This window comes from Triturus cristatus, chromosome 7, assembly GCF_964204655.1.
Source record: "Triturus cristatus chromosome 7, aTriCri1.1, whole genome shotgun sequence".
Classification (NCBI taxonomy): Eukaryota; Metazoa; Chordata; class Amphibia; order Caudata; family Salamandridae; genus Triturus; species Triturus cristatus.
Genome location: NC_140590.1, coordinates 1673118875 through 1673190963, shown reverse-complemented (window position 1 = coordinate 1673190963; position 72089 = coordinate 1673118875).

Sequence of the window (72089 nt, the reverse complement as noted above, 5' to 3'; positions counted from 1 at the left end):
ACACCCCAGTCCTGGACCCATAGAAGTGGGTCCATGGTGCTCTGCCAACCTCTGGGGACCAAGCAGAACAGGTGCATTTCCTCTGCTGCACGGTGAACACAGAGCAGAACCTACACATCACCGCTGCTGCATGGATCGGACAGATTACAAAGACTCACAGTGCCTTTGCAGCTGTAGCTTTGGAACCGATGTATCGCCCCGACTGCACGACATATCCTCGACGATGGAATTCACATTACAAGTAGGCCTGGGCTAAATTTCCGTTCCGCTCGCGGAAATTGCGATAATTTGACATTTTCGCGTTCCGCGGAGAGCGCGAAAATGTCAAAATTTCCGCATTCCGCAGCTTAACGATAATTTGTTTCTTGCTCGCGCTGTCAAATAATACATTCTCGCGCGCGCGCGATCGCCTTACCTGAATCCCCGCGTTCGCCGACAAGTTTTCCCGATCCGGTCGCGTTCTCCACGAGATGTTGGATTGTTGGTAGCCATTTGCGCTGTCTCGTGACAGTTCGCGCCCGCAGTAATGTCATTGGTCGCGCGATCACGTCTTTCTTCTCGCGATCATGCACCGTGAGAAGAGTGAAAACAAGATGGCCGCGCCCGCAAGCAACCGCATGGGTAAGTTGGCGAGCCGCAACCACGCAGAAAATACCACGAACGGGTGGAAAAAAACTTCCGCATCTTCGCGATATTTCCAAGTGTTTGCGGATATTTTTAACATTTTCGCGATAATTTGCGAAAGTCACTTTCGCAAATTCCGCCCACCCCTAATTACAAGCCCTCGTCAACAGGATTCTTGATGACCCAATACCTAAATTTCAACCTCGCAGAACCTCAGAACTGATGCATCACCCCGCCTGCATGACACATCCTCGACTTTGTCCCGATATCCACAGTTGGCGCTTTGTGCCTTTTGGCACTATTTTCACTTCTGCATTGTGTAAGAGAAGGTACCACCATATTTTGGCGGCAATTGTTTGTTGAGTTCAGCTCACTCACATTAAGAGAGAGGAGCTTCAAAGTGGGTGAAGCTTTACCTAATGGCAGGGGAGTCCCCATGGGCGTTGGGTTATGCATGGGGCAATAGGTGCAGTGACACTGTGATAGGATAATCAAGTGTGTAGCCATTTCTCTGTTGGGCACGTGGGGGAGAGGTGAGAGGGGAGAGTAAGGAAGAAAGGGTAAGAATAGTTTTGAGCAGTTGTGGGTCAACAGGGCCAGCTCATGCTAGACTGGAGAGTATATATGTTGTTTGAGCGGGGCAGGCATCCGAGGTGAAGTTGGTGTTTTACATTGCCTACTGGTGTGACATTCAGCCATATGGTATTTTCTTTGGCCCCATCCATAGAGGGGCTCAGTTTTCCACCTGATGTTGCCCTACGGCCCAGCCTCCTGGTGCTGGCCTGTTGGTGTTGAAGAGAGTTCTTGTTTCAATTTGAGGAAGAGGGAGATAAAGTCCTTTTAGATTCTTCTGCATGTCTCTTGCTAGGATACCGACTTCTGGGGCTCTGTTGTACTGTCTGCCAATTTGGTCACAGGCACAGCCTCATTTGCTGTGCTCCCTTCAAGGTTGAGTGCTCCTCCTTGTCCTGGGGTAGACCCAGTAAGACCCGGGCATCTGAGAGAGTTCTGATTTCCCTGCCCATTTAAAACATTATCCTGAAAGGATTGCCCCACTGGCATTTGATCTATGTATTGGTGAGAAAATCTGTGGTGGGGCAGGATTTTCTACAATGGCGAAGTGTCAAGGCCGCCAGGTCTTGCAATGGATGGATGGTGTGACCTCAAAAGACTTGATCGGCCTTACCTCTAGCCTTACCTAGTATGTCCTCCGCTTGTTCAAAGTGGTGTACATGCATCAGGAGTTCTGGGTGCCTCTGATCACCTGTAGCAAGTCTTTAGTCAAGGTCAAGATGTTGAAGACTTCTGCACTCACTGGGACACCATGTGTGTTGTTACGTTGTTACGTCTGCTGGACTTTTCGAGATCTTCTTTCTTTATCTGTAGGTTTGCTGTATGTTCTTCTGATGATTGGACTCATTGTCACAGAATTTTCTGATCGTTGGTCTTCACATCAACAGTACATTTTAGGACATCCACTAATTGTCCCATGTCCTTCACTTCTTTCCTCAGCTCTTGGAGACAGGATTTAAAATTAGAGCGTAACAGGCTAATGTCAGATCTGATCTCAAATGGAATCATTCCGTGTAGTCTTGGGTAATCAGAATTATTCCCAGTGGTGTGGTTTGTGGAGGGGCTTCTTCAAGCTTTTGGGGATACTTCTCCCTTGCGGCTCCACATATTGACCAAAACATTTTCTTTGGGTTGCTTTCTTTAGCCCATCCTGCTGTTGGGACATCTCTGGTGCTATGGTTGGAGTAACTGTGTTAGGCCTTTGTAGGTTTAAAAGTTGCACCCCAGAGACTTGTCTCAATGTACCCACCGTAGTGGTATTCCAGTCTGCTCCCTTGAGGTTGTGTCTTGTGTGTTTGGAGGAGAACCCACAAAACAGTTGAGAACTGCACCTTATGAGCTAATAGGATTAGCCCTCCCCTGAGTAGTGGTGCAGAGGTGGAGTTATCATTTGCCTGAGTCCAAGGCTCCTCCAGATATGGTTTTCAGAGGGTGTTTACAACAGGTCCTGACATTGAATTAGTTCCCTGGCCCTTATTGCCCATTGGAAGGTTGTGGGGTGGTGTTTCAGTTCTGCGTGGAGCCCAGTGCATATCTGCCTGTTTGGGTTCCCCCTGGTGTTTGCGGCCTCAGGCGTGGACTTAAGTTGTGTGTGTTGGGGGTTGCCCCCTCTTCCACACTTCAGTTCCATTTCAGGACTCCCACAGCTTGTCCCTCTCCACTGTGCTACAGGTTGTGCTGTTCATGAGTCAGAGGGTAACTTTCAGTCTTGCACCCACCAGGTGAGGAGACCAAAGGCCATAAAAATGTTTTGTTTTCTACCTGGGTTTCTTGTGTTGGGTGAGGATTCTGGGCAGTCACCCTGGCCATGTAATGGAGGCCCGGTGTGGTCAAATTTCCCTGGGTCTGCACCTCCTGCTGGTGGTGGTCAAGGGGAGGCCCTTCGATCAGGCCATATCTGGCATCTCTCCTATTTCTGGCTGGTCCATGCCGAGGCATCCCACTCGGTCCTGATCCCTCTATTAAAGCTGGGGACCCCCTAACATGCTTCCCTTCCGCTTCTCTCTAGGGGCCTCTCCTCAGTGCAGTAGAGTCCCCTGACACCAAGTCACCAGGGAGGGGGTCCAGCAGTCGTGCCATGCCGTCAGCCGTGCACCATGGTCAATCCGGTCCAAGATCTCCTCTGCCAGGTACGAGGAGAGCCACAAAAACCACTTCCTCTAGGCGTGTGGTGCTGACGACAGGCCCAGACGAGCACACGGTCAGTGGCAAGCTTGGTACTCCCTCTCCATCAGTTCTCTGGCCAGAACCAAGCTGGGAAGGGAGCTAAGATGGTGGGCACACCTCTGTGAGGCCAGGTCAAAGTGATTGGTGCAGCTTTGGTCCACTCCCAGGTCATGGGGCCCATGGTGTAGTCGGACAGGTCTGTGGGACGTTGGTGCCGATGAGTGGCTGCAAGTAAGGGTGCTTCTGCAGGGTTTAATGGCCGGGATGGAGTAGAGCTCTAGATTCTGGCATCCAACTCCATGCTCGGCTCGGCCACACACACACTTTTCTCAAGAATTTAACATAGTTCACATTGTTGAAGCGTGTAATGTTATCTAATGCTGATTCTCTAATGCTTCGAGGATTACATACATTGCCATAGCACATGCCTTTCAAATCATATCCATCTTCGATCCAGAATAAGCTATCGAGAAACCATGTACAAACTTAACAACCAATAATGAGCAGGTACTCTGCCAGCTTTAGTAAAAAACACTCTTGCCATACCTAACAACTAAACCTTATCACAAATCACTCCTACCAGTAAGGTAATTCCTAATATATGATAATATATATGTTGGTTTATGTTTATCATTATCATGCTCCTTTGTCACCTCTTCTTCTTTCTTTTGCCTATCTTCTTCCTCCATCCTCTTCCCCTTCCGAGATGGCCCTCATAAGAAAAATACATCTCCATATCATGCTGGGCCTCAATAGATTATAATGTACCTTGGTCAGTCCTTTGTCACAATACCCTCAGAATCAAGCCTTACTAATAATCAGGAGCTCATACAGTCACCCATTCATGTGTAGGAAAAAACCCTCATTGGCACCACATATTACACCAATCTTTAATGTAATGCTTTCCTACAGATCTGATGCCTGGCATCAAAGTCCTATGACTGTACCCCAAGGGCCTCAGTCATCCATTTAAAAAGAGCAAGTGTGAGAGATGATATTTGCAGCAACACCACTATGGATATGCTTATTCCAACCCTCTCTCAAAGCAAGTTGTTCAACTCCCTAGAGTTTACTGGGCTTTCAACAAATTGGCTTAAGTGAACCTGGTTGAAACTAACCTATAGTGGAATTGCAAAGAAGCCAAATGTGACACTAATATATGTTCTTTAATTGTAAAGTAATCACGCTTTAATGGGACATGGTCTCCTTCTATCTTAACAGATCATTAAAACTCACATCGAACTAGACTTCCTAATAGGAGTTCTTGTCCCACTAGTGGCACCTAACCCTCCCAAACACACGACCTTGGATAAAAAAATGATTAGACCTCTTTGAAAATTGTAGTCAAATTAATCTTAGTGGAATGTAAATCGACCTCTCACATCTACATCCACTGCTGGTAGGCATAAATATCTTGCATCCTCAGGACATACAACTTTCACTCCAACCAACCTGACACCCTCAGTAAATCTCTGTATCTGGCTCTCCTTAGATAGATTTTAAAGAACACAAACTTACAAACTACTCCCTGTAGTCATGCGGATCGCCAACCGGCTGCATTAATCAAACTCCACAGGACCCCACACACTGTCATCACCACCCCTCTTACCACATCTCTATTTCTTTCTAGCTACAAATTTCAGAGGAACTATGACATGTCCTAATAATTTGCTAAGTGATACTGTGGTATATGAAGTAGTCCAGAATCTCCACACAATCCCTCTTAACCAGTTTATGTTTGCATTATGTATCTTCACTTACCTTAAGTTTGGATGTCAGCAATATGCGTACTCATGCTACATGCCCTGTTTACCCATTCAGCCAGATGTGTCTATTGTACACCAAGGTGGCATATATTTACTCTAACTTAGAAATTATTGCATTACAAAGTAGTGCCTGAGTAACATATATTTCTATGAATTTAACAGATAAACAATTAGCTCTGGAGGTACAATTTATGTTAGTGTGGTAAAAATAACATATGGAAAAAAGATTTTAAATTCAAGAATAGGAATGATGGCCTAACAGCACAAAATATTCCTGAATGATTTGACCAAGTGATCACTTATAAACAAAGCTTACAGCTAGCTTTTTTTGTTTTTGACAGCAAAATGTGGCTGTTTTCTTTCTGTGTTGAGGATATTGAGCAGCAAGAAATAGTTTGACCACCTACTTCGATAATCGGATGGACTGGATTTTAAAACAGGCAATGTTTTCTCCTTTTATGACTGCAAGTAAATACTACCTGGTGGTAATTACTAATTACTGTTGAGGTATTGGTTTGTGTTGTTTTACTTTGTATATATAACATCCATCCAAACACTGAGGGCCTGATTACAACTTTGGAGGTCCTCCTGCGCCTGTCACACCAGCGTCCCGCGGAAGGACATCCAAAGCAATACTCACACCTCCTGCAGGATTGCAATTGTAATCTGTGGTGGGTGGGCGGTGCTGCAGTGGTGTCACGGCAGTGTCTGTCTAAAGTTTTCAGTTTAAGCACCTTTATTAACCCCTTCGGTGCTCATGACGGAATGGTTCCGTCATGACCCACGGTTGAGCTGTGCTCATGACGGAACCATTCCGTCATGACCACACCCGCGCAAGATTCCGTCAGCACAGCGGCGGAATCTGCGCAGCATCGAAGGGGTTAAAGTCGCCAATGATACATATACATTCACTGAAAAAAACAAAGGTTAAAGTAACATTATAGTTAGGTATGAAGAAAAGTTTTGTTTTTTTTAAACGTAGAACTTTACCGAGAACTCCAAAGGTAAAAGTAACATTATAGTTAGTGAATATGTCAGTAACAAGAATAACGTTTTGAATGAAAAAAACACAGACATTTTACCAGTTATGGTTAGCAGAGCTAACTATAACCTGCTCTCCTGTCATGCACTGCTTATGACCTCACATAATACATCACTCAAGTCATAACATATTCTATGACATCATTTATGACAGCACAGATGACATCTCAAATGACATCATTGATGACATCACTGATGACATCTTCCAAAGAGTATGTTAATTTTATGGTTTACATGGTGGCGGGTTGCTACCATATTACTTTTCTACCAAATTTTGTATCCTGCTAACTGGTATAAGTGTTCACAAAACACATGTGCTCCTAATGCACCATAAGTGTGTAGAGGTATTGAACACGTTATAAATCTTTGTATTGAAGAGTAACTCTATGTGCAGGTGACAGATGAAAACTTGTGTTCATTATTTTGCACACACGTTCTTTGGTACCTCAGAAAACGTTTCAAACAGGGCAAAGATTCTATGTACTACACACTAAGGGGGTGATGAGGATGGTGGGCAGACTTTAGTCCGCCCGCCATCCTTGAGGTGCTGGGAATCGCACCGTTAATTAGGATGCGACCGCCACCCTGGCGGTTGCATTCAGCATTGTTGACATTGCGGCGGGTGCTGTAAGCCGCACCCGCCGCAATGCCAAAGTTCCATTTTGTGCATTCCCATGCACAACGTGGCAGGCACCGCGTGGTGTCTGCCACCTTGTGAATGGGAATGCCAAGTGCACACCCAGCCTCCCACCCCCCCCCCCCCCCCCGGGGGCCTGCAACGGGCCCCCATTGCAATTCCCTGCCAGCCTTTTCATGGCAGCGAAGCCGCCATGGAAAGGCCTTTGAGACTGAGCATCCTAATATGGATGGCGGTGCCCATATTGAGGCCCAAGTCCGCCAGGCCAACAATCGGAACGATTGGCGACCGGCGGAAAAGCGGCAGACGCACTTTGCGTCTGCCGCGATAACCCCCGCCATTATAATATGGCAGGGGGTAAATCAGGTTGGGATGGCGATCCGCCCTCCATCCTAATGACCCTCTAAGTTCTGTAAATAGCCTTGAGTTATTAGATAGAATAATTTTAGCATGACAGTTTCTACTTAACATTGAAGACTGTGTGCACCAGGTACTAATTTATGTACATGTGCTTGTTTTGCTTCAGAAGATGGGATAACTGTAAAGCCTTCACCACAGTATGAAGGCTGCGGGTAGTATGACCTTTAGCACCTTCAGTCCTTGGTTATTTTAAGTGATATGTCAGTCTTCTGGCAAGTTTTGCACAGAGTACACTGTTCTTAGTAGATACTTTTTAATACTCTGTGGAGTACTTCTAATGAGAGTTTCACTGTCTGCAAACAGTGAGGTACAGAGTAATGTCTCTCTATAGAGTAAGCAGTGTTAGCAGTACCCACTTTTCTACTCATATCCACTTCTTATTTCAGTGTAAGTTCAGGGACTGTCAGGCGTTTGTTTCAGGTAAAAACTGTATATAGCAAGCCATTAGTTGTGTAACTGGGCTTCAGTATCTGGAGGAAATTGGTTTTCCCTGAACAGTTGTTTACAGAATGAACACAGTATGCACAGTAGTTTACCCTTTCATCAGGGGTTCAAGGTCAACACGAACTCGACTATCCACGAAGAGTATGATATAGGGTCAAATGATTTGGGAAAAAGGGAGTGGTGATGGACAGAGTTTCTGAATGATGCAGAATACTCTTACCAAGTCAAGAGATCATGGTTTTAATCCATCACCGTTTTTTAGCTCACTGCACCATCCCAGCTCAGAACCTGGCTACATGCAAATTAGTCTGTACCTGTCCCAGTGCATGATGGGGACAGGGCAAACCAAACTACCAAGCCAATTCTTATACTGGGAAGGAAACAAGCTTCCGGGGACCGGTTTCTGGCATCACAGCCTTCGTCGGCCCGGCTTGCCTGAATCCTGATGGTGCAATGAGCAAGGGACTCACGTCTGAGCATACCCTCCCACACTGAGTGTGGATAAAATCGATTTGGGAAAAAGGGAGTGGTGATGGACAGAGTTTCTGAATGATGCAGAATACTCTTACCAAGTCAAGAGATCATGGTTTTAATCCATCACCGTTTTTTAGCTCACTGCACCATCCCAGCTCAGAACCTGGCTACATGCAAATTAGTCTGTAACTGTCCCAGTGCATGATGGGGACAGGGCAAACCAAACTACCAAGCCAATTCTTATACTGGGAAGGAAACAAGCTTCCGGGGACCGGTTTCTGGCATCACAGCCTTCGTCGGCCCGGCTTGCCTGAATCCTGATGGTGCAATGAGCAAGGGACTCACGTCTGAGCATACCCTCCCACACTGAGTGTGGATAAAATCGATTTGGGAAAAAGGGAGTGGTGATGGACAGAGTTTCTGAATGATGCAGAATACTCTTACCAAGTCAAGAGATCATGGTTTTAATCCATCACCGTTTTTTAGCTCACTGCACCATCCCAGCTCAGAACCTGGCTACATGCAAATTAGTCTGTACCTGTCCCAGTGCATGATGGGGACAGGGCAAACCAAACTACCAAGCCAATTCTTATACTGGGAAGGAAACAAGCTTCCGGGGACCGGTTTCTGGCATCACAGCCTTCGTCGGCCCGGCTTGCCTGAATCCTGATGGTGCAATGAGCAAGGGACTCACGTCTGAGCATACCCTCCCACACTGAGTGTGGATAAAATCGATTTGGGAAAAAGGGAGTGGTGATGGACAGAGTTTCTGAATGATGCAGAATACTCTTACCAAGTCAAGAGATCATGGTTTTAATCCATCACCGTTTTTTAGCTCACTGCACCATCCCAGCTCAGAACCTGGCTACATGCAAATTAGTCTGTACCTGTCCCAGTGCATGATGGGGACAGGGCAAACCAAACTACCAAGCCAATTCTTATACTGGGAAGGAAACAAGCTTCCGGGGACCGGTTTCTGGCATCACAGCCTTCGTCGGCCCGGCTTGCCTGAATCCTGATGGTGCAATGAGCAAGGGACTCACGTCTGAGCATACCCTCCCACACTGAGTGTGGATAAAATCGATTTGGGAAAAAGGGAGTGGTGATGGACAGAGTTTCTGAATGATGCAGAATACTCTTACCAAGTCAAGAGATCATGGTTTTAATCCATCACCGTTTTTTAGCTCACTGCACCATCCCAGCTCAGAACCTGGCTACATGCAAATTAGTCTGTACCACCCCTTTTTTCCCAAATCGATTTTATCCACACTCAGTGTGGGAGGGTATGCTCAGACGTGAGTCCCTTACTCATTGCACCATCAGGATTCAGGCAAGCCGGGCCGACGAAGGCTGTGATGCCAGAAACCGGTCCCCGGAAGCTTGTTTCCTTCCCAGTATAAGAATTGGCTTGGTAGTTTGGTTTGCCCTGTTCCCATCATGCACTGGGACAGGTACAGACTAATTTGCATGTAGCCAGGTTCTGAGCTGGGATGGTGCAGTGAGCTAAAAAACGGTGATGGATTAAAACCATGATCTCTTGACTTGGTAAGAGTATTCTGCATCATTCAGAAACTCTATCCATCACCACCCCTTTTTTCCCAAATCGATTTTATCCACACTCAGTGTGGGAGGGTATGCTCAGACGTGAGTCCCTTGCTCATTGCACCATCAGGATTCAGGCAAGCCGGGCCGACGAAGGCTGTGATGCCAGAAACCGGTCCCCGGAAGCTTGTTTCCTTCCCAGTATAAGAATTGGCTTGGTAGTTTGGTTTGCCCTGTTCCCATCATGCACTGGGACAGGTACAGACTAATTTGCATGTAGCCAGGTTCTGAGCTGGGATGGTGCAGTGAGCTAAAAAACGGTGATGGATTAAAACCATGATCTCTTGACTTGGTAAGAGTATTCTGCATCATTCAGAAACTCTATCCATCACCACCCCTTTTTTCCCAAATCGATTTTATCCACACTCAGTGTGGGAGGGTATGCTCAGACGTGAGTCCCTTGCTCATTGCACCATCAGGATTCAGGCAAGCCGGGCCGACGAAGGCTGTGATGCCAGAAACCGGTCCCCGGAAGCTTGTTTCCTTCCCAGTATAAGAATTGGCTTGGTAGTTTGGTTTGCCCTGTTCCCATCATGCACTGGGACAGGTACTGACTAATTTGCATGTAGCCAGGTTCTGAGCTGGGATGGTGCAGTGAGCTAAAAAACGGTGATGGATTAAAACCATGATCTCTTGACTTGGTAAGAGTATTCTGCATCATTCAGAAACTCTATCCATCACCACCCCTTTTTTCCCAAATCGATTTTATCCACACTCAATGTGGGAGGGTATGCTCAGACGTGAGTCCCTTGCTCATTGCACCATCAGGATTCAGGCAAGCCGGGCCGACGAAGGCTGTGATGCCAGAAACCGGTCCCCGGAAGCTTGTTTCCTTCCCAGTATAAGAATTGGCTTGGTAGTTTGGTTTGCCCTGTTCCCATCATGCACTGGGACAGGTACAGACTAATTTGCATGTAGCCAGGTTCTGAGCTGGGATGGTGCAGTGAGCTAAAAAACGGTGATGGATTAAAACCATGATCTCTTGACTTGGTAAGAGTATTCTGCATCATTCAGAAACTCTATCCATCACCACCCCTTTTTTCCCAAATCGATAGGGTCAAATGATGTCAGAGAACATGTATATCCTCTTCACACACATTTGCACAGTACCACAATTGCACAGGAATACATCTCCATTGCTCAGCCAGTTCTGCAGACAAGGCCAAAGATTGTATGAGCATGTATTCTGAAGACCTTTTTGACTCACTGGCAGCCACACAGTGAGAAACTCGTGCTGCTTTCAGCCTGAACTCCAGAGCGCCTAATTGTGTTGTCAAATGGAACACACCGCTAGGCGTCTAAGTTGAAAGTACGCATTATACCTAAGTAATATGCTGCACGAAAGCAATTACAGAAATACAACATCCTGGAAACAGCGAACCCTCGTAGGGAATGCAAGATTAAGTAAAATATGTAAAAAATATACAGGAACTAAATTGCTCACATTACTTTACCATGTTTACATTAATTGTTCAGTATTCGATCAGTGTTTTTGCCATTACAACTACGAACACAAATAGCGTGCATGAAAGGGACCCTTTCAATGTCCCTTTTCAATATCTCTTGGGTCTGGAACCTGGAGGGACCCAACCCACGTAAGGCCTTCCTGTTGCTAATATGTTATGTCCCAAGCCTCAGGTTTGTACCACCGGGTAGTTTGTCTAGGTGTGGACAGGACAAGCAAAGCCAGAGGAGAGCAACACAAACAGCAATGAGGCTTGTGCTGACTGCACACATACCACAACTACTAGACTATAGTCCACGTTTGGCCATGCTGGGGAACATTTAGAGGCATGGCACCTCCAACGACGGATTATTTGCTACTCCCAGTCTTGTGAACAATGATGGAAAGAAGGAAGCACAGAGGCATATGAATAAGGAAATGGCTCAACCTGGCGCTGCAGCAAATTTTGCAGCGCTGCGTCGCGTCATTTCCAAAATGCAGAGATGCGCTGTATTTACAAGAATGTAGCAGACCCCTATGTTTTCCCTAGTGCTGGCGCTAAATATAACTGCCTAGCACCAACACAGACGCCCTTCGCCATCGTGCAAGGGTGCCTGTGTTGCAGGGATGATTGTTTATGTGCGGGAAGGTGTACCTTCCTGTACACAAACAATAAAAAATGGAAATTTGCTACTTCTATGTGTGCTGTATTTTGCAGCACACATAGATATAGCAAATCACCTTCATGTCATGGGTGTTTGTGTGCAGAAAGGGTCACCTTGGTATTGAGAAAGAATATTGAGTTGGAAATGATGACTTACACAAATATTGAGTTGGAAATATCGTGACACAGAAATATCGACACAAGAATATCGTGGTCAAGAATATCGATTTTAAGGTAAGAAATATCGTTTTCAAAAATCTAGAAGTCATTAATATCTTTTGCAAAAATATAGTTGTTAAAAATATCGATTTTTTAATTAGTGTTATGCATTTTAAATTATATTTTAAATGTATGTGATGTATGTGTTTGTATAGGTATTGTTTATGTTTTTTAATATATGTGTTACATTTTTAGTAGTTACCAATTTAATCTAATTTTATTTTGCGTTTCTTAGTTCCGTAGCAGGTTGTGGGTTTATAGGGGAATAGGGTGGAAAGTAATTTATTCATAATAAATCAATGATTATTTTTTATTTATTACTATTTATTTAATTGAGATTTGATAGTGTTAATTGTGGGAAGTAATTTATTTGTAATGAATTAATAATTGGTTGTTAATTAATATTAACTAATTTATTGTTAATTAATTATGGATATTGTGTAAAACAATTTAGATGCGGGTTGTGGGGTTTATGAGGGGTAAAGGGTGGGAAGTTATTTATTTGTAAATAATTATTAATTAGTTGTTAATTCATATTAATTAATTAATTGATAATTAATTATGGTAATTGTGTAATATGTTTTAGGCTGTGGGTTGTGGGGTTCATAGGAATGAAGGGCGTGAAGTAATTTATTTTTGATTAATTAATAATTAGTTGTTCATTTAAATTATTAATTAAAAGATAATTATAGAAATTGTGTAATTTATTTTAGGTGCGGGTTGTAGGGTTTATAGGAGGAAAGAGCGGGACATTATTTGTGTTTAATTAATTAATAATTAGTTGGTAATGTATATTATTTTATTGTAACTCAATTATTGAAATTGTGTAATTAATTTTAGGTGCGGGTTGTAGGGTTCATATAGGTAAAGGGTGGGAAGTAATTTATTTTTGATTATTAATAATTAGTTGTTCATTTATATTATTAATTGATTGAAAGTTAAATATGGTAATTGTGTAATTAATTTTAGGTGCGGCTTGTAGGGTTTATAGGGGTAAAGGGTGGGAAGTAATTTATGTTTAAATATTTTTCATAATTAGGTGTTAACGTATATTAATTTATTTTAAATTAATTATGGAAATTGTGTAATTAATTTTAGGTGCAGGTTGTGGGGTTTATAGGGGTTAAGGGTGGGAAGTAATTTATGTTTATTTAATTAATAATTAGTAGTTAATATTAATTAATTGAAAATTAAAAATGGAAATCCTGTAAATAATTTTAGGTGTGGATTGTGGGGTTTATAGGGGTAAAGGGTGGGAAGCCATGTATGTTTAATAAATTAATAATTAGTTGATCATTCATATTAATTAAATAATTGATATTCAATTAGAGTAGTTGTTTATATTTTTTGAGTGTGGGTTTCTTTTTATAGGGGGAAGGGTGGGGGAGTACATTAATTTTACTTACTTTATAATCAGTTGTTAAATACTATTCGTTTTTTAATTGTAAATAAGTTTTAATTGTGTTATTAATTTTTTTACAGTTTTATTTTAGCGGTAGGTTGTGGGGATCATTGGGGCAAGTTTAGGAAGTTAATACTTTTTTAAGAGCATTAATTTGTTTTTTAATTCATATTTTTTCTTTAATTGGTAAACAATGTTTTTAATCATGGAAGTACATTTTTTTTAAAAATGTAGATGTGGGTTGTGAATTGTGTGGTGTTATAGGGTAAGAAATAAAAAAAGTAAATGTATGTAATAATTATTGTTTTTGTTTCTAAATAATTTCTAATAAAAAATATTTATTTGTTTGAAAAAAATGTTTTATTTCCTTTAATGTAATATTTGTAGGTACTTTTCATGTATTTAACAATATAATATTGTTTTTACATTTTTTTAATATTAGATATATTTGAATTTTAATTTTTAACATATTTATACTTTTTTTTATTCATTTTGTTTTAAAAATATTTGTGTTGTTAATATTTAGTTTGTTTTTAATTTTGAACTGACTGGAGTGAGAATACTAATTGTAATTACTCCTCCGCAATCCAACACTTTCCCTACTGTTGCACTCATTGGAGTGGGAATAGTAAATTTTGTCCCTCCGCTATACAACACTTTCCCTACTGTTTCACTCATTGGAGTGGAAATAGTAATTTTTAACCCTCCGCTATCCAACACTTTCCCTACTGTTACAATTATTGGAGCGAGAATAGTAATGTTTGCCCCTCCGCAATCCAACAATTTCCCTACTGTTGCACTTCCTGGAGTGGGAATAGTAATTTTTACCCCTCCGCTATCCAACACTTTCCCTACTGTTGCACTGACTACAGTGGGAAATTTAAGTTTAAAGATTTTTAATTAGTTTAATGTTTTAATTTATAATAGAATGTTTTTTTAATTAGATGATATGGTCGGAGGAGCTCAGATTTGTCACCTTAGACGTGGTAGGACTCTACACATGCATCCACAAAAACTTTGGCATGCTAGCAACCCGTCACTACTTGGACACTGAAGGGACAGACCACTACACAGACAACAACATGATTATGGACATGATAGAGCTGATACTTACTAACAACTTCTTTAAACACGATGAAAGGTGGTACCACCAACTTCAGGGGACCGCCATGGGTTCGAGATTCGCTCCTTCGTAAGCTGGGCTCTTTATGGGCTGGTATGAGAAGGAGCATGCCTGGGCCAGACGTGCCTCCCCCTGGACCAAACATATAGTATACTGGGGGAGGTACAAAGACAACATCATCTGTCTATGGTCTGGCACAGAGGCACTCCTCAACAAATATCTCCAACATCTCAATGACAATCCATTCAATGTCCAACTAACCATGCAAAACCATTGAGAACACATAGAGTTTTTGGACATTTACTTTTATGTCAGGGATGGGGTGGTTCATAGTTCACTACATCGAAAACCCACCTCCTGCAACAGCGTACTCCATGCGGGAAGTGCCCACGCCAAATTGGTCATTTCAAATATCCGTTATGGGGAAATGGTCCGGACATGACGCACATGTAGCGAAGAGGACTGTTTCAGAGACAATGTATCAGACATCAAAGAACGCTTCAAATCGAGGGGTTATGACCAAAAGGCGTTAGACAGAGCAGAGCACAGAGTACTTGCCCTCCCCAGAACAGACACACTCACTAACAAGCATTTACAAGGGGCAGGGAAGCACCACAACAAGGAGCACCACAGAGACAAAATAGCCTTTTTAACAACTACACGGCACATAGCGATCGGATTTTCAAAGCCTTCAGAAGACATTGGCACCTACTAGTTGAAATTCCCACACTACGCCCCCAAATCAACGACAACCCCTCACTGATCTTCAGAAGAGGGTGCACCCTGAGAAGCTCCCTATGCCTCAGCTACATAACAGCTAAGAAAGCAACCACCAACACATGGTTGCCACATGCACCTGAGGTGGTTATGACCAAAAGGCGTTAGACAGAGCAGAGCACAGAGTACTCACCCTCCCCAGAACAGACACACTCACTAAGAAGCATTTACAAGGGGCAGGGAAACACCACAACAAGGAGCACCACAGAGACAAAATAGCCTTTTTTAACAACTACACGGCACATAGTGATCGGATTTTCAAAGCCTTCAGAAGACTTTGGCACCTACTAGTTGAAATTCCCACACCACGCCCCCATATCAATGACAACCCCTCACTGATCTTCAGAAGAGGGCGCACCCTGAGAAACTACCTGTGCCCCAGCTACATAACAGCTAAGAAAGCAACCACCAACACATGGTTGCCACACGCACCTAAGGGCTTTTTACCTGCACTAATTGCAATGTCTGCTGTCCGGGGCAAAATAAGCGCAAGGAACTGTGTTATAACTCCAACTGCAAGCACATCACATCATCAGCAACACACAATATGTGATTTATATTCTGGAATGCCCATGCAGCATTATTTACGTGGCAGTACACTTCGCAACCTTAAGACCAGAATCTGAGAACATCGGAGGGCCCTTATCAATGGCGATGACAGGTACCTGATGACTGGGCAACACAACACATACTGGTCCCATCAAATTCAGCTTCTTTGACATTGACCACATCCCACCCAACAACCGAGGTGGGAACAGGGAACTGACACTAACGAGGGTGGAGGCCAAGTGGATTTGTAGACTTGATGTGGTCAAGAAGGGCCACAACACTGACAAGGAGTTCCACTATTTTTTGAGATAACGTCTCCCCCCACCAACCTCACTACAGGAGTCCCTCCCTGTCCAGACTGTACTAGGTGTGGGGTCCTGCCGGATGGCCATGGACCAGTCTTCCAGGCCCGGCGATATATATCTGGGTTTCCCAAGTCCAAAGCCACGTATACACACACGTAATGGATCTGGGTTTATTATACCCACAGTGTTATCATCAGTGACGTGATCTAGACTTTCCTTCTACGTCACCCCACCTGACCCTCTTTCTGCACCTACTGTCAGCCCCATCTGTGGCAACTAGTGCTGACGCGACTGCTTCCCCGTACATACTGAGCAAGCACCCGGATTCTTCTGCCTCTATATTAGCTACTGGAGGCCTCCCCTTGATCCAGGAACGCGATACTGCTATTGATACCATATTATAACATACCCAGACCAAACCACGGGCGTATCTCATACGACATCTATTCCCGACCCCACTCTTGTTTTACACAGCCCTGGGCGTAGTGGGCGTAGCGAGGCTAGTGGGGGCAAATCTACGCCCACCCGCACACTTTGCATAGCCCCACTATGTGCCACCCGCCTCCCTCCCGCCCTCATTTTACAATTATTACAAACATTAGATAAAGAAAAATTACGCCCTCGCATGCACATTTCTTGGGAGAAATGCGCATGCGTGGGCACCCGCGCATGCGCATTCGTGAGGGAGAAGCTATCCAGGAAGCAGCAAGATGGAGCCCCGGGACGCGGCAGCTCAGGTAAGTAATTTTTCTTTATCTAATGTTTGTAATAATGAGGGCGGGAGGGAGGCGGGTGGCGGGCAACTCTGCTTTGCCGCGGGGTGTGCGTAGTCTACCCCTGCTACGCCTACTTGGCGCAGCGCGAAGTGGGCAGTACTACGCACACTCCGTGGACGGAGCGGAGCACTGCGCCCACCCTTAGTTTTACATCGAGATGCCCAGTGTGATCACACTGACTGTTTACCTCTCTGTGGCAACCAGTACCGATGCTGCCCCCACAGGACGCACCTACCACTCACCTGCCCAGTGTCAACTTGTGCTGACGCTGCCTCTCACCAGACATGCCATCAGGGACACGGATTCATCTGCCTCTCCATTAGCCACTGGAGGCCCTTTTCCATTATGCATGTGGTTTCCTTCGTCTGCTTAACGTTCTCACGTCTGCACATTACTTTCCCTCGCGCTTCCCAGCGTATATCTTTCAGTTTCCCAACCACCAGCATTCATCTTCGAAAGGATCTGACTGTGGCATTCTGCTTTTCAGGTACGAGTCTCTCCTGCGCCTTACACTTTGCTGTACACCCGATCCTGCGTTCTCCTTACTTCCAATGGACTCTAGCTAAGACTCTGCTCTGCATTTTACTGTTCACGTTCCCTTACTCGTGATGTACTTTAGCTAATACTCTGCTCAGGCTTCATGCCGTTCTCGTAACGAGTTTGAGTTACCATCCATGCTTCCCGCATTTACTTTATTTTCTTTTGCCCTTATTGTGCACCCATCTTTTACCTGCTTTCGACCTCTTTCTTGCCCAGCAGTCCCATGGGGTCTCAAGCGGGCCTTTCACTCTCCTCCTTTCCTCTTGCACCACTGTCTGCTTTTAGGGAGCCCAGACGGGAGTGACCCCCCTCGCCAACCATCACCCGTCACTCGGCCCCACAGACGCTACAACCCTTAGGCCTTGCGTTATCACAGGAAGCTGTCCTCACTACACACAGGTAGCGGATTTTGCCCCGCTTTCCCCTGCATTTACCCTTGTTTCCTTCAGGCCATGCACACGCTGCTTTCGCGCTAAGCCGTGTCCATTAGGGCGAGTCATAGGTCATACCACCACTTGCTTTTTCTTTCCCCTTCTTTGTAACCCTTATCTTTTACCCATATTTGCAGACACGGGCTCATCCTAAATTCTCTCTTTATTCTACCTACATTCATGTTTCGTCCATATGTCTATTTCCATTTCCATTGTAATGGTGGTTGATTCGTATCCTGTTCTTCTCCTTAGACTCACTGAATGCTGGCACTGTTCAAGGAGGCCCATACAGTCACATTAATTGGTGCACTTCAGATTCTTCTTTGCTACATATTGAACATACTGGACCTAGTTCGCGCCTTGCATATGAGAACCTCTGGGGAACTAAGGACCATCTCCCCCCACTATTAGACATCACTCAATGCTATGTACATGCCTAATGCTCAGCCGTTGCGCCTGATTTAGTTTTGTTTCATGTATAATGCCATTATGTGCCCTTTCTGATTTTTCTAACATCTGGGTTGGGGTTGTCTCAATATATCTGAGGGTCCCACATGCCAGTTATTGATCCCCCACACACTCACATTGGGAAGGACTCCCACATAGGACTACTATCAGGCCCAGGTTTTTTTGTTGGACTATAGCCCGGGAAGCGCGCTTTTCACGCACCAAGGCAGTTTTAGTTACACCTTGTGTTAGTAGTCTTGGAAACATGCTTTTCACACGTATATAGGCAGATTGTTTCTAGCCACACTTTGAATTACATGTTTATCACACACATGGTTTTATATGTAATATGTCACTCATGTGGCGCATTTATGTCCTGCCATACATCCTCTGTTCTCACATCACAAAGGTGTTTTTATGCTCTTTGATTATTACTTTGTCTTGTTACTCGTACTTCACTTCTATTCGCCCCTGCTGTACCCCTCTCTTATTTCTCTGTTACTTATATCCTTTGCCTTTCTTGCTCTTTCTGCTTATAATCCTTTCTTTCTATCTTTATTGCAGTAAAAGTCCTATGTCAAGTGTATTTTAATGTGTGTATATTTATATATATTTATGTGTTTTATATTGAAACTTACAGCCCTAAAGAAGTTCATTTCATATGAACGAAACGCGTTGGCTGGTATCTTTTACTGTTGGATGTTTATGAAAATAAAGGATTTACTGATACAATACAACAAGACTAAATGACTTATTGATATACAACTATTGCTTCGGAGTAGTGCACCACTGCAACTTTGAGTCTGTTCTTCCTCTGCCTAGCAGCTGGCACCCAAGGACGGCAGGTACTGGAGTTGCATGCGCACACTCGTTTGGACATACTGTAGACACAAATTACGAAGGGGAAACAGCAGGAAAGTGCAGTTATTGTGTCCGCCGTTGTTCGCAACTGTTTTCAGCTTGGTTAATGTATATATACATATTTGTACATTTTTATATAATTTTTTTTATATATATATGTAAAAATCGATATTTTGTAGAACTATATTTTTGACATCGATATTTTTGTATTTCATGTGCCCCGCAGTTTATTGATGGCAACGGAGCTCTCTATTTAGGATCTTTGCTGCCAACTTCCCAGTATCACCCCCCAACTTTACATTAAAAAGGATATTCTAGATCCAGTCAAGGACCTTCGACCTTATAAAGACAGTCAGTTTGCGGCTTCATGCCTCTATATGGGCATGACACTCCTCGGTCACTTGCTACTATTGGGTACATTAATTCCTAGGCAGTCCTTCCATTGCCTGTTTTATCCCAAGGACTGGCATGGAGCTAGGAAGACCTTCAGCTTTGGACCTCACAAAAATGTACCATCTTCTTCTATGCCACACAATAAAATGATATGCCGTTCCATTGATGGTACTCACAGCGATTTATAGATGTAGTAACTCTTTCAGGCTGTTTGCATCCATATGACACGGGAACATTAAATGAGTATCTATACTGACAATGCTCCTAATTGTGATGCATGCTACTTGTCTGGCTGGCAAATTCCCAGTAGGGATTAATGCTTTTTGATGGCAGTGGATGTGTGCTTTGATTTACCATTAATTAGAGATTACAACAATTACCCGCATTTTGTAATGCCATCAACACCTGCTATAGGATAATGTTTGCCTACCTTCAATCCATACTATATGAAAATGGCTTTCAGTTAAAAAAAATAACGGAGATTTGAATGAAAATGCAGTCATGAAACACCCTGTTTCCTTATCTTTTCTGATTTACAAAATCTAAGACGATTGGAAAGTAGCTCCTTCGATTATTTCTCCATACCGCATTTAGGGCTGTTTAGGATGGCAGAAGGCCTGCCACCGACAGCCTGTTAGTGAAGGGTGGCAGCTGAAAAGACTGACGGCCATGGTTCTGACAGGCAGTCCTTTTCTGACCGCCTGTAGGAGCACTCAAACTGCCCAGCATTGCGGCGGTGCCTGCCAGGTACCGCAGTTGGGATTATGATATCCCTTTCTGCCGTTCGTTTCGCAGTGGTCAAACCGCGATAAAATTGAGGGCCCGTAGTGGCCCTCCCCCTTCGTCCCTGGGCCTGGGGCAAGGGCACTGGTAGGCACCTGTGGTGCCCCCCTACATATCCCTGCACCATGTGGCAGGCACTGCATAGTGCCTGCCACGGAGTGCAGGGATATGGAAGTGCCAGTTCTTACGCATTGCGGCAGGGGCTGCTAGCTGCATCCCTGCCACAATGTACAGTATAGGTGATGCGACAGCCGTGGTGGGGTCGCATCGTTATTCAGACTGTGGGGAGGCCGCCTCATAGGCGGCCGGTCCCAAATCTGAAACGATGGCGGATGGACTTAAGTCCGTCCGCCATTGTAATGACCCCCTATGTTCTGTAGTTCATTAGGTGTAAGAATATCAGAGGTGAGAGCAAAAAATCAGGATATGACCTGACATGCCACTCGGGTCTACAGTCATTTCATGAATAGGAGTGGACGAGTTTATTTATTTATTTGAGAGTTTTATATAGCGCAAGCTAGACCCGAAGGTATTCGAGCGTTTGCACACTTATTGACTTCTAAACTTCAAAACTGTGTTTAATTCACACCAGTTGGCAAACCATGAAGGTGGCAAAGTTTTTAAAAGGAAAATACATTTGAGATTACAAAAAGAGCCTCTTATTGCAGCAGGATGTGCCAGTTTGCCTTATTTTTCAGAAGCACAAAGCTCTGTCTCCCCCTCCCCACCACCCAAAAGACCCTGGTTAGAACTTCTGTGAAAGGAAATAGAGCATGGTAGAGCGGGGCCATTTTGTTTCCTTGATGTCACCTAAGTAACAGTAGGGAAATACACTTTGCAGTCTGATGTATCGTCCATGTTGCCTAGACATGTGATTGCAGAAAATGGCCAGAGATGGTTGACGCAAAATTATGTCAGCCTCGGGCAAAGTCAGAGAGGTGCAAATTTCCACCAATTCTCTCAACAATAAGGGGCCTATTAGGATGGCGGGTGGACTTTAGTCCGCCCACCACCCTAGCGGTGCTGGGACCCACTGCCAGTGGTGCGGTGGTCCCGCACCTGCAATTAGGATGCCACCGCCACCGTGGAGGTGGCATCCTCTATTCCCAGCATTGTGGTGGGCGGTGCACACAGCACCGCCCGCCACAATGCTGGGAATGCACGTTGTGCATTGTCATGCACAAGGTGACAGGCACCGCGTGGTGCCAGCCACCTTGTCCGTGATAATGTAGGGTGGTACCATAGGTAACACCCATGTGCACCCCCCACCCCCCAATACCCTGGGGGCCGGCAACGTGCCCCCGAAGGCAAAATCCGCATGCCTTTCAGTGGCGGCATTGCCGCCACGGTAAGGCTGCTTCCCGCACCCATGCTAATATGGATGGCGGTGTCTAGCAGACACCGCCACCATATCCAGCCCCATTTCCGCCCGGTCGAATGGTTGACCGGCCCGTCCACCGGGGTCCCCCCGCCATATTAATATGGCGGGAGAGAAATGGGTGGCGGGAGAGGTATGATGTACGGCGGATCGCCACCACCATGCGGGCGGTGGCAATCCGCCCTACATCGTAATAGACCCCTCAGTGTGCAATTAAAAACTTGCTAACCATCTTCAGATGGCAATTGCTAAATGCACGCAGCACTGCAGGCGGGATGAACAAGCACGGACAGTTATCTTGGACTAGGTAGAAACAATTTTCTACCCGCCAGTGGTGCGACAGAAGCAAACAAAACATGAGGGAGAGAGAGCAAGAGGTAAAAAGATCTGATGTGAGCAGTGGAAGAATGTATCCTGCAATCAATACCCTGTGATGCTGAAGCACCATACGGGTGGGATAGGAATGCAAGACAATCCATTGAACCGGAAGAAGAACGTGAGACAGACAACAAGGCCATCCAATCCTGAGCAAGGAGCTGACTTAAAGCCCGCCCTAAGTACATGTAATGTATTATAAATAATAGGTCCCCAGAAGACAGCTGTCTGTAGAGAAAATATATAAAAAAGGCAACACTTTCTAAAATCACATCGGACACCTCCCTCTGCCCAACAAAACATCCTCATAATCGCCTGGCGGGTGAATATGCATGAGTAAGATCACCCCGGTTTGACCTTCCCTCTGTGATGATATACTCTCTGATTCTTTGCCCAGATTGCCTTCAGGAGCACACGGGCCTCTTCTGCCAACATGGCTATTAGCTCTGTCCTGCTGGCTAGCAAAATGCACGGACATTTAAATAGAGACCGCCGCATTCCTATTTCCAAATCTGAATATATTTGAAGGGAAGGCTTTCCTTGGAACCAATCTCATTCCCCTCTCAGCCGGGGACCTCGCTCCGCCAATGTGTTCTGAAGTCATTTTTAATGTGCCTTAAATGTTTTCAGCGCGCGGAGCGTGCGGGCGCGTGCTGCTCGGAGGGATGTAATCTTTGCAAAGAGCCTTCCTCCGGGTCCCAGAAGCCTAGTTTAGGGATAAAGCCGTTTGATATTCCAGACTTCAGCTCTTCTTTCAGATTAAAGTGAATACTTCTCGAATTTTTGCAATGCTGATTTATGTAATGGTTGAGATTGAAGTGTGATGTCTTGGGAGGATACTCAGCCCTCCCTGATGTCTTGATGTTGCCACTTAGCAGTTCTTTCTATGAGTTGGGCATTTCCAGGGATCTTTGGCTCCTGAAAGTAGCAGTGAATCAATCGTTGGCTCAGAGGAGCACCATGTGCTGCTCTGAACATTGCAATGTCATTGTTTGCTGAGCACAGACAGGGGCATATCATCAACGGCCAGCGATAATTATCGCTGGCCGCTCTTAGCGTTAAAATGTTTAACGCCGGCTATCGCAGATAATTATCGCCATGCTAGCGCTGTATTAACAACGCTCAGCGCAATGGCGATAATTATCTTAGCAATAGCGATGTTTTCCATGGAACATCGCTGGTTTTCCAGCGATGTTCCATGGAAAACGGCGATACCCTTGATAATAGGGGCCTGTGGTCTAAGCCACACAATCCACCCCCCATGTTAAGTATGCCTTAGTCAGGAATTTAACAGACGTTAAATTCCTGTGTTAAGGCATACTTAGCGCGATTTAAATAATCGCTTCCCCGCATTGTAAATATCGCGAAGCTGCCTTCGTGATATTTACCCATGTTGTTTCCACAGACACGCCTACTTTGCATCTCATTAGCGATGTAAACTTAGGCGTGCTGGAAACGGGAGCAAAACCAGCAAAACACGCGATAGCGTGTCTTTGCTGATAAGGCGATAAAATTATCGCTGCTTTTCGGCCGAAAACGGCCGCAAAAGCGGCGATAATTTGTTATCGCCGCATTGTTAATATGCCCCTTAGCTTATTAGATTAATGACCAATAGATAATGCTGTTTTCAGGGCTTTAAGTGGGATGAAAAAACTGGGGGGTGTCTCTCAAGGGGGCGTGGCCAATGTAATTAAGGGCGTGGCTTAAAAACACATAAACTAAAAATCTGTGCTTAGCATAGTATGCCGCCCGACTTTTGCTGTTGCTGTCATTGCATCCAGATATATGATACAAGTCACATCATACCTACAATAAGGCAGGACTATTGGCTTTGCAATGGTTGATAGTTGCATAAGATAGATATGCAGCAACTATGGCTTGTATATAATCTTGAAAAAGCCTCCACTTAAAGCCCTAATGGCACCACGACGACAGGGCCGTTTCTACCATTAGACAGGACTAGGCGGCCGCCTAGGGCGGCAAAAGGGGAGGGCGGCAAAATACAAGTTCTTTTATATCTAAAGAGGGGCTGCTATAATGCACCAGTTACAGCTGCAGTGGCAGCGCAGTCCTCCTGACAGGCTTGGGGGCTCTGGCTCAGCTGCTAGAGCTCGGCCTGCAAAGTGGTACAAAATAATTAATAGACGTCACAGTCAGAATTGTTTCAGAAACAATAGGCGGGTCGACTTGGCAGTTCTTCAGAAGTTTTGTGCAGCTCAGGGGCAGATCTCAGGCCTCACAAACAGAGACTGTCAGCCGGAGCCTGTCCCACACTACGATCGGAACAAAGGCCGCAAGACCGTAGAGGCTCCCTCCCAGCCACGGCCGTCACGCCCCAGAACTGATACCAGGAGGGGCTGCTGATGATATCGCTGCCTGCGGCCCTCAGTTCACATCCCTGCACTGCATAGGAGGTGAGACGGCCGGGTGGAGCACCGGGTGGTGGCAACTAGGGCCACGGGGCTGATTATATTGCACTGCTTGCAGGGATTGGCTGAGCAGCTAATAGACTCATGCCTCGGGGCGCCTGGACTGTAGCAGGTGCTGCTGCCCCGACTCTGTGAGGGGGGCTAAGGGGCAAAGCTACTGGTCCGCACAGCAGCAGGGATAAGGTGGAGCGTGGAAGCCACACACTGATTGGTCTCGGGACTGATAACCTGCGTGCCTGGATTGCAAAGCCGAGAGAGTGAGCAATGCAACGCACCTTGCTCCTCCGCAGTATCAGGGTCCAATACTGGCGATTCCTGTGATGGACGCGACCCGCCTCACACCACCTGGCTCAATGCTACTGGCGGCGCACACTGGCCTGCTGCCTGGCTATGAATATGGCTTTGGCAGCACCGCATGCCAACATCCGATATCCTGCCACCGAAGGACCTAGCTGAAACAGTGTGTCTAGTGTGCTGTCCAGCCGAGAGCTCAGTGCCGAGCCAGAATTGCCATGCTGTGACTCGGGCGCACAACGTACATTGGGCTCAAAGGGCTTCAGCCCCCCCCATCGTGTGTGGCAGCCCGGCCTGGGACTACTTTCCGGGCACACACACAGCCGCACCCGAGTACTTCACAGGTCTTTAAAAGACCATTTGCTTGCTAACGAGGCTTTGTTGTTTGTTCACCCCTTCTTAGAGCACCTGCATCTCCACTCTGCCTATTGCTGGAAGAATTAGCCCCCCTCCCCAAATTTTTTCTTAGCCCCCCCCCCCACCGAAATTTGGCTCTAGTGGCCCCTCTGCTGTGACTCCATGCGGCCACCACGAGTCCTGCTATTTGCCGTGGCGCAGGATTGCTTGCTGGCCTCCCGCCTCCAAAAGAAGTAAGTGTGCCCTCAGAGCCCAGTATCTAGTTACACTTGCCTGCCGTGCCTCTGTAGTCTGAGAAGTGTACATTCATGCAGTCTTTGAGCAGTGATGCGTTAGCGCACTTTAGTGTAGTGTAACTGAGTCGGGGTAGGGTGCCTGTGCGCGTTGACTAGTGCTGCTTGCAATTCGCCTAGTTATAGTGCCGTGGGCTGCACCACACGCTAGACAAAACAACAATATCTCCAGCACCAGTCGTCCTGCAAAGCTTAACAGTATGATCAAGTTACATCAATGCCCTTAAATTTCTGGTACTTTGCAACAGTTTTAAGATCCTCATAGAGTTTCTCGTCGCTCATATGGGTTTAATTTCTGATATTTATGTTTCCCTCGTCTTTATTGCTTGATTTTGCTAGCGAGAATGTGTCACACATAGTTGTTAAAATGTCACTCATAATTAGCATGAAATTATGAAAATGTCACACATGGCAATCTGAAACCTTGGCAGCTTTGCCCGGCGCTTGACAGCTGAGGCACTATAAGGCGTGACATTGCATTTCAGTGCGGTGATGCAGACCACCACACTGAAATGCGTTAGTCTAACGCCTGATGCGTGATTCTTGACAGGGCTTAATGCATTCATTCTTCTAGCCTCAATGACTGGGGGAGAGAGTGATCAGGCCTGAGAGTGATGATAGTAAAAGGGAGGGGCGGCATTTTTCAATTCTCGCCTAGGGCGGCAAAACACCTAGAAACGGCCCTGCACGACGATGTTGCTGCTCCTGCGTTTCAAAAACAGAAGGAAAATCCAGAGAGAAAATGACTCTCTTTAAAGGATTTCCCTTCTCTTACAAGGCTCACCTGGCATGACGTCATGCCGTAACTTCTCCACTACTGAGAAGAGCAGTGTGAGCACGCGCACATCGATGTGCCTGCTGTCACTGCAGTCTGGAAAAAAACGGAACGTCTGTACCAGTGCACAAAACAGAGCCCGATAGAGACCCGTTTCAAGGCCCCTTTAAAAAAACTGCCGATGCTCAGACCCGGTGAGACCCCGCCCAATTAAAGCCCTGGCTGTTTTACATCAGAGCATGAAGCTAAATGACAATAACAAAGTCCTCTGTACTGGACTAAAGGCCTGATTTAGGACCAGGGTGAACTGTACGTCCACCACCCTTTTTCATTGCTCCGCCTCCCAAATTTTGAATTGTATTTTACTGTCAATCACAATTAGGTTTTACCTGACAGTGAGGAACAGCAAAAAATAAGCCATCTGACTGCCGACTCTAAATTGAGGGTACGCTCCAGTGGCTTACCTTCAATAGCTCCATCGTCAAAATACTGTTGGTCCACCCAACCCAAAATCAGGACGGATTGAGCATTTGGTGAAGATGGTACTCTGATGCCATTACGATGGAGTACCTTCTCCGCCTGAGACAGAACCAGCCCCTTAGAGTTTGCCAGACAGGGTACTCAATCACAAATGGGACAGATTACCCTGTCCGCCAAACTCTTGGTCAGTTTACACTGTTTAGAATCAGACGGACTGACATATTTACGTGGGTGGTTCTCCTGTTCTTTCCATTGACGAAAAACTTACTCCCACAGCCGGTGTGCTGGCCATCACGGTATAGGCAATGATCTTTGCACCCTCTTTAAGGCTGATGTCTGATGTCCATTTTTTCTGTCTGTCATTGACAGGGAAAAACTGATGAACAGAAAATATAAATAACGACCCTTACACCCAGGGAAAAAAATCCCTGGAAGCGATGGTTATTAGTTATTTGTTTAAAAAACAAACTCCCATTTTGGGAGTTTGTTTTAAAAAAAGAAAAAATGTTTGATGTATGGCTGACAAAACCAATGTTAGCCGTCCACCACACCTTTGGTACCTCCAGTGGGATCGTGATCACTGCTTCACCAATGGAGATCTCTAAATATGGCAGTGCTCTGTACATCATGGTGGTGGACATAATGTACTCCGCCACCCTGACAGACAACGTATAAACTGGCAAACAATAAACCATGTTATAAATCTCTTTCGACTCTAGACTAGGCCTGGGCTAAAATTTCGTTCCGTTTGCGGAAATTGCGATAATTTGACATTTTCGTGTTCCGCGGAAAGCGCGAAAATGTCAAAATTTCCGCATTCCGCAGCTTAGCGATAACTTGGCTCTTGCTCGCGCTGTAAAATAATACATTCTTGCGCGCGCGCGATCGCCTTACCTGAATCCCTGCGTTCGCCGACAAGTTTTCTTGATCCGGTCGCGTTCTCCATGAGATGTTGTATTGTTTTTAGCCATTTGGCTGTCTCGCGACAGTTCGCGCCCGCAGTGACGTCATGCGTCGCGCGATCACGTCTTTCTTCTCGTGATCATGCACCGCGAGACAACTGAAAACAAGATGGCCGCGCCCGCGAGCAACCGCATGGGTAAGTTGGTGAAACGCAACCATGCAGAAAATCTCGCGAACATGCGGGAAAAAAACTTCCGCATCTTCGCGATATTTCCGCGTGTTTGCGATAATTTTTAATATTTTCACGATAATTTGCGAAAGTGGATTTCGCAAATTCCGCCCACCCCTACTCTAGACTACTGGCCTGGCTTTCTGGATGCCCTTCTTGAAATGTTTCATCTTTGCTTAAAATTGGGGTCCTACTTGATACATACATTTCATTTAAAGCTCAAATAGGTGCCATGGTGAAGTCCTGCTTCTTTCAATTCAATATATTTTGATGCTTTTTACCTTTTGAATGTTTTGGAAAAAGACTACAGTTCATTAACAAAAGCCAAATAATAACACATAAAACAGCAGCATGACAATGAAACTCCTAAACAAACACAAATACAAAACATCATCAAAGATGCCATCAGCATATAACACATCATCACAACAACACAGTGGCACACAAGACGACACACAATTTCATCACAGCTGCACAACATGTCAGTACAAGACAGCACACCCACAAACCCCAACAACACACAATTGTGTAAAACAGCTCAACAGCATACTAACATTGCGCACCTAAACTAAACAATTTGACACCAACAGAAAACAAACAAGAGAAAAATACTACAACAACATAGTATTTCAACTGTACAAATGTGTTGCACATTTGAGCATGTGCTGTTGTTTTACTGCTGTGAAATGTTTTTGTTTTGTATTCAGATTGTGGGGCATATTATCAAGAAACGGTGTTAAAATTATCGCTGCTTTAGCGGCAGAAAACTGCCGCTAAAGCGGCGATAATGGGCTTGATAATATGCCCTTGAGAATTCCCATAGAAGCCCATGTTCTGGTGTCAACATGGGCTTCTATAAGAATTCTCAGCGGCATATTATCAAGCCCATTATCGCCGCTTTAGCGGCAGTTTTCTGCCGCCAAAGCGGCGATAATGTTAACGCCATGCTTGACAATATGCCCGTAAGTTGTTGTGGTGCTGTTTTGTTATCTGTTGTTGTGGTATGCTGATATTGTGAGTTGCCCTGTTGTGGTAGTGTGGAGTTATGTTGACAGTGGTGTATTGATGTTTGGATGAATTATTGCATAGTTTTAGTTTTGTTGATTGAGTGTAATTTAATGTAGTTCTTATGTTACTGTGTTGGTGCACCTGTGAAGTTATGGTGTGCTCTGTTATGGCTTTTCAGTTGTGTACTACTGTTGTAGTACGTTATGTTATTGTTATTAGTTTGTCAATGAATGTTTAGCTTTGATGTGTTGTTATATTGTTGTTTCTGTAGTTTTTGTTGTAGTTAGATTAACCCCTTCGCTGCGGCGCGAATTCCGCCGCGGCGCTGGGGGGGTGCGGGGTGCGGGGTAAGCGCGGCGCCGCCATGCTCATGACGGAACCACGCCGTCATGAGTCACGGGCGAGCTGTGCTCATGACGGCGTAATAAGGTACCACACGCTATTGCTGAAGGTTTCTGATAATCACTCTGCTCCCCAGTGGTGCAGCAAAGAAGTGAGATAAGCTTAGGGGCACATATGTTTCAAGCCCTTTTCCTGTTTACAAAAGGGCCGATTCTCAGAATCGCCCCATTTGTGAACGGGAAAAGGCTTTTTAGGATGCATCATCCCAAAAGGGCATTGCAAATTAGAGAATCGCAAAATTTACGATTCTCTATTTTGCGGTTGCATTTAAAGAATCGCAAATTGCGATTCCTTAAATGCAATGTATGAAGCACAGAAAAAGTGTGATTTGCCCTTAGGGAATCGCAAATTACCACCAACTTCAAGTTGGTGGTAATTTGCGATTTCATTGTAAAATGCACTTTTTAGCATTTTTCAAAGTGCCATGTGACTCACATACATTATTATTATTTATTAATGCTATTTATAGAGCGCACGGCTACTTCCAACGTAGGTGTCCCGGTGCTGGCAGTCTGAGCAGTGATGTAGCCGGGGCACTAAGATTGCTAGGTCAGGTCGAACAGCCACGTTTTCAAGGCTTTCCTGAAAATGCGTTCTGATTTGGACTTCCGCAGATGTTCCGGCATAGAATTCCATAAGATGGTTGTTCTTACCGAAAAAGCCAGGCCACCAATCCTAGCTTTCCTAAAGTGTGGAATTACAAGTAGCTCCTGATGATTTGATCGAAGCGCCCTGGTTTAATGGTATTTCTGGAGTCTTTGCTTAAGGTATACTGGGCCAGAGCCTCTAGTTGCTCTATAGCCCAGGGTCAGTGCCTTAAACTCGATACGCATTTTGACCAGCAGCCAATGTAGGCTCCGGAGATGCGGGGTGATGTGATGGCGATATGGCACATTCCTAATGAGCCTTGCTGCCGCATTTTGTATGATCTGCAATTTTCTAATAAGATACTCTGGCAGACCGAGATATAGACTGTTTGCATAGTCCAGCTGTGAGGTGACTAATGCATGGACCACTGACTTTCTACAGTCCATCGGTATTAGATTTAAAAATCTTCTCAAGGCTTTCAACTTCCAAAAACATGTGGAGGAAACCTGGCCAATCTGGGATTTGCCTGATAGATTAGAGTCAAACTTAAATCCCAAGTTTCTGGCTGAACTTGCCGGCACAGGAGGGGGATTCAGTTCTGAGTGCCACCAGAGTTCTGGCCTGCGGGGAGATGATTGATTAAAAAAGAGTACCTCCATTTTTTCTGCATTTAGCTTCATGCAGTTAAGATATTTACACTTTTAGCAAAATAATCTCTTACAAGAAATTATATACACATAATTGCATTGAAGATCATTCTCCGACAAATCACAATTCATAAATATAACTTGTTGCTGATCACCTGTGAAAGTTACAAAGCTTCCTCGTGTCTTTCAGTAGACACCGCTTGAAGTTAGTGAATGCCACCTCTGAGTGCTCCCTAAAGGAGAACACAAGCTGAGTATCATCAGCGTAGGAGATAACTTTTACCCCCAGTTGTTCAATTATAGGGGCCAGAGGGGCCAAATAAACATTGAAAAGGGAGGGACTCAAGTCTGAGCCCTGCGGAACTCCAGATGACAAAGGGCTAGAAGAGGAGACATACGGGCGGAGGAACACTTTCTGAGATCGTCCCTCCAGAAAGGAACGGAACCATCTTAAGGTAGTTCTTGTCACTCCCAGGGCTGCTAGTCTTTCTATGAGGATCTGGTGCGACACCGTATCGAATGCTGGGGATAAATCCAGCCGCTCTAGCATCGCACAGTTACCTTGATCCACAGTCTCCCTCACTGTTTCTGCCACTTCCAACAAGGCCGTCTCGGTGCTATAGCCCGATCTGAAACCCAACTGAGAATCATGAAGAAGTTTGTGTGACTCCAAGAATTCGGCCAGTTGTATTTGGACTTCATTCTCAAGTACCTTAGCTGGCACTGGGAGAAGCGAGATCGGCCTAAAATTCTTTAGGTCTGCTGGATCTGCATCTTCTTTCTTCAGGATTGGCTGGACAAACGCTGTTTTCCACTTAGTTGGATAGGTGCCTGTTTTCAAAGATGAGTTCCAGATAGAGTTAAGTAAGGGGTTCAGCCAAGGGCCAAGATTTTATAGAACTTAGGGCATGTATGTGTGCTACATGTGCACACATACATATTTCAGGGGTGCAACAGGGTGTCCTTTTGACACCTTGGCACCCTTGTAATTGCATTCTCATTTTGAGATTCTCAAATAGCGATTCGCAAATGGAGACTGTCTTCCCATTCATTCCTATGAGCCTCCTAGCCCATAGGAATGAATGGGAAGGTATTTCTTAATTGCGATTCACAATTTGCAAATCACAATTAAGGAATGCCAAGGAATTGCAAAACATTTGCGAATTTTTTATTACATCCTGTCTTGCGATTCTCAAAAAGCGATTCCCTAAAAATCGCTATTTGAGAATCGCAATAACGTTATTTGATACATATGCCCCTTAGTTCACAGACAATCTCAATAGGTTTTGTTTTGTTGAGGACCTAATTGGCAATTAATGCCTCGGAAGCCCCTGAGATTGTCTGTCAGTGCCGTACATACAGGGCTTCACTGGTGGCCTCGTCAGAAGCTGCAGAGCAGCACCTGATCTGCATTGCTACACATATGTAACATGAGCTTGGCTACTGTTCCCCCAACCCCAGAGAACTGTACTCTCCCTGGCTAAGGAGAACATTCCGTACTCAGGAAGGGAAAATTAGGAAGAGCCGGTACTCAGTACCGGTGAGTACTGACCCATTTATAGTATTGCTGTTGGGCTCTCGGAGAGGTTTAGCTATGGTGGTGACAGAGTAGTCACCGCCGTAGCCAAACCGCATACAAATTTGGCAGGCAGACCATTATTTTGATGATATGTCTATTCTTTTGCTGTTGCAACGGATTATACATACTACCAACATATAAGTCAGGCTCTGAGTCTTTCCCTGAGACAATCTAAGTAACTCCTCAAAATCTACTTGTGGATTGTGCGATAGTCCCATTGGCTGTAGGGCAGGAGAGCAGAAGACCAATTATCATGTATGAAGTGTGCAGGATTCCAGAAATGAAGAGAAACTGAATTTCATTGTCACTTTTGAGTTATTTTGGTCTTTTCTAGGGCAGTCTAAATCATTCCAATTATAACCTGCTCACGCTACATGACTAAAATGAACATGTTCCTTCTTTTTCAACTTTACAAATATGGCTTGGAGAGAATATAAGCCATGTTCCATCTATGACTCTTTAGTACAACCTTCATATGTTTGGATTCAGAGTTTGCTCCTTTACATTTGTTTTTTTTTCTTGGTATGTCTTTAAAACTGTTCTTGTTAATCCATTTTAATGGAAAGTTGAAAGTAATCCCTCTACCTTTCTCCATTTACACTTAGATCTCTATGTAACTGCAAATATTGTAAAGTTTAGCAGAACATTAGGCTGATTTAGGTTATCTATAAGCTTCTCTGGTTAGCACTGGAGTAGTTTGATCTGTATATGAAAGATTTATTCATAGCCAATGTTGGACTTGGCCCTTTTGGCAGGGTCACCCCGAAACTTTTTGCGCTCTCCTAGCCTTTTTCTGTAACCTGCTGTCGGTGATTTTAGGCCTCTGAGCACTTTAGCACTGGGATCCAGTGTAAAGTGCGTGCGCTCTCTGTGTATGTGTGGTGAGATGGACCTGCCCTTCCATAGGAATGCATGGGGGATATGTGTGTCCCTGGTAGTTCCTGGTGTGGGAGGAGTGCAGGGTCGAGTTTGGTATGTGCGAACTCGGGAGAATAAATGCTGCGCAATGGTGGGCGCAGACTTATGGTGACTGGTGGAGAAGTGCCACTTCTAGAAGTTGGCCTTTCTGTGTACTGTCTGTCTGCCTGCCTGAGGTGAAGTGCATGTATGGCTTGTGATTGACAGGAGCGGAGAGGGCTGGGGAATTCCAGGAGCCAGGGTGAGTCTGCCCGGTGGTGAATGAAGAGCTCTGCATGTAGATGGGAGGGAGGAGTTGCACCTGGGACCTGATTAGGGCTGTGCCTTCCCTCCACAATGCTGGCTCCGCCCCCTGTGGTGAGTCTGAGGTCCCTGGCCTGTCCTGTGAATAGAAGAGAGGAGCTGAGCAAAACAAAGTGCTCAAGTGCTCCTGAACCAGTTGTATCTGGCTCTCTCCTTGCCCTACAGTTGTAGGCAAAGGGAAATGGTGTATGAAAGAAGGGCTGTGACCCCAGAAAAATGTTCTGCTTTGGATCCTGATTCCTGCGGGGTGTGCTGCTGGGGCCCAGGAGGACTTGCCAGGAGGGCTGCCTCCCTGGGCCCAGCTATGCCCTGGAACCTTTTTACTTCTTCTCTTTCAGCCTTATGGACTTTAGGCTGCCCTAGTGCCCTGTGAGCGCTTTGCTTTATTTTTTAGGGCACTTGGCTTGTGTCTGCTAAGGGGAGCTCTGTGCTCCTTTACCTTGTGTGTTGCAGAGGAGCGCGGGCGGTGCAGCGCGGCGCTGCCCGTCCCTTTAGAGGGAATCCCCTACCGGAGGGATTCCCCCGTCATGGCCGCCGAGCGGGAGCCCACCACGCTCAGTGATCGTGCTTTCGCGGGTGCCCACCCCGCTTCATCTTTATTTTAAGTTGCGGGTGCCCACCCCGCTTTGATGCCGCCGAATACTTTGGTTCTCAATGCGGGTGCCCACCCCGCGTTTCACCGCTACGGCCCGGGAGAAGAGGAGCGCTGGAAACAGAAGTCCGGCAATCCGTCTGGTTGTAGGCGGGGCCGGCGACGCAAGCCAGAGCCTCACGGGCTCCATTTCCGCTTCCCCGGCTGGGGAGAAGCCACGCAGAGCCTCACGGGTTCCTCCAGCTGACAGTCCGATGCTGCCAAATGAAGAGGAGCACCAGAGGAAGAGTCCCCAGCAGACGTGGTGAGTGGGGCTCCTTCATTGTCTACGCTGGGTTGGTGCTGAGTGAGGCACAGAACCAGTGCTTGAGGTCATCTGAGCGGATCCACCGATGCGGGCTGCTCCAACGAGAGGGGCAGTGTTTAATTCGTTATAGGCCCAAGTGGGGGCTCCATGTTGTTGGTGCCCTGTGAGGCACAGTGCCATTACCACATTTTGAGCGGCCCCGTCTTGCAGCGGGCCGCTCCAACGAGGTGCTGCATCATTGTTGTTAGAGCCCCGTGTGGCTCCTGCGTTGGGGGCATGATTATGCTAAGCGCCGGTGCGCTCTAAGAGGGGCGTATTTTGTCTTGGGAGGGCCTAGAGGGGCCCGTGCTGTTCCCCATGGTGGCCATATGTCCTACAGCTGCCCCACTTGCAGAGGGCAGCTGCACCGATGGGCTAATTTGATTAAAGGGGCCCCAGTGGTGGTGCCAGTTCTTTATTTTCTTCACAGCAGCGCCGCAGTTGTGGGCCGCTGCAACGAGGGGGCTATATTATTTTAGCCGTCCCTGAGAGGGACAGAAGCGGTACAGTGGTGCCAGGCCTCATTTGGAGGTTCACAGCTGCCCAGCAAATAGTGGGCAGCTGCAACGTTCAGGTTGTTCTTTGGGGGGCATGGTTGTTGAGTTAGGAGTGAGATGCACTCCTCTGCCCCAGTACTTTCCCAGCTGCGCAGCACTTAGTGCCAACTGCAGCATTTAGGTTTGCGCAGTGGCGCAATTGGATTCCGCTGCTAGGCAGCGCGCCCTGACTTTGGGACATAGGTCCTCCAAGCCCCTGGGAGATGGCCAGTTGGCCAGGGGAACTGTTAGGATTGTAGGGCGCCAGGCCCTAATGTGATTTTGGTGCTAGGAAATGTAATTCATGTAGTATGTTTTACGCACCCTGTGTTATACCTCTAAATGTGTTCTATGATTATGAGGTTGTTTTGCATAACATGGTTTATGCTAGTGAAATTATGTTCCACTGTGTGATTTATGCCCATAATGTAGTTATACGTAGGAGGTTAGGGTCTAATGCGTTTAGACTTCTGAGAGAATTGCATAATGTGTTTATGCTGGTGAGGTTGGCGCAGAATGTAATTTGCGCCTGATGTGATGCTGTGCATAATTTAGTTTATGTTACAGGCTGACGCTGAGTACAGTGGTTACCAGTAGTTACTGGTTGTGTTCTATGTTTATTATAAGTTCTACATTTACTAAGTTCACTTTGTGATGGTACTGACAGTGGTCCAGTTGGCCCTGTCAGGTGTAAATAATCCCTTGTAAATATTGCCCTGTGCCAGTTGGCACAGTGTATATTGTGTGATTACTATTCTAATGTGTTATGAGAATACAAAGGCTATTTTTGATATAACCTTGTGTGGAGTTCCTTTTGTAGTGTGCCTGGGATGTTGTTGCTGTGTGCGTGCGCAAATGCTTTACACATTGCCTCCGGGATAAGCCTGACTGCTCGTGCCAAGCTACGAAGGGGGTGAGCAGGGGTTATCTTTGGCGTGTAACTGCCTTGCCCTGACTAGAGTGGTGGTTTCTGCCTGGCTTTGGCGCAAGCCTTAGCCAACCAGAAATCCCATTTCTAACAGCCAACTTTTCAATTGGTGTGAGAGTTGGAGAGTTGAAGAGATGCAGAGAGTTTCCCTCATTGCCAGACCCTGGACTCCTTATCCATGTATTGTTCGTTGCGTGTAGACGCTCAATCTATTTCACTGCAATGTGCATTGAAAATCAGGGTCTGGGTCTGAGCCTTGCTATTCAACTTGAAACACATAAGGCAAATACAATTGGGCCCCAGGATTTTTCACATGGGACATTCTCAGATCAAAGGCAATTCTAGCAGCTAATTGCAATACCATACTCTATGTATGAGATAAACAGAAAGGTCCTACTCCCTTTCGCCAAAGAAATTACTTGTGAGTATTTGGCACTCAGATGATCTGGATCCAAATTTTGAAACACAACTTGCTTAGTGAGTAGGGCCATGAAGGACAGCCATATTCTTTGAAAATCCTTTCAGCCTACAGTACACAACAGGTTTCAACTCAACTAGAGAATAACAGGAGAAGCACCTGTGTAAAGTCACAACACCTGGTGTTTCCTTGCACCCCCTGAATCGTACTCTCTACAACCTGTGGGACACGAGTTGTGTCAGTAGATGCTTAAATGGCAGGCCATTTGTATTAGAAATACTCTTCTTCAATAAGGTGAAAATGGGGGGCAGCTGATTGGGTGAAAATACTGATATTTAGTTCTACCCTGAGTCTCTTTGTAATGGCCATTTTTTTATCATTAGGAAACTGAGGGCCCGATGTAGGTGGCCCAAATACCGGTCGGTAATACCGAAAATCGGTATATTTCAGCATTGCCGACCGGTATATAGCAATCGCCAATGTAGGAAGGGAATCGGTAATAAGGAATTGGTAAATATCGATTTCTAATTACCGATTTCTTATTTACCGATTCTGAATTACCGAACACCCAAATACCGAATCGGTAAATAAGAAACGGTAAAAATCATAAAAGAGATGTTGAGAAATTCGGCAATACCGAATTTCCAAAAATTCGGTATTTAAGAGTTGGTAATTACCACTGACTGCAAGCAGGTGGTAATCAGCTGCAGTGTATTTAAAAAGTCCCAAAATGCAACAGTGTGATCACTATGGCAGCGTTTACAGACAGCGCATCACACTCTTCCAACTAACTGAAGCAGAGATCCATGAAAGGTACAGGCTACACCCCCACACCATCCTGGACCTGATAAGGGACCTGCACCCACTCCTGGAGCATCCAACAACAAGGGCACACACCATACCACCACATGTGCAGGTGCTCTGTAGCCTACACCTACTTGCATCTGGCAGTTACCAGGGAGTGATAGCTGCGGTAGGTGGGGTGTCACAGAGTTGCCTGTCCCGTTTCTTCAACAAATTCCTGGATGCCATGATGCAGAGAATGCATCACTACATAAGCTTCCCAATCACACAGCCGGAACTGCTGAAAACTAAGACAGGCTTTTACCAAAAGGCACAGTTCCCGCATGTGATAGGGTGCATTGATGGGACACACATTCCAATCTGCCCACCTGCAGCCACTGAGTACATCTACCGAAACAGAAAATCAACCCACTCCATTAATGTGCAGGTAATCTGCAATGCAGCCAACGTAATCACCGACATAGTGGCCAAATTCCCTGGGAGCACCCACGACTCATACATATTCCAGAACAGTGGGATCTACACACGCCTGGCTGCAGGAGAATTTGGAGAAGGATACCTGCTAGGTAAATCACTTTGACACACCCTGATGTACACTGCAGATGAATGTGTTGCTGACTGTCATTAATGTCACTGTCTTCCCCACCTAGGTGATAGTGCTTATGCTGTGCTGTCATTCATCCTCACGCCTTACCTGAACCCATCGACCCCAAGTGAGAGACGATACAATGTGGCACACAAATCAACACGCAACGTTGTGGAGCGCACATTTGGGCTATTGAAAAGCAGGTTCCGCTGCCTCCACAAAAGCGGAGGTGCACGTCAGTACCCACCCATCATCTGCTGCAACATCATCGCAACTTGTGCTATGCTGCATAACCTTGCCACTAAGAAAGGTACAGAAGTTGAATTAACTGACTCTGAGGACGATGATGATGAATTTGCACAGCCAGAGCCCAACGCAGCAGGAGTAGCGCCAGCACCAGATGGGAGACAAAGACGGGCTGAGATCACACGCAACTATTTCTGAGTAAGTAAGGAGACACAGCTAGTTGTTGCATTTGTGTGACGTAGTTTAATATATTCGCACTACGCCACTACACAAAAGGCTCAACATGCCAGTCCCAATTGTAACCACCCAACGCGGATGTCATGGGTTAAGTCACCCAGTTAAGTAGTCAAAGTATGGCCTGCATTAACGCCTGCGGCCACGCACAACACTGCTGGATTCCCCGAGCAGACTGTCATCACTTGGAATAGATCCAGTGCCAGCCCCATGACGCCTGCTGCTCCTCCTGATCTCAGTTGCAGGGGGCGTTATGCTGCTGCGACTTGTCGTCTCCGCACTGTCCACAACGTCACCTGCACCAGTATTGGCAGCCTGAGCAGTAAGGAGCAATTCAAGTGCACTTGTAACCTCAACCAGCCCCCTTGAAACAGCCCTTCCTGCATGGCCACGGAGCACCTGCAGAGGAGAGAGGTGGCTGTGGAGAGGCGGTTCACCGCCTTTGTATGATTGTCCATCTTCTGCCTCTCCCTGCGCCGTGCCATCCTGTCCTCATCAAGTTTGCTGCACAGCAGCATCACTGAGCGGGACATATCCCTCATGCCCTCTGCCATTTCCGTCATGCCCTCAGCGAGCGTCTTGTTCATAGAGCAGATGCCCTTCTCAATGTTCTGCATGCTTGCCTTAACTTGCCTCACCTGCCGCTGTACTGATTGTATTGCCTTCCCTTGCAGGCGCTGAACTTTAAGCATGCTCGCCTCCAGCCCAGCGAACACACCATGCTCCTCACCCTGCAAATGAGGACTGGCTTCCCTAGCCCTGCGGCGTCTGGCACCTGTCTGTGCACGCACTGTGGGGGACTGCAATCCTGCATCCACTGGCACCGTTGGCTGCTCGCCACCTCTGCTGTCTTCCTAGGACAACTCCATCTCTTGGAGTCTGGCAACTGTATGCTTCCTGTGTCTTGTTACTGCCGGTGGTGACGCTGCTGCTGCTGATGGCAGTGGTGGTGATGCTGGCAGTGGTGGTGATGCTGGCAGTGGTGTTGTTGCTGGCAGTGGTGTTGTTGCTGGCAGTGGTGTTGTTGCTGGCAGCGGTGGTGGTGGCAGCGGTGGTGATGCTGGCAGTGGTGGTGATGCTGGCAGTGGTAGTGATGCTGGATGTGGGGGTGATGCTGGCTGTGGTGGTGATGCCGGTGGTGGTGGTGTGGTGTGCCCTGCAGTTTCACTGGCCTCCTCCGATCTCTCCCTCCGGTCTGCCCTTCCTGCCTTGTCATGGGAAGACCTGCGCGATGTCTCGCCTGTGGACACAAATAGTACATTAGCTCACTAGTCTGGCAGGACGACGTTCCAATAATACATTTTCATTTCTGACAATCTATCTTTCTGTCCTCTGCTTCCTTATCACTGATGTGTGTCACATGCATTTGTGTCCAGTCTGATGTCTGTCATGATAGGTGTTACACTGACTACATCTCCCATCATGCATTGCTGGTGTTTGGTGAAACCTGTGCTGGAGTGGTCTGCGCACTGCCTCATTGGGGAATGGGGTTAGGGAGTGGGGGGCGCAGCTTGGTGTGCATGCTTCTTACCTTGTTTGTTGGCAGCTCTGGCTGAGCTGTCTGCATCCCCAATTCCGCTTACGCTGTCGGGCTCTATGGTGGACTCCACCAGCTGCTCCAGTGCAGTCAGTGCTGGTGCCCTGTTTCTTCCTCCTCCTTTCAGGCTTGCTTGTTTTTTAATCGCTGCCATCTTCTTCTTTGTTTGACTCCTGATATCGTACCACCTTTATTTTAGTTCTTCAATTTCACTGGGGGTCACTCCGACCGCATTCACCTGTGCATGGATTCCAAGCCATTTTCTCCACTTCTCAGATTCTGGCACTTGCAAGGACTGTCTCCCAAACAGTTTTTGTGATGTTTCACCACCTCCTCAATCAGGATCTGAAGCTCCCTTTCGCTAAATGTTAGCTTTCTTTTGCATTCTGAAGCTTCATTTTGGGTGTCCTTGTTGGCCATCATGCTGTATTTCTCAGGTCCAGTTCTCACTGTTGCTCCTGTGTACTCCTTTGCACTCCCTGCCTCTCGAGAAGGTTCAGATGCAACAGTTTTTTCTTTTACCAATAAAAAGCAAGGGTTGGGCCTGTATTAGGTAGCCTCTGGCTATGTGCAACGTAAGGTTGGGCACTAACCCCTGCCACTCACCGCCTTCACCAATACTTGCCATGGGGTGGGCTGCAGGGCCTCGCCTGTGGCCAGGCCCTGTGCCCAACTCATCCGAAGGCAGCCAAACTCTCTCCTCACATGACCTTCATACATACTTGGCATGGGGTTGGCCACAGGCCTTGGCCTGTAGCTAGGTCCTGTGGCCAATTTCTTGTGGGTGGGCTGCCAGCCCTGGCCTTCCCTGACTGCTTACAGCCGTTGGCTGAGGGTGGCATGGGTTAGCCGCAGGGTCAACCATCCGTACATGGCCAACCCACCAGAGACACTGAGCCCTCCTTTTTGTTATGAATTTCCACTCCATCGGAATCTCATGGGAACCAGTACTGCCCCTACACTCCCATGGAACTTTCACTGGAGCAGAGGAGTCCCGCTGGCTTCCACAAGAGTCCTGCGGATTGTGACAACCAAAACAAATATTAATTTGACTCACACCACAAGGTCCATGGGGTCAGAGTACCTCTACCCTTCACCTTAATTTCTTGTGTCCTGTAATGGAGGGTCACAACATTTCTTCTAATGTTGCTGTCAGCCAATCAGAAAGTGAGTTCCTGTGGGACACATGAGAGCTTCTCTCCCCTGTGGCAGCAAGACAGCTGATGGGAAAAGAGGCCATTCCAGCCAATCACATTTCTATAATATTTAAAGCTGTGTGCTCGCGGGACTCCTGAGATAGTCCCTAAAGAGTCCTGTGAACCCAACCATCCAGATATACATGAATTTTAAACCTTAATTTTTCAAAAACTACTGACCAGATTTACAAAAGCATGGTTTCTGGGTAAAGATGTAGTGTTCTGCCAATTTTTGTGTCATTCTGTTCAGCCATTTGGGCTGTAGTGCTGTTCAAACATCCCTATAAAAATTTTATGGGCAAATTGCATTTGGGACCTCTGTTTTTACTTGGTCCCCGCTAGACGGATTGCATCAAAACTTTCAGAAAGAGGTGAGGTGGATCAAATGTTTGGGGGGACAGTTTTGGGAAGATTCATTAAACAATGATAAAGATATTAGCAAAACACTCCTTTCTATGGTAACTACGTCCCAACTATAACTACACAGTGCAGTGGCGACCACAACTATGTTTTATATATATGCACCGAATTTTTTTTTTAAATGATATTCAATGTGTCTCGTAATGATGGAAAATCTATAATTTTGTAACAAACAAATACTGAGAATAACCAGTTAGGGTTTTCTGAGCTAACTATAACTTGCGCCCCCACCATGCTGTACTTTTGACTTCACATTTTACAAGTTATGTCATGTGCATTTGTAATTCACGTTATTACCCAAAAGAGTATCTTCACTCCTGGCATGTTCAATGACATCATTTACTGAAACCATACCTGACATATCTTACCTAGTTAGATATCTCAATTGGAGTTTTACCACTATTTTACTGGCCAGATGTGGAACATGGTTTTAATTTCTGAAGGCCAAATATGGTGTGTTGTGTCCATTTATGAAGGGTACAAGTGATGTAGTGTGTAGCATTTTGAAGATCTCACTAGGAGAATTGTGTTGAGTTCTTCTGGTCTTATGAAATGAAAGGAGTCTACATTTTGAGGTGATAGAATCTGAAGCGTCTTTATCTTCCAATGAATGGACAACAAGTTGGGTTTCGATCACAGTGCATATCTAGATTACTGTTCCTAGCCATTGAGGCTTTGCATACAGTATTTTGATCGCTTTGGAAACCTTATGTCGAGTACGGTATCCACTTCTGTAGGCCACCTATATAATACTACTTGGAATTTTGCAGACCAGACCACGCCTGGGTTGTTGTATCCACCTCTGAGGGTCATACCTGGAGTATTATATCTACAAAACAGAGAGAATTGAAAAAATATATATATTTCCTGGGTGTTTCTGAGGTTGCCTGCTTTGCTTCATTTGAGCTGGATTTACCTGGTAAATGAGGTTTATTAATTGACAGAATACGGCTACGGAGGCCTCTTGTTGATGGTTCTTTATTGACTAACACTGTTCGGGTCAAACACCACTTCATTTTTCTCTCCCCTCGAAATGCATGAGGCCTATAATGCATTTGAAGTGGAATGCTACAGTGGTAAGGGTGCACATTTTAAAGTAATCGGTCAACAGCTCTGCGCTGGCATATGTCCACACTTTCTAAAGTGGACCCACTTCATGCCAATTACAGGATTTTCTGCTTTATTATCTGTTTTGTGTCTGTTTGGGGAGACAGCACTGTTGCTGCCAATATGTTGCACAGACACTTCCAACGCTGGCGTTGATAGAAACCTGCCTAATGAGCTTAAAGTGGGCTTAAGCATTCTCTTCTGTTGAAAGCCTAGTTTCATAAACATTTCAACCCCATCAGACTTTTCAACTTTGTCAACATACCTTGAAACACAAACAAATTGGGTGAGTTTATTTCTCCAAAAATGAATCTGGTAAAACTAAATCTCCCCCTCTACTGAGTGAAGTAATGCAAAATGATGAACCCCCCCCGCAGAATGTGATGAGGGGGCCCCTGAGTCTTACATAGCTCATAGATATTCATTGACCTGGGCGTGAAGGGGGACCCCTGAAGGATTTACGACCCCCCGAAGGAGTGGGCCCGCTTTCGCCACAGGGGCCACTGGGACTTGTGTCACGCCCTACCTCTACTCTAAAGAAACCTATCTTGCAGTACAGAACCCACTTGTTCTAGTGTTTCACCTTGTCATCTTGCCTAAGCTGTCACCCTTTGATAAAACTGTAGGTTTCACTATCAACTAACTATTTCTGATGCAATCTCACATCACCTAAAAGCATAAAAACTGTGCCAATCCAGCTCTTTCTTCTCAAAATATTTGACTTGGCATCCCCAACATGAAGTTATGAAGGACGGTGCAGCTCAGCCTTACTCTCAGGCCTCCCTGACTCTTTAAAAAGTATCCTCCATGCACCAGTTTGCCTCATAACATGTGCTAAAAGATCAGACCACATCACTCCAGTTATGAGAGACTTGCACTTGCTCTACTTTGAGGCCAGAATGAACTTCAATATGGCTAGTGTTACTCATAAAGTGGTTCATTACGGTCCTCCCAGCTGTCTAAAAAACAGACTACGCCTCAGGATGTGCATTCATGCCTACCTCGGTGGGCCAGTCCTGCGTAGAGATGTGCTACGAAGAATTTTCCGAACACATCTGCCCTCAAGAGTGTAAGAAGGTGGCTTGGAGCACAGAGTTTAGGTGCTGCGTGAAAGAGGCTTCAGAGCTCAGATAGACAAACTGCGCTAAATTACTGAGTAAGGGTAAGAAGGACTATGTGACTCCTGGAGCCACCGGATTCTCGTGAGACTTGGACATCGTGGTGGCCATCTTCAATTCTTATAACTTTCTTGTGGTCAATAGCATCCTTGTTTATGCAATCACAATACATAGTGGCTGCAGTCGGAAGTTGCTTTTCAGAAGATTGGAATTCTCTCAATCTGTTCTTCTCCTAAGTTGACAAAAGGCATACCTGGAATCAGGAAAGTACTCTAAAATAGCAGGCTTATAACAGGAAATAGACTTTGCATTTGAACGCTATTTCAGGATTTCTTCAAAAAAGTCTGGGAACTCTTTTGCACTTGCTAGTTTTTATACAAGGAGTTGTCCATTGCAATTACAAACTCTATTTGCAGTTACACTTGATTAACCCACTGTATAAATTGTATTCAATGAGCTTTGATTTTGTATTTTGAATCTATGTACTCAAAATAGGTTGTTGGAAGACATATGAATAGCTGACTAAATTCCACACACTGCTGTCTAAATACTCCACGGGATCACTTCTGTATTTGTTATTTGATATTGTTACCCTGATATTGGCCCAGGCACACCCATGTTTATTGTTGCACTGTTAACTATTGGCACACACATGATACTAACTATAACTGCTTCAGGACACAGGAGGGACGTGGATTTTAGTCCCCAGACTCCATCCCGGCCACCACAGCTTCCCGCACTGGACTTGCGCACGGAGGTGCACGGATCATTGCTGTGGGCCCCGCAGCGTGGTACGCGCATGGGCTGAGCCCGGGCCAAGCCCGGGCCAAGGGCAGGCTCGCCCTTTGCTCGTCAGCACGTGGAAGAGGCTGGGCTGGGCCCCCCCATTCATGCTTTTTCTACAGAGATATTTCCTGGAGCTGATAAGTGCCACTTATATTTGTTTTAATTTTGGTGGATCTTTTGTGGAGTTTTTAGACTGACATTGACTGCTGTTGCCAGACCCTAGAATCTTTTTTTTATTTGGGACAAGTGAGCTACTCTGAACATGGGGAATAGGAAAGCTGAATCCTCTAATGGCTCAGACAAAAGACCAAAAGCCAGCATATCTATTCTGTCCTTTCTCAATCAGGCAGTGGGTGTGCTCTGATGAAATCTCATGTGCAGAAGTTGAATTGGCCTCGAACCACCAAGCCATTCCTGTATCCAGAGATGTCCCAGAGCAGGGGGAAGCTACCCCCAATACCGCCAACCCTGATCTCTCACTCAACTCGTCTTACGCTCGCCCACATCTACATATAAACTCTACAACTACAGCAGCTTACCCCAAGACTTAGTAACTTATGCCACTAAGAAACTTGAGGACACCCAGAGACTAGGAGCCAGATGTAAAGCTAACAACTCAGGGTAGCCATTTAAAAAAAAAAAACAGCAGGAAGTATGACACTGTCACAAGGAAGCTTCCCTCAATGCCCCTTAATGTTAATAACACTGACAACCACACTGCCTGGGCGGCCGATAGGACTGGGAGTACCTTAGTAGAGTTGATCCACAATCTGGAACTTAAGTTGCTTTCAGCCCTAGAAGCCCTAGGAACTCGGCTTACTGCTTTGGAATCATCGGATGGAAGGCTACAAGGTTCAGTGGACATTATTTAAACACACCTTGAAAAATTGCTCAGTTTTGCTGGTCCTATGTCTAGCTTTCTCACGACCACGGAGTCGGACACTGCAACAGGCCCATATCAGGGCTCCTTAACCTGTCCAGAGACTTTCTTACCCCATGCAGTTGTCAATGAGCCCGCGCCTATGTATAAGACCGCTTGTAACACACGACCACCGTCATCACCCAAATGCTCAGGTTAATCAGCTCATCAAAGGCCCCTTCATTTTGCTCAGCTGCTTAACTACAATCTATTAAAGGCTCAACAGGAGCAGCCCAACCTCTTTCACTTAAGCCGGTGCTTACTGTCTACCCCTGCACTGATGTAACTCAGCTGCCCCAGCAGCGATCCCGTATGTCATCATTTTGACTGACGTTCCGCACCTTAGAAAGGAGACTCAGGAAAACATTCTCCTCAGTCCACAGCCCAGTTTTTGTCAAAGGAAACCATCATGGCACTTAGAGTTGGCTGGATCACCGGTTCCCTGGAGTTATTCCCAGGTGACTGTATGATCATCAACTATAATAACACCGAATGGACTGGATGCATCCTTCCTTCTTTTCGCCTTAAGGGTTCTCCCAGGGACCACATTTCGGTGTCCCCACTCGACTTCTTTTACCCTCCTCGTACTGCAAGACCTCTGGAACAGGATGGTCAGCATACTGGCCAGCACAGATTACCAGATGGATTGCTCAATCACACTCGCCACCAACAAATGGCAGGCATACCTCTTAGTAACCTCTTTGAACCCTTGAGCTAGCTGGAAGATCTTCATTGACTGGGCCCTGCCTCCGTTGATGAGGACCTGGCCAATTTGCCAATATACAGTAGTTTCTCTGTCCTTAAGGTTATGTTATAAGGATTTTATAAAGCGCACGTACACCGGTTGGTTTCATGGCGCTAAGTCTAGAGTTAGCCAAACCCAGTGGAGAGATTATTCAGAGGCCTGCACAAACAGCCATGTTTTAAGAGTTTTTCTGAAACGCAGAAGGTCAGTGCATGACCTGATCTCTAGAGGGAAGGAATTCCACAATCTAGGAGCCAAGGAGGCAAACCTGCATCCCCCTTTAACTTAAAGGCGGAGGTTATCAGTATCTGAAGATGAGCTGAGCGTAGGTTACGTGAGGGAGTGTACCTTTATATGAGACTGTCTATAAATTTGGGGCTCCGACCATGTAGGGATTTAAAGACTAGGCATGCAGTTTTAAGGGCACAGCATTGGGGAGTGGGAAACCAGTGTAGATTTCTTAAAAGAGGGATGGCAGATTGCCACCTGGGTTGCTGGTGAATCCTTCTGGCCGCTTGGTTCTGAACCATCTGTAGCCACTTGGTTAGAAAAAGTGGCATTCCCAGGTAGAGTGAATTAGCATAGTCTAAGTGTGACAGCACCATGGCTATCACGACCTGTATCAATGCTGCTTGTGTATGTAATCGGCTGATCTTTCTGATATTTCGCAGCTGGTAGAAGCAGGACGAGATCACCGATCCGACTTACGATCTTAGTGAAAGGTCATTGTTTATCGTGACACCAAGGCTCTTGGAAGAGGGGGTGGGGGGTGTGAGTTCTGAAGGCCAGTAGTGTGGACCCCAGAAATTGTGGCTGCCCCCGTCAGAACTAATTCAGTCTTGCCTGGATTGAGCTTTAAGTGGTTATGGTCCATCCAATGACGGATGTACAGCATAGTAGCCTGAAATTCAGAGACTGATTTAGGTGAGTTCAGTTCAGCTAAAAAATAAAGTTTATTTAGACCATAGGTCTTTAAACCACATAGCTCATACATTAACATTTAAAAGAGTCTAAAAACATTAAAAAGTCATATTCCTAAGCATTAAAAATCAAGGTACCCATTTTAACATCTTTTTCTTAAAACTTAATTCCTAACAATTTTCTAGCAAATTTAAGACAATAAAATTTCATTTTAAATCGCAACACTCTTAGCTGCACTTAAGTCTATAATGAAGCAGGGGACCTATTTACACCCAGCATATATTTCCCAATATCTAAATTTTCCATATCAGCAAGAAGCTCCCATGCTTGTGAACGCGCCCTTACATCATAGTTTTTAAAAATTGGGCGAAGAAATAATTTACGTAGATGTAAAAAGTTTCGGCAATCCAATAAAATGGGTAAAATATTAAATTTTATCCCTGTCTTACACATACATTTCCCATCTGGTTGCATCAAGCCGGATTTTATTGAGCTATTTGTTAAGGCCGGGTTAATACCAATTCTTATCCTAAAAACTTCCATTCTTAACCATCGATTCTGTAGTGTGTCTAGGTAGGGGTAGCTTATGTCTTTCTCGCAGCTATTACTCATAAATTTTACAGTCTTTCTTACTCAGGTACTCCCGGTCTATTGCTCTAGACAATTCCTTTCACTGCATTTTAAGTACACTCTTTATTACATTGATTTGCAATGTCTTCAGAACCATTTTCACATTCAGGTGGTCACAAATGGTCTGGAGTTTACTTCTTGTAGCTTTAGCCCATTTTAACTCACTGGACTGAATTTCCTTCATACACCATTGGGACACTTTTGTGAACTCCCCAAGACCCAAACGATTCAAGAATCTAAGTAGACTTAATTGCACCTGGAAATTCCACGCAGTCAGACCTAATTCCAATCTAATTGTGTGGATCATTGCGGAGCTAGGGAGGGACAGTAATGATTTTAAACATTTCCCTTTATCCTTATCCCAGGAGCTTTTACCATCTATATTAAAAAACTTCCGAACCATATTGGAGTTGCGAGGGGATAATTGCTTTATAGGCTGTTAGCAGTGGTTTAAGGGACATATCACCCTAGCTGTGATTGAATCTTTTGAGCCCACATACCGCTAGCTGTGCTTTTATATTCTGTGCCTCCAGATGTGTGTCTCACTTTAAAGTATTTGCAAACCATATTCCAAGGTATTTGTATTCATTTACAATATCTAGTTTGGTTTGATCCAAATACCAGTTGAACTTCATATTCCTATTCCCGAAGCACAAAATTTTAGGTGAGTTGTCGATGGTAAACATTAGTTGTAAATCATCAACATAGTTGAAAGTGGTCACTTTCCTTTCCTTCAGGGACTGAATCAGGAGGAGAAGGTAAAGTTTAAACAAGTGGGGGGATAGCGAGGATCCCTGCGGGACCCCACATGTTGTTCTTAGCTTAGGTGCCATAAACTGGGCTATGCGAACTGACTGGGAACGATCCTCAAGAAAGGAGCTGATCCATCTAAAGGCTGAGCCCTGGATGTCAGCCTCCCTGACACGGTCCGCCAATATACCATAGTCTACCTTGTCAAAGGCGGCAGAAAGATCTAAAAGCAGCAGGGCCTGAGGGGTACCTCTGTCATCTTTGTCCAAGACCGCCAATGTCACCATCTCCGTAGAGTGAGCGGGACGAAATCCCACTTGGTGTGAGTCTAGGTTGTTGGATTGCTCCATGAAGTTGGACAAGCACTTCACCACGTGGGCCTCCAGTACCTTAGCCAGGTACAAGAGCAAAGAAATAGGGCGGTAGTTCAACAAGCTCTGGGGGTCTGCTCTTGGTGTTTTTCAGAGGGGGTTCTCAGTTGGAACATTGCTGGCGTGCGGGATAAGTTAGCTGATGCTGGTTGGATCAAAATGCTGACCTCCTATGACGTTGTTTGTCTTCAGGAGACGTGGGATGCCAGCGACTGTCTCCATCTGGACGGCTTTTCTTCATTGACTGTTCCAGCCACCTAGTCATCCAGTGGTCGTGCTAGTGGTGCCCTCGTCACTTTAGTGAATTTATGCTTTATTTGCACGGTGGAACATTTTAGGTCTAAGTCGAAGTAGGTTTTGGGTACTCTTTTAACTTTTAGAAAAAAATGTAGACTCTTTTTCATGAATTTTTATAACGCTGCTATATCCAGGACCAAAGTAGATGCTGTCTCTAGTTCAATATATTTTATTGACGACTTTTTTCACTTGGTATCATCATTTACTGTGATAATGCTATTAGGGGATTTTAATTTACATCCTTGTTTGTCCTGTCAATTCAATGATGCCTTTGAGAATGTAAATTAAGGCATTGGTCAGGTACACCTTCTTTATACACCACAAGGGGAGAATGTGAACAGACTCATTGCTAAATATAATTTGGTTAATTTAATGGACCCAAGTTTAGAGGGTTCAACTGAGAGGATCCCCACGTTCAAGGGGAGAGGTTTTAGCACAACCATAGATTATATCGTTGTATCTTTTAGTTTATTTTTTAGCTTTTATAGATTTTAAGGTTATGTGGGAGTCATTGAGGGACCACAATCCATTATCAGCCACCTTTTTGTGGGATAAAAAACCCAATGATGCGGCCTATTCCTACAAGGAATTGGTACTCTCTGTCGATAAGGGCCGACGGTTGCGGTGGGCGTCAGTTGTCCCTTTTGATTTTCTCTCTAACCTGGTTATCTCTTGTAGCACTGATTATTTTCCTTGTCTGACTGAGGATGCTTTGGCTCATAGTATTATGCTGTCCTCATCAAATATCTGCTGTCCTCTCAAATCAAGTGTTAGTAAACCAGGTGTCCCTGCAACGCCTCGACCAGTTAGATGGTTTCATAAAACGTGCGCGAAGGCTCACAGGGATCTGTTGAAATCCCTGCATGAAACACCTCGGTGTCAGGAAAAGGTTAAGAGAGCCAGGGCGGTCTATGATAGGTCTTCCAAGGAACGTAAGATCCAACTCAAAGAAGAGGCCTAGGATAATTTACTTACTGCTAGCATGTTAAGGGATACTGCTGCCTTTTGGCCAGTGGTTAATCTCCCCTTGTTCAAAAGTGACCAACTTTCTATCCAAGCATCAACTATTACTTCACAAGCATGGGTGGAGCATTTTAAGGCTTTTTATAGCCAAGAGGATGAGGCCACCCTGTCAGACGGCAGCAAGGAGGATTATCCTAATATATTTGTATTGACTGAGGTGATCTCTGCGATTGCTAATCTTCCTACTTACAAGGCCCCAGGCGCTGACGGAGACCCTGGTGATCTTTTTTAATTTTCTGTCGATCTCTGGGCTACCTTAATAACCCAACATTTAAATGCAGTCAATACAGGTTCCCTCCCATCAACCTGGTGCCAATCAGTTATTGTCCCAATTTTTAAAAAGGGAAACAGGTCCGATCCAGCCTGCTATAGACCAATATCCCTTATTGACTCTTCTGTGAAAATCATAGGCTGGATCCTGTTGGAGCGACTCTTTGCAGATGAACACAATATCCTGTCTGATCTGAAATATGGATTTAGGCCGGGAAGGAGCTCTGTCGAGCAAAACTTGAATCTGTACCTGCTGATTTCCAAGTATACCAGGGCTAAGAGGGCCTTCATGGACTTCAGCTCAGCCTTCGATAGAGTGAAGCGCTCCAAGCTGTGGTCCATGATGGCTCAGATGAACATGGAGACCGCCCTGGTATACTTTTTGTGTGATTCACACAGGGACCTCTCAGATTGTATTGGAAATGGCCCCATTGGTGAATGCACACCGCACTTTAAACTAAAGCAAGCGGTCCGTCAGGGTTGCATACTTGGGCCATTTTCATTTATTCTCTATATTAATCAACGAGAAACAGTTCTCACAAACCCTCACCTTGACACCCCTATGGCTGGCGGTCGCATGATTCCCGCTCTGCTTTATGCAGACGACACAGTTTTGATTTCTCAAATTGCTAGGGGGTTCCAGAAACTTTTAGACTTATTTACTGATTTTATGAACAGCCTTGACCTCTCCATTAATTTTTCTAAGTCACATGTGATGAAGTTTAGCGTGCCTAAGACAAAGACAATGAAATTCATTGTAGATGGTCATCATATTAGCCAGATTGACAAGTTTATCTATTTGGATGTTCATTTAGACTCTGTTCTCAGCTGGCATCCTTTAATTAATCACAACGTGGCAGCTTTTAGTAGGGCAACATTTAGTATTGGAGAATTCTCCAGGCAACTTGGATGCACTCACATAAAAACGGCCCTGGATATATTCAAGGCCAAGTGTATTCCAATAGCCAGCTATGGGTGTGGCATTTGGGGATGTGGGCAAGTTCTCCCGATCCAAGTGGCGGAGGACAAATTCCTCAAGCCCCTCCTAGGGGTTCCATAAGTATACCTTCGGAGGTTATTCACGAAGAGTTGGGCATGAGCAGTGTGATTGATTTTATTTGACTCTGCCCTCTGTTGCTTTGGATTTCAGTTTAGTGTAAGGAGGAGCTGGGCCGCACAGGTTGATCATCCAAGATTGCATGATCCTGGATAACTCTTCTCTGATTCCTTGGCTGACTTATGTCTCCTCCACAATGGAAAGCTTAGGGAGACCTAAACTTTATCATGATCCAAGTGCCATTGTTCAACTGATAAAAGATGGGTGAAAGAAGCGTTTAGAGATGAGATGACAGCAGATCGGGAGGCTTCTGCTCAGAACAAGCTTTCGGCACTTCACGCACTTTTATTGAAAACTTACCTTGGACATGCCCCGTCACTAGCGACGACGGCTGACTTTCTTTAGACTTAATTTATTCCTGTGGCTTGTGCCTTTTAATCATGGTTGTTTGAAAGACTCTAGTCTCTCTGTGTGACTGTGATAATGTTTCTATTATTGATACTTTGCACATAGTCAAGGTCTGCTCGAAATACAACCATTTGCATTCCAAATATATACTCCCACTCTTGAAGAACATGAATTTTAATCAAGTGGCACCTGCTTTACTGTTTCTTCAGTTCTTCACCAATCCCACAGTGAACTATTTTTCATCTTGCTATCTCTCTAAAGTCAATCTAATTGTATTTTATCTGATTTATATTTTTATAGAATGTATTTTTACTGTGTCTGACTGTTATGATTTTATTTCTTAAAATGAAATAAAGAAGGTTGATGATGAGGATGAACTATAACTGCACTAGGTAATCCTTAAATTCCATAGAAGTCGATTAGCAAACTTTTCATTTTTCCACATTGCCTCAGAAACTACTGTTCTTTTATCTTTTCATAATTCTACAGTTAGCTCACTTCGTAATTTTCCATAAATCTAGAGTTACATATGTTGTAATGTTACATTAATCTACAGCCAGCCACTGCAAATTTTGTAATCAAATAAGTGCCAGGGTCCAAAGTTATTTTATGGAACACCCCTGCAGCTAGCGCCATCCACTATCCCTGCCATGCTGTCAAACACCAGTGTGACCTTCTAACATCACTCTCCAACAAATATGTCAATTTGGACGATTGCTTCTCACAGAAAGCTTCAGAAATTCCTTGGTGAGGAATTATTCTTTTATTTTATTGTATATTGAATTTGTAAGCATTCTGCTAATGTGGTGCACTCACAAATAGTTAGACAGTGACACCATATAGTGGACTATTAGAAATAATTGCCAGTTCAGAGCACCTGCAAAGGGGTGCACAAATTAACCACTGACTGCCAACCAACTTTGCAATCTTCTAAAACACAAAGAAAACACTCATTGCTATTTCCATAATGCCCAGCTAACACATTGTGCTATTTTGTAAAAATGTTCCGGCAAGCCCCCTATTTCAATTACCATAATGACTCGTTAGCATACCTTGCAATTGTCTGTAGTGGCCCCACTATACAAACATTGTAAATTCTATATTGCCCCATTTAGCACCATGGGTTACTGTTTTTCTAGTTCTGCCTGGAATAATAGGGATATGCTAAAAATCTGGAATGGATCCTTTAGAGAACCCTGGCCTTGATGAAGACTGGCTTGCTCGACCAAGAGGCTGGGCTGCAGCTAGAATCTCCATGATGTTGATGCCTCTCAGTCAATCTGTACACCCGACACCCAGACCTGCTGCCGTACTTGGTCTGGAGCTCTGTCCACTTTCCTAACTAAATGAAAAGGCAGATGCCTAGCTAGGTATGTCATCCTTTGTTTGAGATGCCAGCCTACAGAAGCTTAAACATGAAATTACACTTTTTTTTGTTTGTTTTTCTTTGTAGCCGTGACACTGTCTTGTTCAGATCGTGTTTTTTATTTATTTATTTTGTGCAAATTTTGTTTTTCATGCATTTACTCTTTGTGATTGTAAGAGGTTCGTTCTAGCAGAGAATATTGTGGAAACTCGGAACCCCATCTCTTGCCTGCAAGCTTTGTCTACCTCGGCCCCCTGTTGCTGGCTGCTCTTGACTGTGGCAGAAACTCCAACATAAAGCCTCAAGCTCTCATTTGCAATTCCTGAGCCTGACTTATACACGCTCCAGTGAAGCTCCCTTCTTCCAAGATATCATGAACACAGTGCTTAATTTGAGCCGGTGGTTGCAGGTGGGGCCTTCTAGCACTTATTTTGGGAACTGGCACTTAGTTTCCCTCACAGATTTGGAAACAGAGCAAGACAGAGAAAACATAAAATGAGGAAAGCAGCAGGAAGAGAAAGACTAAAAACAGTAACAAAGGGAGACAGAAGGGATGAAAAATAACCTGCAAGAGTGAAACAAAGGGGTAGAGAGTGTGTGGTAAGGAAGAAAGAGTCATGGCGGCCAAGGCCTGGAATACCCTGCCCTTTAAGCTTTGGAACATCCACGACCTTAGGCTGTTTAAGAAGCAGCTAAAAACCTTGCTTTTTAACTAATCTTCCAGCCATGGTCCACACCTCCTGTTTCCTTTGAACTGGCTTTCCCGCCGGGACACTTCCGAGTATCTGTGCACGCTACAAATGGTGGATAACATAACATAACATAACATAAGGATGGTTTTCTGAAAAGATTGGTATGTGTCCCACAATCTTGTTCCTCTTACGACTGCCACTCTGAGCTAAATATTCCTTACATAGCAGATGAGATTCATATTGCGCTGATCCTTTTGTGGCATTCAGTCTGGAGAAAAGAAACGCTAAGCGTAACCAGAGACATCTTGAAAGATTGTCAGAATTTAGAGGCAGTAGACAAAATTAAATGGTTATCATACATTGAGACTAACCTTCAGGCAATTGGCCTACCTAACGTATATGCCTAACGTATATGCCGATCCGAAGCTATGTTTGACAATAGCTAAAAAAAAAAAAACTGAAAGACTTGTTTATTAGATTATTTTAGTAAAAAGAGATGTGGCCTTAACCGAAGTCTACGTACAGTGGGAAAATATCATATAGCTCCTAGTATATGGAACACTCCAATTTCTTACTCGACTTTTGTTACGAATCTCCATCACAGATATGTACTATTGAGATTCAGATTAAAATATATTCCGCTCATGCTAGGCTATCCTGCTAAAACCTATTCTATTGATACCTTTACCTTTTTCCCATGTGATTTGCGATCTCCTCAGAATGATTTGCACTTTGTATTCTTTCGCAAGATTATATTCTAACTAAAGAAAAAGATATATCCTCCTGCTTAAATGTAAATTAAACATCAGACAATGCCGCTCAGCCCTCTATTACCTCCAGCTATTACCGGATCCCTTGGTATGTTTTTGCTTGGCCTCGTTTTACCTATCAGTAGTAAAGAAAAGAAGAATAACCTCCTAGTGTGATCCCTGTAAGCAAGAAAAGGGTCAATTTGATGAAATCCTGTTTATATAGATATGAATTATTTTTTATACTCAGCTTGTTTTATACTTTATATTTTTATCTGCTTTTTTATAAACCTTGTATATAAATAGTTGTTTCTTTTTAACTTTAATGTTTTTAATATTGATGAATGTGCGTTTGTAGAATACTTTTCATGCCGTTATTGTATCGGCAAAATAAAGTTACTTTAACTGACTAAGTCATGAGGTGGAACTCAGCCTTGGTATTGATTAACAAAAGAAGAGTCCTGAGCACTTAAAAACTCAATCAACAAATTTCTGATTTATGAGAGATTCAAGTTTTTCTTTATTCCATTTTCATCCCGTGGTTCATCAGACGTAGATACAAGGACAAGCCGCCAAGAACAAAACAGCCAACACGTGTTTTGTCGTACGGCGTTTATTCCTTTGACTTCTTCAGGGCTGTAATATGAAATCAGAAATGACCTATATAGGAACTACCAGTATACTGAATTAGAGACACACCATTACCCACCAGAAAGGTGTAAGTGAATCCTGGGACGTATGAGTGTGTTATCCCAGACCTAGAAACCCCATCTACACAGGCATGCAATCTCATGTATATAATTATACATGCACATAATTATAACGATGTGCTAACAGGAGAAAAATAGAATAAAGTAACATGCAAAAAGTGCCTGAAGTGATAAAAAATATTTCCATGAACAAGACCAACTAGTCTGAAACCATGAGTGAACACTATGTTTACAACAACACCACCTAAGTGAAATGTATGAGGAAGAAGAAGAAAGTGCAGAGTGGAAAAAACTGGCTAGTGATATGAGTATAATCTTTGACTATATGTATTCCTATAGAGGAAAAGACTGGTGATTGTAAATATGATTGGCATAACTCGCCCCTCTTTAATTTACTCCTCACAGTCTCAATTTGCAGGTAACTTTTTTGCATATATGCTTCACCTGCCATTTTTTTCCTTCATTTCCCACTCCGCCCCTTTTTTCTTCTTCCTCTTTTCTGGTGGGTAATGGTGTGTCCTTAATTAAATATGCTGGTAGTTCTCATGTCGACTATTTTGGATTTCATATTTCAATAATGAGGAAGTCGAAGACCTTTACGCCGTATGAAGAATCACATGTTGGCTGTTTTGTTCTTGACTGCTTTTCCTTGTATCTACGTCTGATGAACCAAAGGATGAAAATAGAATAAAGAAAAACTTAAATCTCTTATACTTCTGAAATTTGATGATTGACTTTTTTCAGTGCTCAGGACTTTTCTTTTGTTCGTGAACATATTTACCCCTATGTGGGAGCATGTTTTGAGGTTGCTTGGTAGCCAGCCTTTATTCTAGAGCACCACCAGATATTACTAGTAGCATACTACCAGTCCCTGACATTCAGTGAGTGCCCTTCTTAGCCTGGCTACCTCCTCTCTTGTTATTGAGTTGGTATTGATTAAGCCCAACAGTCGTCAGTGCCGGTGCGTGCATCTGTGAAAATCTTTGTGCACGATTTATATTTCAAATTAAGGACTGAATGAACATGTGGGTCTTTTCTAGACTTTATCCTCACATTCACAAAATGTCCATTGCCCTCCCAGAACACTGATTTAAAAATAATTAAAAGGGGTGATCTTCTTACATGCAACATCTTATCAACATTTCATCACATCCTGATCAATGTACTGTGGGCCTCATTTATGGGTTTTTTGCCCTATGACGAAAGAAAAGGAAAGGAATGCGCCATATCTAGATTCAGCACATTCTTGTCTTTTTCCCCTGTGCTAGTGCACAATGGGCTGCCGTGCGCCAACGCAGGCACCCATGCGCCATGGTGCAACAATGCCTGTGTTGCGGGAATGATTAATTTTGCGCGGAAAGGGAAACCTTCCTGCACAAAAACAATCACAAGAGGCTTTTTCCTCTTTCTATGTGTGCTGGTCCCTGGGAAGGCGTAGGTTTTTGGCGCTGCCTCAGAGTTGTGATTTCTCGTAAATCTTGGGCAGTATTAAAAAATCATGGATGTTGCCGGGAACACCCACAGCAACACCCATGGAACGCCCCATTCACGCCGTTTTCTGCATGAAAGGGGCACATAATTATAAGGCCATGAAAAGCCACGTAAGGTGCCTTTACGTGGCCTTATAAATATGCCAGTGGCACATTGCGCCACCGTAACGTCAACAAAGTGACGTTCCTGTGGTGCAATAGTGCCGGTAGGGCTTCATAAATGAGGCCCTGTGTGTGAACTATTTTTTTGATAATGAGATTTAATATAAGTGCCACTTAACTAAATCAAGATGAAATAATACTAATTCTCAAGCAGTTGTTCAGATCGTCTGCATTGTAAGATTGCACTGCACATACATGCGCCCTGACCCTTCCTTGCTTTGCCTGACAGAGCAGTGCACCCTCTGATCCGCTGACCCCCATCGCATCGAGCGCCGCCCCCCGAGCTGCCATGCAGCTGCTATGAGCCATGCTCCTCTTCCAGCAGGTGTAGGTGTAAATTGCTGCTAAAACTGCTTGGAAGTGTTTGAAATCGTTCACAAATGACTCCTCCTTACAAACCGCCAATTATTCTCCCTGCATTAGTAAGGATTTGCACAAATTACAATGTGAGAACCGCGCTCCTTTGTGCAGCTTTGGCACTATTTTCCGACGTTAAACCCATCTGATATTGTGAGAAATGTGCTCTCGCTTTTGATGTGTTTTACGAACACAGACAGCGACAGCAGAAAAAGACTGCCAGGCCTTTAGAGACTGCTTTTTATTTGTCAGAGTTGAGCAAAGAGGGGGTCCCACACCCAGAGGTGACCTGCCCCCAGATGGAGTTGTCCATGGTGCTGATTGTGTGCTTTTGCCATTGTATTTCCACCTGTCCACGGTCATTTACCTAGTGGTTAATTTGTTTAAAAAAAATAAGTGCTGGTGCTCTCGTCAGGAGGCAGCTTGCACCAGCCCATTTCTCCTGTCAGCATCACATAAAACAGAACCAACTTCTAACTATGGATGTGGGGTAATGGCCAGAGCTGCGGACTTCGGAGGTGGAGAATCCGGTTCGAGTCTGGGTGCTGCTGACTCAATAGCCTGTGATGCTGAGCAAATCACTTAATCTCCCCATAAATTCATAGGTCCTTAACTGGTGCTCATGAAAAGTGTCAGTATTGAGGATAAAGTGCTGGTGCTGAGCCTCGGTAACCACCGGCTCAAGTTAAGCACTGTTTTTACCACAACAACAGGGAGTTCTCATTTTCTGTGCTTCTCTATTCCTTTGCAGCATTTGCTTTCCACCTTCAATTGTCCTTGATCTTCGTAAAGGGGCTACCACTGGTGCTACAAGGGTCTTCTTTTATTGCACCGCATTTTCATCATGGATCTCCCGTTGACAGTAATGGGTGTTGACACTTGCTGTTTCTGTACAGTACATAAATGCATCTGAAAGTGTTTGTATTAGCACATGAATCAATGGTTATGGGGTATTTTGAAATAGATCGAAGGCACAGGTTAGAAAAGAAGAGGGTGTCATTTGGAAGCAGTAATTCTATATATTTTTACAAGCATGTGTTCATAATTGGCGTTATATAAACTATAATAAGGGAATATAATCTCTACACAGATGTTAATTATTATTCTAGCCTAGCTCTCATAATGTCATGTCTTTCTTGTATTTTCACCAACCACAAAGCTTTCTCTTGGATGAGATTCAGTATACATTTATGAAGAAGTCAAGCAATGCAACACAGCTAAAGAGCTTGCTGCACTGTGTGACAGAGAGAGAGCAGGAATACGCCATTTCTGCTAAGATATGGCATATTGTTGCATAGCCCCAATGCAGGCACCATTGCGCCAGGGTGACTGCATTATAGGCAGGGTTGCTTTTGTGCCCGAAGAGACATCGCCCTTTGAGTCATTTTATTCCTTCTATAAGGAAATAATGAGGAGAAAAAAAAAATGTCTCTCCTCATTACGCCTGTGTTGGGAAGGTGTACCATATTTAGGCATTCACAGGTTTACAAGTCTTTGTAAATATGGGACAGCACCAAAATCCATGTGTGGATCTATGGGAACTACCATGCTCCACCCATGGAATGCCTTCCCAATGGAGAGTAACGCAAGGCAGTGATTTGCGCTACCTTGTGTTGCTCTGGAATTACTAAGTCACGCAGCACCACACAACTTGTCTTTGTTTGGCTTAGTAAATCCACTAAAGGGCATGGTGCAAGGGCAATGGAAGCCCTTTGTAAATGTGGTCCAAGTGTGAGCAGAAGTATCTTGCAGGAGTTGCGAAACCAGATGTGTGCCACAAATGTATAACTGTTTTGGCAACTTTCAATGAGGCATTTACAGAACTTGAATTGATATAGAGACAGTAGCGGTCCGTGGAGGGAGTTCGGTGGGCAGTGAGGCGGGGCGGGGGAGGATGCAAAATGCGATGCAGCACGCGCAACGAAATTCATTTTATTAATTTAAATGTGTACTTACCTCCGTTCATCCATAGTCCGGTGTTTACATTTCCCCACTCTGCCCCTCCCCCGCCCCGCCTCACTTCCCCACCGAACTCCCTCCACGGACCGCTACTGTATAGAGACTATATACATTGATTAACTGGGTCCAATCAGGGCAATTCAGCTTGGAGACAAGCCCAGCAATGTTCCAGGAGAGCAATTTGAGAGGGGGGGCTGAGCTGGGTATGTCTACCCTCCCACCTCCATCTATGCAAGGGCTAGGGCAGGGGGATACACTGAAAGAAGGGACCTGCTTGCAGCTAATGGATTTTGGCCTGAATTGGGATAATGGCAAACTGACTGTGGCAGAGGAGTTAGTTAGATCTCCTGTGGGTGGCTCAGTAGTTAGCTCTGGCTCGGACAGGGCCCTCTGCCTGTGGTTTCTAATTGCTGCTGCTGGGGATCTCATGGCTAGAAAGTTACCCTGTGAAGTCACCTTAGGCCACCTCATCATAACGACGTTGGGGGACTTTCTCCCTGATTTTCAGATATCAGTCTAAGGGAGTCTAGTAGGCCCCCTCAGTGCACCCTCAGTGCCCCATTTTCTTGCATGTAGTGCCTCAGAGTGGAACATATCTATGAAACATCACTAGGGGAGTTTGTGAATGAACATGAGCAAGGACATCGAAGCGATTCAAAGTGGGGAAAACAAATACTCCTTGCCCATATGCTTAATCATTGGGTGCATGAGCCAGTACAGGAATGGTGCGTGTGCGTTGAGACTGTCGAAGGGCTGGTGACCTATAGAAGTACTGGGGTTTGTAAAAATATCACAAAGGGTGCATGTCAATGCCTGATGAACCCACTCTTCTACTAAGTTGACCCAATAGTAAATATTCCACCAAATGGGGAGACCTGAAATTAATAATCATACAGCCTCCAGGGCAATCAGTCTTGCCTGGACTCAGCCTCCCCACCCTGTGAGTTAGCAAAATGCTCGTCATTTGGGAGAGCGGGAAGTTTCTATATCTCAGTAGCCAGTCCAATACTTTACTGGTGAGCTCCCCCGGGACCTCCCTCTGTCCTTCATGCAACTGTGGGATACCTGCAAGAACCACGACATAGGGGCAGGAAGCTGGCAGTAAATCAATCCCTGGGTGACGCTGAAGTGGAACGTGAGCTTCTGCCAGTGGTGGTTTGTGCCTGGGTATGTTTCCTTACTGCCCATGGTGTCCCTTGGTGGCCCCAATTCCCGCTTCAACTAGAGTGTAATGTAGCAGCTGTGGGCTGTGTACCATGTGTGGAGGGAATAACAGGTAGGGAGCTGTTCACTGTCGCACCATCTGATGCGGCCGGAAACATGTGGGTAATGTCTACGGTCTGAGAAGCATGTGGAGTATGGGACTGGCCTAGAGTAACACCCCTAAGCCCTTCTTCAATCGCCTGCAGTCACTTAAAATGGGAGAAAACTCAGCAACAAGTACGTTTTTAAACTCTGTAATGCAATCCTTCTTTATTTTACTTTATATAGCGGAGCACTGGGGCCACAAGAATGCAGCGGCCCTTACCCTAGTAGAAATTCGGCTACTGTGCCAGTCGACAGGCCTCCCTATCAACACCTCATAGCTTCCACTCAGGTTAGATATTGGCATTCAGCCAATCTCAGAAGGGATATGGATGAGACCAATCTTCTATTGGATGGAACTCTGGGTCACTCCTGAGCTTATATCAAACATTTTGGGCCTGCCAGGCTCTGGCAAAATTCCATGAATTAGATACATCAGAGACACACTGACAAAATTGGGTAACAGGATTTTGTGGGAAGACATGATGATACCATCAAAACCAGTTATGGCCAGTACACAATGAACTTTAAGCAGTCACAACCTTCAATTTGCCCACTGACCGACACTTTCCTTCTGGTGAAGGATGATTTTAAGACAGAGCAGTTCCTTGATGAGATTAATCTGCGGCAGCTAGGAAAGTCTATCCCCAGTTTTGTTAAGGTACCTTTCACATGACCTCCTTCATCTTTTGCTGGGATCGGTTACATGAAGATAGGCATGCCTTCCTGTGGGGCCAGTAAGGAAACTAAGGAGCATGCACTGTTCTTCTACCCTGAATCTGTGAAAGGGAGGAAAAAATGGACACTTTCATCATGCCAAATTTTGGAGATTAGAAAACATCTTTTTTTTTTCAAACTTGTGTTTATTAAATTATTTGCACAGTAACAAAAACCAAGCATGATATGACAATGTTCATAGACCTTCAGATGTCGCTTACAAGTAGCTAAATAGTGAGTTCAGAGACTGTCAAGAGATCCACCGGTTTGTCCGTAGCATGCAAACGACATGTATCATCTGCGACCCTGTACATGGTTTTTGTCACACTGAAGAATGTGCATATGTGGGGTACACCATTTTGTTTGTTACACAGATCTTATCTAATTTTAAGATAGGACACAAGTCAAAGCATTGTTTTTGATGTCTTTCATTATCTTTCGAAGATGCAGAGGACTAAGGGCCTCATGTAGGTAGCCAAATACCGGTCGGTAACGGCCGATTTTCGGTAAATATGCCGTTACCGACCGGTATTCAGACAAGTGAGATGTAGGAGTCCAAAAACGACTTTTCGGTAAATATGAGGCGGTAAATACCGATTCATATTTACCGAATTCCAAAATACCGATTCAGAGTTACCGAATACATAATTAACGAATCGGTAAATATGAAGTGGTAAATATGAAGTGGTAAAAATGAAAATGACATGTAGGAGCACTCGGTAATTAAGAAATCCAAGAAAATCGGTAAATTAGAGTCGGTAATTAACACGGATTGAAAGCAGGTGGTAACCATCAACAGTGCAGATAAGCAATCCCAAAATGCAACAGCGTGGACAACATGCCCGCTATGTACGTCATTGCAAGGCGCCTACATCTACAGGCAGCAGGACTGAGGGTTTGGCGACGGGAGGAACGCATCTACAGACAGCGCATCACACTAGTCCAGCTGACTGATGCAGAGATACATGAGAGGTACAGGCTACACCCCGAAACCATCATGGACTCAATCAGGGACCTGCACCCACTCCTGGACCAGCCAATAAGAAGGGCGCACGCCATACCCCCACATGTGCAGGTGCTCTGCAGCCCACATCTGATGGCATCCGGCAGTTATCAGGTGGTGACAGCTGCGGTGGGTGGTGTATCCCAGAGTTGCCCGTCCCGTTCCCTCAGGAATTTCCTGGATGCCATGATGCAGAGAATGCACCACTACATCAGCTTCCACAACACACAGGCTGCACTGCAGTAAACAAAAACAGACATTTCTCACATGGCACAGTTCCCCCATTTCATTGGCTGCATTGATGGTACACACATCCCAATCTGTCCACCAGCTGACACAGAGCACATCTACAGGATCAGGAAGTCCACCCACTCCATCAATGTGCATACCGAATTGAATGATTTTGGGAATGGTCCTGTGGGTGGCAGAACCCAAAGGTGGGCGTATGCTACTTACAACGAAGTCTGCAAGTTGTCGCACAGTGAGGCGGCTTCCAGATTGAGAGCTATTGACCAAGCAAACATGGAGAAGGCTTTTGCCGTCATAGATAATAGCTTTAGCACTCTCACTTCTAGGATTCATACATGAGACAATAGGCACATGCAAGTACACGGCGCATGCAATGTACAAGCCCCGATTTTGGCGTGCGTCCTACGAGGTATCCCAGTGCCTGTGATTACACCTTCTTTCACTCTGCTTGCAAACGGTATTTATTTAATTTTGATTAATGAAGCTTGCTGCGGGATGTGAGTGGGAATCCCGTACATAACTGTCTTGCATAAAGTTGTCTGCTGCAATACTGTTCTTTTTCCACCCCCGCATGTGCGGCGGGATGTTTCCATCTGGCCTTCGATTCCAACCTTGAAAGCAGAGTTCAACAAGTTGAGCAGAATAGAGCGCCATTGTCCCACAAAGAGGTGCCTTTGACTTCCTCTCGTGAAACATTTGTCCTTCACGTTGCTAATACGCGCACTGAGGTACAGGCGCCTCTGAATACTGACCTCCCCCTGCATTTCAGCCCTTTGATCCAAACTATTATCAATGCCTCGTCCACGACCGGCCTGGCTCATTTCTTTTTAACATGTGGGCTCAGGGCCCCGTGACCTCTTTCCGAACTATTTTTGGTGTAATTCCGGCATTTGTTCATTCACTTTTCTCGAGCATCTTTGGAGGTGTTTCGCTGCTTCTGGCGCTAGTGGCAGGTGTGCTGCTTTACCTTTTCGTACTCCAGAATGGCTGCTCCTTCTGTGCCACACGAGCACCTATCCCGTCTGCATCTTCTTCGTGATAGGATGCTTGACTTCTATGGTACTTTGCCATTGGCGACTTTGAGCCTGGCTTATGGATTATCCTTCAGGTATTCCTACTTCACCTGCGTACAACCTGTATTACACTGCCTGGATTGTCCCTTTGAATGGCCTCTGGATTTGTGCTTGACCAACATGGTGTCTCCGGTGCCGGATTTCGATCGACTGATGAGGCCCTTAGTGTCTCACGAGTTGTCCTGTTCTGGTGTCCGGATCATGGCGTGTGGTGCGGCGCATGGTATCCTGGGTAATTGGGACATCTCAGCGGCAGCCTACGACTTCTTGTCCATGAGCTATTTGGAGGAACATTCCGGGTGCCCTCTGATTGTGCTAGAGGCTCCGTTGGTTGGAGAACACGTATGTTCCTTTTCTTTACTTAATTGGATGGCTGAGACTTTTAGTGGCCCTGCAAACGATTTTTTGTTGGAAGCCGTGGCCACATATGCTGCCTATACATTCATGGATTAACTGGATTGTCGTCCATTGCGCCTGTGCTACTGGACAGCACCCTGGCGCAACATTTATTTCTCTTATTTCTCGTTTTTCTCTTCCTGATGGTCGGCTTGAGTTTTTTACTATACTTGCATTGTGTTTTTTGGAATTTTATGCTGCAATGAATTGGACTTTAGGACTTTGGCGCTGCATTGGTTACGCCTTGTTCTGCTCTGACGAAACTGAACTCTGTGTTCTCTCTTTTCTTGCCTATTACATGTTGCTTCGCTCAAGGGGGCGTGTAGTGAGTTCTCCCTGAATACGTACATACATTGTTCAGTTAGCATAACCACGTTGAATATTATGTAGCCATCTTTTTGTCTTTGCACACGACACTGCGTTTACATGTTCTTTCTTGAATAAACTGCTGACTCGAGACTTCCTTCAGACGAGTGCATTCTGTTGTTCCCATCCCAAGCTCTGCGCAGCGACCTTGGTCTGTACATGCTGTGACACACAGTCTGGAATTTTACACGATGCATGTTTTCCACTCTAGGTTGTTCGACCCACTATTTAGCCATGACACACGCGCAGCTGCAAATACCTGAAAGTTGGTGCTTTTCATATCACAGACATCATGTTTATTATTCAGACCGAAGACGTGCCTTCCTGCGAGACGGCTCCTGATGCTCCTGTGATGTGATTTCACTGAGCTGATTTTTGAGGTATGGGGTCCCCTATTCAAGCCTGAGAGACCTTCTATTATAACATGATTATGATATTGGCTACTTGGTTAAGGGAAGGTGGTAGTATCCTCGGTATTTTCCGATTCGCTAAATACCACCTCGGTATTTTCCGATTCGCTAACTACCACCTCGGTATTTACCGATTCGGTAAATACCACCTCGGTATTTACCGATTCGGTGAATTCCGATTCGTGATTACCGAATGTTACCGAATCGGTAACTGTTACCGAATTTTTACCTACATATAACTTACCTATTCTAATTTACCGATTCGGTACGGCTCGGTATTTAAGAACCGGTAAAATTTATTTACCTACATGAGGCCCAAAGTGCAGGATGTCTAAGCTTAATGAGGGTCCAGATATCACAAGAGCACAGGGTGCGCCTAGTGTCTCTGCTCCCCTCATGCACTAGGACCCTAAGACATTGTAGTTCATGACTGTATCTGTACATGGTCAATGCATAGAGAACCATTATTGCCCTGTACATTAACACCATGAGAATTTATGGACCAAGACTGCTTTTGTTTTCCACTGTGACTCATCTTACTGAGTTCATGAAATGTTTTGGCTGTATCTTTGTTATCAAATATTGTATGATACATGTTTGAACTAAGCAGGTTTTGCCTCTCTCTTTGGTGAATGCTTGTTCGATCTTAATGTTTTATATTATTGTTCTTTTATGGCTTACAGCTTAAATAAAGATTTGAATATTGATACTGACTTGATATAGTTTGACACCAGGATCTTGATATTCATTTTTAAGGATCTATATAAATATTTGCCTAGAAAGTGCCATGCAATGTGGACCACTGCTTGGGAAATGGATTAATTCTGAGGTTGTGTACATATACACCTCGTGTATCACGCAGCTAAAGTTTATTCCTCATTCCGGATCCTGGGGCCATTTTGTGGTCACAAAGTAAGCGATTCGTAAACACACAGGGTTTTCTACAGCAAAATGGCTTTTTGTTATGTAATAGGACCTTTCACTGAGCTGCAAAAGGGGGTTAAAAACGCTTCACGAAATTCTATTTGGAAGGGGCATGTTTAGGGCATCCCTTCCACTAAGCAAATTCTCTGGGTATGAATCAATGTTTTGTGACTGGATTTTGGTTGCAACGCAAATGATAAAGGATCCCCCTGGGATCTCTTTCTCTTTGTGAATATTTTTTTAAAAAGTTTGTTGAGTAGTAGGCAGTGGTCTATGGGGCCAATGCCGATCCCCAAACAATCGTCCAAAAAAAGCTTCCTTTCAAATTGAGCCCATTTCCTTTGAGGATACTTATTTTGTTTTTAAAAGGTGAATTTATTTAAAATGCAATCACAGATTTTGTCTGCTGACCACAGCAGGTCACCAACCTGTGAAGACATCCAACCATAGTGAGTCAAAATGTATGACCTGCATCATGAATATTGATGAGGTTGGTTAGATTGCGACCCACTATGATTTGTCATTTTGTGAACCGACCTCAGTTCATAGGTCAGTTCACAAATTCTTATCTGTTGACAACCACTATGTTTTCTGGAAATATGGGAAGGGCTAGAAAATAAGAAGTTTGTCAAAGCCCCTTTTAAGTCTTTGAAAACAGTTATTGGGTGTGCTATGCATGCTACCATATCAATTCATCCTCCTGAGAAGAGAGAAATCAGCAGTCACTCCTTCCACCTTACTTAGGCTTCAGCGCCCTATCCTCCTTTCTTCTCATCCCCCCCATCATGTTCTCACTTTTCAATTCAATTTGCCAGAGAAAAGAGAAGACATGGTGCGTGGTTTTCCCTGACTTTTTGCCTCTACCTCCTGTGTTTTTGATGCTGTGCTGGATTTCGTTTTTGCTGGCTTAGATGCTTAGGGCACTTTGCCACTGCTGATCAGTGTCAAAGTGCAAGTGCTCCCTGTATCGATTGATATTGTGATTGGCTCTCCCTGATTGGCATATCTGTTTTACCAGTAGGTCCCTAGTAAAGTGCACTGAGTGTGCCAGGGCTGAGAAATCAAATGCTACTAGTGGGCTTGCTGCACTGATTGTGCCACCCACATGAGTAGCCCTGAAAAGAGGTCTCAGGCCTGCCACCGCAGTGCCTGGGTGCAGTTGTCAACTGCCATGTCGACCTGGCAAGTGCACCCACTTGCCAGGCCCTACCCTTCCCTAATCTTGAACATAGGATACCCCAATGGTAGGCCCTAGTACCCGCCTGAGCAGGGTGCTGTGTATGTGAAAGGTAGGACATGTACTGGTGTGTGTGACATGTTCTGATAGTGAAATACTGCCAATTTCGTTTTTCGCTATTGAAAGGCTATCTTGCCCATAGGACAGAATGGGTAATGCTTTGTAACATTTTACAAGCAATCTTCCAATAGGAGTAAGGAAGAAATTTGGAGTGTGGTATCCCTGAACTCGGAATTTAACAACACATCTTTTAGTAAAGATGGTTTTTAAGTTATGTGTTTGAAAATAGCACTTTTAGAAAGAGGATTTTTTCTTGTTCAACCTTTCTGTGTGCCTCTGCCTGTTTGTGGATTAACTGTCTGGTTTCAGTGTGACATAGACAGAGGATGTGCATTCCCTGTAGACAGCCTCGGGGGGCGGGGGGTTAGGTGTGCCTGGCCCTTCCTGGATGGCCCAGCCCTGAGCTGAATAGACCCTAGTTGCATATAGAGTGGTGGGAGGGGATTTACCCTTCACCTGAATAGGGCCTGTCTCCGTTGCACAATGCTGTCTCCACCTCCTGTGGTCATCTTGCACCAGTGAAGGCTGAACTGGTTTGAACAAACTGGGCCCAGAGCTCCCTGCACAAAGGGAACAAAGACATTTTGGGGTATATGTATAAGACCTAAAATCCCTGAACTTTAGATAATTCCTGGACTCAAGAGGAACCTTTGCCAAAGAGAAGAGCTGGAGAAACTGAGGAGAAGTACTGCCCTTGCTGCGTGTCTGTGGTTGGCCTGAAGTTGCTGTTTCTGCCAAGGAAAGGAGAAGGACTTTGCTGTGTGCTGTGCACCCTGCCTAAAGAAGATCTCCAAGGGCCTGAAGTGAGCTGGCCTCCTGTTTAGAAGTCTCAGGGACACAACGACTTCACCCCAGCTCCCCTGAACTCTTCTGTGATGAGTTCTGACCTGCCTTGAGGTGCTTGTGCCAGTTTTGGACCTCTGGAGGTTGTCTCTGCTGTTGGGAGCTGGAAGAAACCCAAGAGAAGGAAGAAAATCTGTTTCCGATACCGTCCACGCCGCCGCTGTGATGCAGCGACCTGCACCGAGGCCCGGGGAGCGGCTCGTGAAGTGAACAACGCATCGCCCGGCCTGCCCTGCAGCTCCGACACCCTACGATGCCTGCCGACTCCGGTAGTGATCGGCCGTGTCCTACGCAAGCGCTCGCATCGACGCCGTCCTCACCAGTGCTCACATCAACGCCATCATCACCAGCGCCTGCATCCTGTTATAGCGGCGCTGATAACCGTCTAGGGTGATTCTACGAACTTGCCGACATCGCATTATCAACAGACCCGATATCGTCCATCTTCGATGCCGTGCATCATCACCTACTTCATTTCCAAGGTACTGTTTGTTTGGGGGTCTGTGTGACTCCGTGCCTGATGCCGCGATCCTCGCGGTGCGCGCCCTACTTTGGATTACTTGTTACCACAACGTTGCAATAGCTCCAGTTGGTGCCATTTGATTTCTACAAGCTTATTTTTGCAATATCCGACTGAAAGTCATTTTTATGAATATCTGTACGTTGGATTTTTGTCGTTTTGGCCTTGTTTAGTTTAAATAAAGATACTTTATTTTTCTAAACTGGTGTGGTGTCTATTTGTGGTGTTTTCACTTGGTTACTGTGAGTGTTGGTACAAATACTTTACACATTGCCTTTGGGATAAGCCTGTCTGCTCATGCCAAGCTACCAAGGGGGTGAGCAGGGGTTATCTAAAGTGTGTATCCCCTTACCCTGACTAGAAGCAAGGGTCCCTATTTGGACAAAGGTACCTATGTATGCCAACTAGAAAGACCCCCATTTCTAACAAATAATCACTTCCTCTATGCCACCTGGGTTTCTGCTAGCTTTCACCCTATCGCATCAGTTTACTTAGGTCAAAGCTGGAGGAGATCTCTGATGGTAATCTTCACACTTCTCTCTGACTGTAGATTGACTCTCTCAAGATGCAGTCTCTGGAATTTCCCCCTGTTTTCTTGAAGGTTGTTTGTCCTTTCTCCCTTCTCTGCTTCTGCTCCCTTTATTAACAATCCCCACCCCTCCTTACATTTTTTGCATAATGGCACCTCTTCTAACTAGAGACCCAAAGAAGCCAGGTACATACCTGCTTTTTCACTTATGTAGATACCTATCCGGGGAAACTTCACTCCTTGCTTATTTTCCCATCTTGACTATGCTGACCACTAGACGAAGTCAGCACCCCATCTGTAGGCATGGCTGCACCCACTCAGTCTCACTACTCGCTTGCAGGAACACGGTGCGAGATGACACCTTCAGCGGTTCCCCGATTTTGATGTCTTTACCGACAAGAGTGTCTTTGGAGTATCCTTCCTGCTTACCATCCATATAGGCATTCCTTCATTTTTCCTGTTTCAGGACTCCATTACTATTTTGTTACAGAATGTGGCTAGTGCAACCTAAGCTCCCCGGGTAGTAACATGCCTTTGTTTGCCTTCTTCCTAAGTGACACTCATTTCTATTTTCCTCGCAATTAACTAGAAAAAAGTAGTTTTATGAAGGAAAGGTACATGATTTCATCTATACTCATTAAGGTATAGTGAAAATGATAAAAACTATTCTGAAACTCTCAAGTTTCAAAGAGACACCCTTATGTAGAACCAACAGTGGCCATGACTAGAATGCATGCTAGACGTAGTACTACCCAGTTGATACTGATGTACTAGGTGTGCTCTCTAGCTTCTGCCCTTAAGGGGTGTGCAAATATTTATAACATGTGCATAGTCACATTGTGACCTCAATTGTCGGCCTTCAAATAGTTTACTTAATTTTCCACTTTCGCCATCTCCACATACATGTTTTCTCATGTGAGTATTAGTTGGCACTGCCAATCTGCAATCATTTTGTATGAGAGTGCATGCCTTGCCTACCTTTTCCTCGTAAGTAACAACACATGCTAAATTTTCTATGCAAAATACTAGCAAAGTCCAGGTTTTATGTGAGAGATTAATTTTCCTGAACCTCTCAGCACTGACATATTGTCTTAGTTACTGTGAGAAGCACCTGCAGTTCATGAGAAAAGGATTTGCAGCTTCACGCAGAAGTATGGGGCATGCAAGCAGTGGCATGGCCATGCTTTAGCAAAAACAACAATTGATGGGCAGAATGCAGAACAATGTCATACATTCACCCCAGTACAGAGATCTGGGCCTAAATCCATCGTTTTTTTGCTCACCATGCCGTTCCAGTTTGAACCCAGCCATATGCAAATCAGTCTTGACCCTGTGCCTCATGGGAACAGTCCAGCCCAAACTGCCAAGCCAGGTCCTCCCTGGACTGGAAACAAGCATCCTAGGACCGATTTCGGGGTTTCACCCCTCTTCAGCCAGGATAGCTTGATTTCCAGTGGCATGGAGAGCAAGGGACCCATGCTTTAGAACTCAGAGAGGGCTGAACGGAGCGGGCAGTGTTTTATTTGAGCCGGTGGTTGCTGGTGGGGGACTTGTGTTTGGAGACCGGCACACATTTTTTCTTCATTAAACTTTGACACAGAGCAACAGAGAGAAAAACACAGCAAGGTGAAAAAAGAGGAAGTGAAAGACTAGCCATCTATATTGAGACTCTGGCCTTGACATACATCCACTTCAAACTTGTTCTGGGAGGATAGGGCATGGGCATGCTATATTCCTTTGCGGGCTCTCTTAGATGGATATACCATTTGACCACTTCTTTTTCCACTTTACTTGTAGACAGTAGCGGCTTGTGGAGGGAGTGCTGCGGCGGTGAGGCGGGGCGGGGGAGCAGCAGGGTGGGGGGTAGTAAACAGTCGACCGGAGTAACGTAAGTAAATAAATAAATAAAGAGAATTTTATTGCGCGCGCTGAAAACGCATTTGCCGTTTCAGCGCGTGCAATGAAATGCGTTTTATTTATTTACATTACTCCCGTCGGCCATGAGCCGGAGTTTACTACCCCCCACCCTGTCCCTCCCCTGCCCCATCGCACCGTCCCGCTGCACTCCCTCCACGAGCCGCTACTGCTTGTAGACATGATATCTCAAACCTGCTGCTCCCCTACTTAATTGCAACCTTATAAAAAGGATACCAATTTTCAGTATTGGAGGAATTTATTTCAAGTCACTCTATCCTTTGCCAGTGCAGGGTTGGTCCAATGGTATAAGTTTTCTATTCTCAATCAACTCTCCCTTCAATGTATACCAAATGACAAAAGTGGGGAAGTTGATGAGTGTTGTAAGCATTCTGGTGTGCCTGCTGAATCCCATAGCGGCTGCGAGCTCCCATAATATGGGAATGAGATTAATCTCCTTACCCCATACCAAAGGTTTGCTATATTACATGAGATGTGCAGATATTTTGGAGGTGATAATGTATACACAAAATCATCCTTTAAATAATCGATTGTCATAGTTTGAATAAATCATCTTGACACTGACTGATCATTGAGTGTTATTCATATCCTGAATGTCTTCAATAGAAGTCAAATTTGGAAGGGCTAAATCACTTTCCAATAGACCATCCTAACTAACTTCTTCTGAGATGTCTTACCCTATTAGATGCTCACCAAAACTTTTAAGCATCTCTAGAATTTTGCCCATCTCTTTTTAGTTGGTTCTGATGAAATGGTGTCAAGACGAAAATTCAGGTAGTATGGACATTTTCAGGATATTCATCCTGCTTATTAATGAAAATGGTAATGACTGCAATATTTGAAATAAAGGGGTAATTTGCTTACATGCTCAATTAAGAATTTCATTTATAGGCTTATCTAAATACTTAGGGTCTGATTGCGAGTTTGGTGGTAATAGAACCACTATCAAAACAGTGTAAGAGACCCCGCCGCACAGTTAGTGGTCAGCCCGCGAATTACAATGTTGGCAGTTTGCTGAACAATAGACCGCTGGAGCAGCCCTTGCCACCGCCGACAATTTGAAGAACGCCTCTACAGCGGCTTAGGAAAAGCAACTGTCAGTGGACAATACAGAGAAGTTCACTGCCATACGAAGTACGAGTTGGCATTCTGACAAGCTGACCGTGGCAGGAACACCGCTAACTTTGAGTTTGCGGTATCTACGGTAATGGGGTGCAGACTCACCCATTTTCTTTTCTTCCCAGCAGTCTCCCATGTAGAGCTTTTTCTCCAGGTCCCCCCTTCACAGCAGCATCTTTACCTTGAAGGAAACAACCATGTTGTTACCAAAATCCAGGTAATTCTGTTTTTCTTGTTTTGCCAATTGACTGCAC